The 66825-nt window shown below is 54.2% G+C and overlaps 5 protein-coding genes across 9 annotated transcripts; 3 read left to right on the forward strand and 2 right to left on the reverse strand.

Moving 5' to 3' along the window:
- Positions 1-6554: 6554 nt before the first annotated feature.
- Positions 6555-19181, forward strand: Ercc1 (ERCC excision repair 1, endonuclease non-catalytic subunit). Of its 2 annotated transcripts, XM_036183382.1 has the most exons (11): positions 6555-6613; positions 6713-6843; positions 7225-7336; positions 10284-10496; positions 12381-12484; positions 13011-13110; positions 14573-14649; positions 16320-16419; positions 17408-17479; positions 17617-17685; positions 19075-19181. In XM_036183382.1, exons 3-11 carry the CDS (start codon positions 7232-7234, stop codon positions 19126-19128), a joined length of 894 nt encoding a protein of 297 aa, XP_036039275.1. In that variant the 5' UTR covers positions 6555-6613; positions 6713-6843; positions 7225-7231; the 3' UTR covers positions 19129-19181. The 2 variants fall into 2 exon arrangements, with proteins under 2 accessions (XP_036039275.1, XP_036039282.1); XM_036183389.1 differs by lacking the exons at positions 6555-6613; positions 17408-17479; positions 17617-17685; positions 19075-19181 and adding an exon at positions 16567-17064.
- Polr1g (RNA polymerase I subunit G) lies at positions 19014-21969 on the reverse strand. Its single transcript, XM_036183018.1, has 3 exons — positions 21898-21969; positions 21614-21755; positions 19014-20550 (listed from the first exon to the last, which is right to left on the reverse strand). The coding sequence occupies exons 1-3, from the start codon at positions 21917-21919 to the stop codon at positions 19365-19367; spliced, it is 1350 nt and encodes a 449-aa protein (XP_036038911.1). The 5' UTR covers positions 21920-21969; the 3' UTR covers positions 19014-19364.
- A 314-nt stretch (positions 21970-22283) lies between these two features.
- On the forward strand, positions 22284-41868 carry Ppp1r13l (protein phosphatase 1 regulatory subunit 13 like). 2 transcript variants are annotated; one of them, XM_036182591.1, is made up of 14 exons: positions 22284-22562; positions 23440-23731; positions 32152-32232; positions 32327-32469; positions 33550-34060; positions 34145-34243; positions 34324-34415; positions 34643-35072; positions 36002-36462; positions 38488-38619; positions 38713-38846; positions 38955-39121; positions 40625-40824; positions 41306-41868. In XM_036182591.1, the coding sequence occupies exons 3-14, from the start codon at positions 32178-32180 to the stop codon at positions 41342-41344; spliced, it is 2463 nt and encodes an 820-aa protein (XP_036038484.1). In that variant the 5' UTR covers positions 22284-22562; positions 23440-23731; positions 32152-32177; the 3' UTR covers positions 41345-41868. The 2 variants fall into 2 exon arrangements, with proteins under 2 accessions (XP_036038484.1, XP_036038492.1); XM_036182599.1 differs by having other exon boundaries at positions 32156-32232.
- A 3407-nt stretch (positions 41869-45275) lies between these two features.
- Positions 45276-60380, forward strand: Ercc2 (ERCC excision repair 2, TFIIH core complex helicase subunit). Of its 2 annotated transcripts, XM_036182622.1 has the most exons (23): positions 45276-45323; positions 45539-45638; positions 48517-48594; positions 48671-48733; positions 48874-48987; positions 51254-51370; positions 51467-51583; positions 51919-52042; positions 52147-52243; positions 52332-52465; positions 52537-52705; positions 53167-53285; positions 54752-54821; positions 54902-54971; positions 55055-55156; positions 56220-56283; positions 56706-56827; positions 57879-57971; positions 58054-58126; positions 58295-58365; positions 58461-58604; positions 58722-58865; positions 59048-60380. In XM_036182622.1, exons 1-23 carry the CDS (start codon positions 45319-45321, stop codon positions 59138-59140), a joined length of 2283 nt encoding a protein of 760 aa, XP_036038515.1. In that variant the 5' UTR covers positions 45276-45318; the 3' UTR covers positions 59141-60380. The 2 variants fall into 2 exon arrangements, with proteins under 2 accessions (XP_036038515.1, XP_036038524.1); XM_036182631.1 differs by lacking the exon at positions 48874-48987.
- On the reverse strand, positions 59047-64523 carry Klc3 (kinesin light chain 3). Of its 2 annotated transcripts, XM_036182969.1 has the most exons (13): positions 64439-64523; positions 64026-64291; positions 62654-62884; positions 62136-62205; positions 61563-61782; positions 61167-61254; positions 60989-61090; positions 60480-60653; positions 60076-60166; positions 59954-59994; positions 59762-59868; positions 59581-59644; positions 59047-59415 (listed from the first exon to the last, which is right to left on the reverse strand). In XM_036182969.1, exons 2-13 carry the CDS (start codon positions 64281-64283, stop codon positions 59344-59346), a joined length of 1518 nt encoding a protein of 505 aa, XP_036038862.1. In that variant the 5' UTR covers positions 64284-64291; positions 64439-64523; the 3' UTR covers positions 59047-59343. The 2 variants fall into 2 exon arrangements, with proteins under 2 accessions (XP_036038862.1, XP_036038863.1); XM_036182970.1 differs by lacking the exon at positions 64439-64523 and having other exon boundaries at positions 64026-64429.
- Between the last annotated feature and the right edge of the window lie 2302 nt (positions 64524-66825).

Here is a 66825-nt window from a genome sequence, read left to right on the forward strand (position 1 = left end):
GAGTACCTGAACCTTCTCCACTGCTGAATCCCCAAAGAGTACCAAGTCACACTAAGCGAGCACATAAGGAGCATCAGGAGTAACCAACACTGGGGGATTCTAGGCAGGGGCTCTACCACTGAGCCACACCCCAGCCCCTCACTGGGGGATTCTAGGCAGGGGCTCTACCACTGAGCCACACCCCAGCCCCCCACTGGAGGATTCTAGGCAGGGGCTCTACCACTGAGCCCACACCCCAGCCCCTCACTGGGGGATTCTAGGCAGGGGCTCTACCACTGAGCCACACCCCAGCCCCTCACTGGGGGATTCTAGGCAGGGCTCTACCACTGAGTCACACCCCAGCCCCTCACTGGGGGATTCTAGGCAGGGGCTCTACCACTGAGTCACACCCCAGCCCCTCACTGGGGGATTCTAGGCAGGGGCTCTACCACTGAGCCACACCTCCTGGGGTCTCAGTGTTGTTAGTTTCTGTAACATTCTCAATACATCACATTTGTTAATGTGACAATAAAAATTAAGCTGTACCCAGTTCTCAGGAACTTGAGAGATGGTTGATTGCCCCCATTCCTGCCTAACCTGGGCTACACAGCCAGATCCTATTTTGGGTGGCAGTGGGGGGGGGGTGGCAGGGAAGCAAAGCAAAATTAAAACCTTGGACTCTGGGCAGGGAAAGGTGCTTGCCTCAAGCCTGACAACCGGAGCTGGATCCCAGGATCCCTTGTAAACATGGGAGAGAACTGACCCCATGAAGTCTTCTTCTGACCCCCGTGTGTGTGCTGCAGCATGCATGTGCCCCACTCCCTCCTAATAACAAATAAATGGTCAAGAAACCCTAACACTCTAGCCAAGTATGGTGGCTCCCACTTATGACCTTACTTCTTGGGAAACTGAGGCAGGTGTGTTGCTGATAGTTTGGGGAGAGGATTCAGTTTCTTTCTGGGCTAGCCTGGCCTATATTGGGAGGCCCTGCTGCAAAACAAAACGAAACACATCCGTACTTGATGCCCCATGGCAGTCATCCCAGCTAGGCTGTGAGGCAGGAGGACCAACAGTGAAGACCAGCCTGAGCTACAAAGAGACCCTTTCCCTAATTAATTAATTAATTAATTAATTAAAATTAAATACAAAAAAAGTCACTAGGCCAGCAAGACTGCTCAGTGGTAAGGACACTTGCCACCAAGCCTGATGACCTGGCTTCAATCTCCAAGACCACACGGTGGAAGGAAAGAGAAAACATTCATTCCTGAATGTTGCCCTTTGACCTCCGCATGAATAGTGTGCACATGTTCCCCTTCCAATAAATGTAAAAAAATTTGCAAGTGTAAGTTAATAATTATTATTATAAAACAACAAAAGCAGCCACGTTTGGTCGATGGCCTCCACGTGTGACAAGCATGTCAGAAGCAGTGGCCTAATGTTATGATTGACGGAGGAAGACCACAGTCTGGCAGACTGCTCTGGTTCAATATCAGCCCTGGAGCTGCCCAGCTGTGACTTTAAACCTCTCAGAGCCTTAGTTTATTTATCTACAAAATCAGAAGTCCCAGGCTGGGATGAGGCTCAGTGGACAGAGTGCTAGCTTAGCATGTGAGAAGCCCTGGGTCTCATCCAGTCCCCGCTCCCAGCACTGCACCACCAGATGAGGGGTTGAATTATGTCTTCCCAGCATTGGGGGAGAGGACACAGAAGGACCAGGAGTTGATAATCATCTTCAGCTGCATAGTAAGTTTGAGGCTAGACTGGTTTATGTTAGACACTGGGGAGAGAGAGGGAGAGAGAGAGAGGAGAAGCTGGATTAGTAAAATGTCCCAGTGGCAAAGATGTTCACCATGCGAGCCAGGCAACCTGGGTTTTATCCTTGGAACCCGTGTAGAGATGGAAGGAGAGAACTGACTCCACAAACTCATTCTCTGACCTCCATCCCTGTATCATGTGTGTGTGTGTGTGTGTGTGTGTGTGTGTGTGTGTGTGTGTGTGTCGGATCTCTGTGAGTTCAAGGCTAACCTGAATTATATAGTGAGTTCCAGGCTAGCTTGGGCTACATAGAGAGACTCTGTCTCAACCAGATAAAGAAAGAAAGTGGATAAATTCAAGGGACGTATAATCTCATTAACATTAATGGTAAACAGATTTCATGTTACCCTGTGTTGTACAGTTTAATATTCTTCAGAATATTTAATTCTTATTAATTAAATATTCTTCAGAAGTTGGTAAGAAGGTGTCACTGTTTCTAATGTTTTAATTAATTCATTTTTGTGTTTTTTTGTGCATTGGTGTTGGGTCCTCTGGAACTGGAGTTACAGACGGTTGTGAGCTGCCATGTGGGTGCTGGGAACTGAACCTGAACTGAGCTGGTCCTCTGGAAGAGCAGTCAGCGCTCTTAACCACTGAGCCATCTCTCTAGCAACTCTGTTTTTCAACACGCTGCAGATCTAGCCAAGGTCATAGTGCTCTTTACTTGTTTCCTAATTTACCTATTTATTTTTGAGACAGTTTCATGTAGCTCAGGCTGGCTTCAAACTCTCTAAGTAGCCCCAGACCCCAGGTGACCTTGGGCTCTTGATCTTTCACCTTCCACCTCTTATGTGCTGGGATAACAGGCCTGAACCAGCATGCAAGGTTTATGCAGTGATGGGGGATCGAACCCAGGACATTGTCGATGCTAGGCAAATGCCCTACCAGCAGAGATAGTCTACCACCATTATTTTATTTTATTAAGACAGAGCCTTGCTGAGTAGCCCAGCTGGCCTCTAACCTTTCATCCTCTGGCTTCAGCCCCTGGAGGGCTGGCATCTGGGTGCCACATCTATTTTAGCACTGTTAAATTGTTACAAGCTGCCATCTGGTTGGGCTTCAGTGAGACATCACCCCTGTCCCTTACATTTACTTCCCTGTCTGGTCTCCTGTGATTCCCTGCAGGCTCCATTAAACTGGGGGGGAAATACAATAGAATCTGCCAAGTGTCCACACGTGACTACAGAAGTCATTTCGATGTCCTAAAAGGGGCCCCTGAGGGGTCATCACACCTCTCCTGGGCTCCCTAAGGCCCTGATGCTGGGGCCTGCATCACCTCAGGACCAGGTTGCCCAGGCTGCCCAGGTGTAGGTGGCACAATGTGGCACTGTCAGCCTAGCTGAACTTCCCCCAATAAGCATCGTTGCAGTGCACCCCTCCTGGGGCTGTAACAGCGGCTCCCAGGTCATACCTGCCCATAGCACCTGCTTCCAGAACAGAAAGCAAGCTGCTGTTGGATCCATTTTCTCTTCTTGCCAAACACTTTTTAATCCATGCTAATCAGCTAAATTGAATCTATATTTAGCTCTGTCTTGCCTAACCTGGGTACCACTCATTTATCCCAGGCCAGTAGGTCACAGGGGGACAGCGCTCTAAAGTAAGTGGATGCGTTCTCAAGTCTTTGGAAGCAGGGACAAGCATTCCAGGCAGAGGGAACATGGGGGACTGGGTGAGGGGTGGCGGGGACAGTACAGGAGACACGTTATGGAATGATGGCTGTCTGTGGTCAGTGAGTCCGTGCCTCCCTCTCTAAAACATTTCGGTACCCTCTTCCTGGTGAGAAGCGGATGTGCATACCTCGTCCGATTCCTTTGGTGGAAGTCCTACCCCTGATCCAACTGCAGTGTCCCAAGCTACAGACATCTTTTGCTGTGTATCTATCCATCCACCTGTCCCAGCGGACACATTGGGATGGCCTAGTAGAAGAGGTGTCCATGAAGGCGCGGGGTCGGGTCCGGCATATTCCACTGTCCCCCATGCCGGGGCCTCCACTCCGGGCCGGGTGAGTCAGCCCCGGGCGGCTCCCGCGTCATCCCGGCCGCTTTGCTCCACGCTATTTCGGGCTCCGGGCGCTATAAATAGAGGTTCTCACAGCCTAGGCGAGCCGCCCCCCTCTCTGCTCGGGCCCCCTGCGTCCCCAGCCCGCCGCGATCGCCGTCACTACGGCTAAGTTTAGAGGCGGGTGGGGACGCCGGCCTGGTCACCGTGCGCCCCCACCCCCACCTCCCCACCGCCGAGGGCGGAACCTTTGAGGGTCTCCAGCTGTCCAGTTACTTTTTGGTTCAAGACCCCAATTCTCCATCCCTTCTGTAGTCCAGAGGAGACCCCCCCAAGTTGATACAGGAGGAGGAAGCTGAGGAGGAGAGCTGGACCGGGATGCTGAGTGAGGAAAGTGGGATCATTTGAACTCAAAGCCCCAGGAGTGGGAGGTTCTGGATCTGGGCATGCAAGGCTCAAAGTGCAGAAATTGAACACAGAAAGCAAACTTAGGGATAATGAAGAACTAGGAGCAACTTTTCCCGCCCTTGACTAATGCAAACCACTCAAAGTCACAGCCGTGGGCGGCCGGGACGCAGGTTGGCTGCTGTCGGGATGCGCATCGCCTTCCCGCTGCGTCCTGAGCTTTGCGCGTGGTCCTGCCCAACCCGCGGGGGAATCCTCTAGCGGGGCGCCGGCGACCCCTGGCGGTAGAGCCGAGAGTTGCAGGCTCAAGGCTTGGGATTCCCTCCAGCCCCCTCCGTGGGAGAAACTGAGTTAGGACAACCCAGACACGCTCTCTGACTTTTCGTTTGGATCCAGAGACACGTGTCCCGGTACTTTATTTTTTAAAAGGCATGGAATTCTATTTTGTTTTATGTGCATGAGTGTCTTGTGTGGTGGTGCCTGTGAAGGTCCCCTGGAACGGGAGTTTGAGTCGGTTGTGAGCCACCCTGTGGATGCGGGGAATCGAGTCCTCTGGAAGAGAGAGGAGACAGTGCTCTTAACCGCTGAGCTATTTCTCCAGTCCCTGGGCCTTGTATGTATCCCTGGCTGATCTGGAACTCACTCTGCAGACCAGACTGGCCTTGCACGTTCACAGAGATCCGCCTGCCTCTGACTTTCGAGCGCTGGGATTGAAGGCGTGCGCCAATCCGTCAGGGTTTGTTGTAGTTGTTGTTCAGGGTCTTGCTTTGTGGCACAGGCCGGACTGAAAGTCACTGCCTCAGTTTCCTCAGGGCTGGGTTTAAAGGTATGCTGGTGGTTGCCACCACACACGGCTGTCTTACTGTATCCTTTCAGCCTCGGCAAATGACTCCAGGTAGAGAAACCAAAGCGCTGCAAAAGTTGGGTTTCTGCGCCTCCTTCACACAACACCCGGTTCAGGCGCGCCCTCTGGAGGCCAGGCTTGTGAAGGGCGCTCTGGTTCGGTGGCCGCTTAGCCCTTTTCTTTTCCTGTACTAGTAGGGGGTCAAGGACTACTTTTTTCTTTTTTTTTCTCCTCTTGAGATAGGGTCTCACATTGTAGCTCTGGTTGTCCTGGATCTCCCTCTGTAAACCAGGCTGGCCTCGAACTCACAGAGATCAGCCTGCCTCTGCCTCCCAAGTGCTGGGATTAAAGGTGTGAGCCACCATGCTCAGTTATTAACTGTTAATATGTTCTGCTGTGTATCTTATTTCCAAGGGTGTGCGGACGAGGCTCAGTGGTAGAGCCCCTGCCTAGAATGCCCAGTGTAGGCATGTGCTTGTACACAGACACAGACACACACACACACACACACACACACACACACAGACACACAGACACACACACAGACACACACACACACACAGACACACACACAGACACACACACACACACACACACACACACACACACACACACACCATACCCCATAACAAGGAAAACGTTAAAAATACATAGCGGATTACATATTATAACCTTAGGGTATGTCCTCCCTCAAAGAACCAAGACCAAAAAGAATGTGGAGAACACGTTGGTAAATACACGCAAAACCGGAGAATTCCCAAAGTATGAACCAGGAGGAAACATTTGCAATCTATGGAAGTGACTAACAGAATTGACACCCAAGCATCCCTCCAATAAATAGGCAGTAATAAAAAGATGCTCATCTCCTTTGCCTCCCCCTTTTTAATTTTAAAAACTGTTGAATTGAATTGCTCATTTTGAAAAAAAAAATGGGCAAAGGATATGAGCCAATCTTTAAAAAAAAATGGGCAAAGGAAATGAGCAAGAACACAAAACATATTAGACCATTAAAATCACAAAACGATGTCCTATTTCCTTAGCAATCAGAGAACTACAAGTTGGAACAGGGTGAAATTCTCCTTTCAGGAAATGAGTAATACTAAGTCATCCACCGGGCCCCAGGTCTCAGATGTCCCTTCCTTCAGGAAGCCCGTTTCGACACCCAGGCTGGGTCAGGTGCTCTCCCTAACCGGGTCTCAATGTCCTCTGCACCCTCCCATGCCGGCCCTGCCCACTCTAGGCTGTCCCTGTTTGGGTGGGAACACGTCTGACTGTCCCGCCGGACGGTAAGCCCTTAGGGAGGTCACAGCTGTCGCAGCAGCCGCTGTTTAGCATGCAGGTGTGGAATGGCTTAGAGCCAGTGAGTCAGAGTCAGTGGGCTGAGGTTCTAACCAAGCCAACCCACGTGGACAGGAGGGCGTCCTCTGACACCTCGCCTCCCTCCTCTCTTTTTTCCCTTCCCCTCCTCCTATCTCGTTTGATTTCTTCACTGAGCCCCGTCTGGGATCTGGGAACGCAGGAAGCGCTCCACAGGGCCTCGTAACAGGACCACTTGGCTTCAGAGACTCCTAGGTACCAAGATCCACGCCTCTATCCGCCCTAAACCTCCACGGTCCTCCAGGACCATAGAGAGCAGCGCGAAGACCGCGCCTCTCCCCTCTACTCTCCTAGGGAGCAGCGAGACGAGCGGCGGGCCAGAGAGGCCGGAAGTGAGTCCAGCCAGGGGTCGCGCTGGCCGCGTTGGCGGTGTGTCGCCTCTACTCCCTTTGTGGTATTTTCTTGTAGGCCTCGGGAAAGACCGGGTGAGTTTGACAGCGCTTCGATCCAGAGGTAGGGCGGGGGGAGGGAGGTGTTAGGTGGAGGTCGCGGGTTGATGATTGATTGAGGAAGAGGCCAATCGTTGCCGAGGCTGAGACAAGGCCGAGACTGGGCGGGGCGAGCACATCCAGGTGTGCCTCTGGGGGCGGGGTCAACTGTCCCTGAGCGACTTGGGGCGGAGTAATAGGCCAGTGGGCGGGGCTACAGGGCCGTGGACCAATCCGAAGTGGGAAGGCTGAAAGGGGCGGGCTCACGGGTTGAGCTTCTGGAACCTAGCTTCTGGAAGCGAGCAACCTTTTGGGGGGCACCTCTGTAAGCCCTCTGAAAGATGGATATGCTAACGTCGATGTCGCCACGCCTCTCAGGCCCCAGATGGACCCTGGGAAGGACGAGGGAAGTCCGCCGCAGCCCTCAGGGCGGCCCACCAGGAAGAAGTTTGTTATCTCACTGGAGGAAGACGAGGTCCCTCCTGCAGGGGTAAGGGCAGGACTTGGGGGCTGCTGGGAGTAAAGGGACAGTAAGGGATCCCTGGGATCACGGTGTGAGTTGAGCGAACTTTGAGGTTTGAGTTGCTTTGGAAAAATAGCCTGCTGTCCTCTACAAGCCACGGTTTCCCGTCTGTAAAATGGGATGGCAGGGTGGTAAAGAGAGGGCTAAGTCACAAGCTGTAGGCTGGCAGCTGGCCAATGGCCAGTGATGGTCTTTGTTTGTTTAGTGATGGTCTTTGAGATTGGGTCACAGGTTTCCTGGGCTATCCTTGAAATTGATATGTAGCTGAGGTTGGCCTTGAACCATGCTTCTCCTATCCCTCCCAAGTGCTAGGATTACAGTAACAGGCCATCCTGGTTTTTTTGTTGTTGTTTGTTTGTTTGTTTTGATTTTTCGAGACAGGGTTTCTCTGTGAGGCTTGGGCGCCTTTCCTGGAACTCACTCTGTACCCCAGGCTGGTCTCGAACTCACAGAGATCCGCCTGCCTCTGCCTCCCGAGTGCTGGGATGAAAGGCGTGCACCACCACCGCCCGGCCCATCCTGGTTTTTAAAAAATATTCATTATTTCATTTTATATGTGGGCAGATGTTCTGCCTGCACATGTCTGAGTACTACAGGCATGTACCTGCAGAGGCCAGAGGGGGGCACTGGATGCCCTGGAACTGGAGAGAGAAGTACTTTGAGCTGCCATGTTAGAGCTGGGAATGGAACCCAGATCCTCTTGGAGGGCAGGCTGCCAGTGATCTGAACTGCCAAGCCATTACTCCAGCCCCTAAAACATTTCTTCATGGTGTGTGTATACCTGAGGGTGTGTGCCATGGGGTTCCTGTGAAGGTGGGAGAGATAACTTGTGGGGGTTGGTTTTCTCCTCCTACTGTTTGTGTCCTGGGGATTGAACAGAGGTCATGAAGTTTGGTGGCAAGCGCCTTTCCTCATCCATCCACCTTGCCAGCCTTTCTCTCTTCCTTCCCTCTCTCTCTCTCTCTCTCTCTCTCTCTCTCTCTCTCTCTCTCTCTAGCAGAGCATTGCTATGGTGCGCCTGGCTGACCTAGAACTTGCAACAATACTCCTGTCTCATTATTCTGGATTTTCTTTCTTTTCTTTTCTTTTTTGGATTTTCAAGGTATGAATTTGGATCTCACATTTTTTTGTTATTTTGTTTTTCCATTTATTCATGTGTGTGTGTGTAAGAGTATGTTTGCCATGGCACTTATGTGGAGGTCAGGCGACAGCTTTTGGGAGTCAGTTCTTTCCTCCAACCACATAGCTCAGGCATCAAGCTTAGGTGATCAGGTGCTACTGTCCACTGAGCCATCTCCTGGGCCCCAGATCTGATGTTTAAGAATTGAACTTTTATACTTTCAGAAAGGGAAATCAGGGTCCTGGAGAGGTAGCTCAGCAGTTAAATGCACTGTTTGCTCTTGCAGACAATGCAGGTTCAGTTCCCAGCACCCACATGGCAGCTCACAATCTCTGTAACTCCAGTTCCAGGGGATCCAACACCCTCTGAGGGCACCAGGAATGTGCATGGTGCATTTATATCCGTGAAGGCAAAACACTCAATACAAATAAAATAAAAATAAACCTCAAATTAAAAAAAGAAGCCGAGCAATGTTGGCTCATGCCTTTAATCCCAGTAGAGGAGGCAGAGACAGTCCGGATCTCTGTGAGTTCAAGACCAGCCTGGTCTACAGAGTGAGTCCCAGGACAGCCAGAGCCACACAGAGAAACCCTGTCTCAAAAACAAAACAAAAAAATTTCAAAGGAAATGTGGAAGTTGGTGAGACAACTCACCCATTAGGATGCTTGCTGCTATCTTTAAAAATAAAACAACAACAACAAAAAGCACCGGATTTTCTGCTCTTCCAGGAGACCTAAGTTTATGCATCCATGTCAGGCAACTCACAACTGCCTGTAAGTCCAGCTTCAAGGATCTGACACCCTCTCCTGGCTTCTCTCACCCACACCTGCACACATGTGGCATACATATATAGACACATACATAAATAAAAATAAGTCAATCTTAAGGAAAAAGAAACAAATCTGAGTCAGACATAGTAGTAAATTCCTATAATCCCAGCATTGGGAAGACTGAGGCAGGAAGACCAGCACAAGTTCCAGGCTAGCCTGAGCTATAAGTATATGATCCTGATTCAAAACCAAAGCAAAACAGACCAGGTATGGAGGTGCACACGTTTAATCGTAGCACTTGGGAGGCAGAGACAGGCAGATCTCTGAGTTTAAGGCCAGCCTGGGCTACAAAGCTAGTCAGGTCTACACAAAGAGACCTTGTTTAAAAAAAAAAATTTGGCAAAACTTCATTTCTGATGTCTTTTGGTAAATCGAAGGATCTGGCTGTGAAAAGGGGTGAGGGAATGGGCCATGAGGACCACTGAGTGGAGGGGAAGCCTCTGCAAAGGCCCTGAGGGGAGAGAGCCTGAAGAGCCACAGGAAGACCAGTGAGGCCAGAGCAGAGGGAGGCAGGGGCAGTTCACACGGGTGTGCTTCCCGAGGCAGGGGCAGTATACACAGGAGGTGTGCTTCCTGAGGCAGGGGTGGTTCACACGGGTGTGCTTCCCGAGGCAGGGGCAGTACACACAGGAGGTGTGCTTCCCAAGGCAGGGATGCTCAGATCTGAGGCATCACGACTCTCAGGTAACACAGGCTGGCCTTAGACTTATGTAAGTGAGCATGACTTGAACTTCTGATCCTCCTGCCTTTGCCTCCTAAGGGCTGGAATGACATCTGTACATTGCTCTGCCTGGCTCACACAGAGCTTTGCGCAGGCTTAGGCACACACAGCACCAACTGAGCCAGAACCCCAGCTGCCGTTTTGAGTTCTTAGCCCTGGAAAGCATTGGGAAGAAGGATGAGAGTCTAAGGTCGAGGGTTCTGGTGTTCCTTCACAACCCTCATCCTTCCTTTCTCTCCACAGGCCAGGCCCTTATTCAGATCTTCACGGAACCCCACCACGGCAACCTCAGCCCAGGCGGCCCCTCAGTCATATGCTGAGTATGCCATTGCCCAGCCTCCAGGAGGGGCTGGGGCCACAGGGCCCACAGGCTCTGAACCTGTGAAGGGAGAGAACCCCAGCCAGACCCTGAAAACGGGAGCAAAATCCAGTAGCATCCTCGTGAGCCCCCGGCAGGTGAGCGGGGAGATGGAGCGCCGGGGGTTTCTGGTGGGAAACCCTGTTCCAGGGATTAGTGCTGGGGTCAGTGGAAGGAGGTCTGAGGTTCACACACTTTGTTGTCAGAAGTACTGTTTGTTCATTCCTTCATTTCTTCATTCATTTGTTAATCCCTTCGTGTGTTCATTCATTGATATATATGTTCCATCATTCATGCATTCACTTATTCCTTTATGCATTTGTGCATTAATTCCTGTATGCATTCATTGTTCCTTCATTCATATATACATCCCGTCATTCATTCCTTCATTCATGCATTCATCCATGCCTTGTAGAGATACCCCACCATGCATGTATTCAGCGGTGGCTCGTGGGTTGAGAGTGCCCGGCACTTCCCTGTCACTGTTTAGGCAGCTCTGCTGCTGTCCCCAGGTTTGCTACTGAGTCAGAACCTACAGGGAGAACACTCAACGAAATGCTGCCCAAGCAGAGGAGTAGCTGTGGATGTGGGTGCTGGGGATCCCCACTCAGGGCTGCAGTTCACTGATGTTCCCACTTTACCATTGAGCCCATAATTATTTATTATTTATTTAAAGGTTCTCACTATGTAACCCTGGCTGTCCTGGAACTCACTCTGTAGACCAGGGATGACCTCAAACTCACAGACCCGCCTGCCTCTGTCTTCTGAGTGCTGGGATTAAAGGTGTGCGCCACCACCGCCCGGCTGTATAATGAAGGATTTTGATTTCTGTGGTAGCTTGAATGAATTACCTCGTGCATTCATTTATTTCTTTGTATGTTCATTCATTCATCTGTCCATGCATTTAATGCCTGGGGTGTCATAGCATAGGAGGGACATAGCCTGCAGCCTCACACTCTCCTCCACACTCCTGTCCCCTGGGACCTCCCATGCACCCAGCTACAGGGAAGCTCTGGAACTTGGTCCCTTTGGATTACTGTAGATTATGTCATAGGCTGGGATTGGTGCTATCCCTAGGTATTGGTGAACCCTCAGCCTTAAGCTCCTCCCTTTGGTGGAGGTGGGGGTAGGGCAGACAATCCCAATCCTGAATTGTGAGCTTGGGTCCTCTGTGGACCAGTATCTGTTGTTCTGGGCCAAACAGGAGCCGCTATGAGTCACCCGGGACAACACAAGGTGTTCCCATCCCTCAGGAATCCCACAGGGCTTAGGAAGTCCATGACAGATGCTATCTGTCACTCAGGAAATTCCAGAAGTCTTAAGAATCGGGGTCAAAGTACATGTAGCAGAACCAAAGGCTGCCTTTGTCCCATCCACAAGGGCTTCAGGAGAGCCAGATCTGGAACCAGGGGGCAGAGTCCAGGTGACCACACGAGCCTGGTCACTGCTGTGTCCCCGGCATGGATTAGAGCTTGGCTTGTCCGAGCAGCTTCAGTCCTGGGCTGTTGAGGACACTGTCAGGGAGCACAGGAAGGGAGCCCAAGAGGAGGACATGTTCAATAGCCTGCCTCCTTCTGGGAGACTGGGGAACCATGACGGAGCTTAGCTGATGCCCCTGGTTACCATTAGCAGGGTGGCCACGAGGTGGTTTGATGGTGGCCTCAGTCAGGGAGGTGCTGTGGGGGCAGAGAAGGGTAGTTGACAAGGTCAGATTCCACCAGAGGAGGGGCGAGTATGGATGTTGCTGAGGTCGCAGTGAGGGCTGGCTCCCAGCAGACAGCAGGACTGGTTAATGCTGGGACAGAGGCTGGAGTGTGTGTATGGGGGCAGGGGCAGGAGGCTGTGGTGAAGGCCCGGGGAAGGAGAGAGCTAACATTCAGATTCCGGGCCTGAGGGTGGGAAGGGGTGGGGGAGGGGCTAGCCTTCATCTTAGTTCAAGGGGCACCCCGTAAGTGGCTTCTGCCTGTCTCCTCCCTTGGCAGAGGGGCAACCCTGTGTTGAAGTTCGTGCGCAATGTGCCCTGGGAATTCAGTGAGGTGACGCCCGACTATGTGCTAGGCCAGAGCACCTGTGCCCTTTTCCTCAGGTGAGCTCTGGGCTGCTTTGAAGGTCAGGGTCCTGTCCCGTAATTTTTGCATTTTGAGCCATTAGGTGGGACAATTGTGAATGAGTGTTGTGGGCTCTGGGCATGTGCGTGGCTCTGTGTTGAAGAAGGGGTTGTGGCCTATAATTGTCCAGAGCAAGAGTAGCTGGGGCTGGACCCTAGGTTGTAAGGGAGGAGGGCTGGGGCCTGGCCCCTGGGTCTGAAGAACGGAGGTTGGACTTCTGTATCTGAGGTAGGAGACCTGGGTCAGAGGGAGAAGTGCGGGGTGCTGACTTGAGGGAAGAAGCCAAGTGTCCATCCTCCCAGAATATTCCAGTCAGGCTGCCCTTCCCTGCCATGACCCTTCCTTGAAATCAGTCTTGTGGGTTGACTTCCCTGGGCCCTGGCCACGTTGTCCCCCTTGCTGTGCTAATGGGTCCCAACCTCTGCATGCCAATGAGGTGCAAAGGATTCTGGGGCCTTGGGGACATGGAGACCCTCAACCTGTCCCCTTCCCTGTCTCCACCAGCCTCCGCTACCACAACCTCCATCCAGACTACATCCATGAACGACTGCAGAGCCTGGGGAAGAGCTTTGCCCTGCGTGTGCTGCTGGTCCAAGTGGATGTGGTAAGCAAGGCTGTCACGGCTGGCCGTCCGTCATCTGTCCATGTGGCTGCAGCATGGAGTTAATGCATGGGCTGCCAAATCCCTCCTCAGACAAAATACCTAAAACCTTGACAATGGAATTTCAGCTGAAATTGCCACAGGAAAACCTGCATGGGCTACGGGGTAGGGAGGAAAGTTGTTAGAGCCAGAGGTGGTGGCATATCCCTGCCATCTGATCTCAGCACTCAGGAGGCTCGGGCACAATTATGAGTTCCCGAACCAGCCTTGGCTACAGAGAGGGGCTCAAATAGAATTAAAGGTAGGATTCCTAGCTCAGTGGTGGAGCCCCTGCCTAGAATCCCCCAGTGAGGGGCTGGGGTGTGGCTCAGTGGTAGAGCCCCTGCCTAGAATCCCCCAGTGAGGGGCTGGGGTGTGACTCAGTGGTAGAGCCCTGCCTAGAATCCCCCAGTGAGGGGCTGGGGTGTGGCTCAGTGGTAGAGCCCCTGCCTAGAATCCCCCAGTGAGGGGCTGGGGTGTGGCTCAGTGGTAGATCCCCTGCCTAGAATGCACTAGGTTTGTTCCACAGTATCTTAAGAGTAAACTCTTGCGCCGTGCCTCTTCACCACTCCATGACTTCACCTCAATATCTCTTAGATCTTGTTCTTCGTCTGTCACGTCAGATCCACAGCTTCTCCCTGCTTGCAGACCTGGTCATCATCCTTTATTTATTTATTTTTTAAAAGATTATTTATTTTTATGTTATGTGCATTGGTGTTTTGTCTGTATGTATGTTTGTGTGAGGGTGTCAGGTCCCCTGCAACTGGAGTTACATGTCTGTGAGCTGCCATGTGGTTGCTGGGAATTAGACCTGGGTCCTCTGGAAGAACAGCCAGCGCTCTCAACCGCTGAACCATCTCTCCAGCCCTTACTTTGTTTTTTGTTTGTTTGTTTGTTTTTGGTTTTTTGAGAAGGGTTTCTTTGCATAGTTTTGGTGCCTGTCCTGGAACTCACTCTGTAGACCAGGCTGGCCTTGAACTCAGAGATCCACCTCCTTCTGCCTTACTAGTGCTGGAATTAAAGGCGTGTATCACCACCCAGCTCATTTATTTATTTATTTGTTTGTGTGTGCATATGTGTGGACACACAAGTTTTGGGGGATTGGTTCTCTCCTCCCTTGTTGATCTCAGGGATGGGACTCAGGTGGTAGGGTCTAAAGACTGGTACCTTCAGCCCCCAAGGGTGGAGATGCCCATGAAGCCCTGCACATCCACTGTGATTGATTGATTGATTGAGGCAGGTTTCCTCACTGGGACCTCAGCACTACAGCATTGAGATTAGCATACCACCGTTCTCAGCTTTTCGGTCCATGCTGGGCCGTTGTGGCTTTCCTGGCTGTCCCGTCCTCCCCACTCCGCTGTTGGGTGCTCACACTGTGAAGCCCTGTGCTCTCCCAGGTCTCTACTTCTGCCTTTCTCTCCTCCAGAAAGATCCTCAGCAGGCCCTGAAGGAGCTGGCTAAGATGTGCATCTTAGCGGACTGTACCCTGATCCTGGCCTGGAGGTAAGACACAGACCTCTCACCCCACCCACAGCACCCACCTGCCCAGCCTGTGAGGTAGATCCTAAGCCAGGTATGGTGGCACAATCCCAGTTCTGGGGAGTCCAAGGCAGATGGGTCAATAGTTCAAGGCCAGCTTGGGCTAATGAGACCTGGCGTCTCCTACCTCCATGGGTGCCTGGTGTAGGCACTGCCTCTCTGAACCCCAACTTTCTCAGTGTGTAAGATGGGTCTTCTCTAGTTTTTTGTTTTGTTTTTTGAGACAGGGTTTCTCTGTGTAACTGTCCTGGAACTCGATTTGTAGATCAGGTTGGCCTTGAACTCACAGAGATCCACCTACCTCTGCTTCCCAAGTACTAGGATTAAAGATGTGCACCACCACTGCCCAGCAAGGTTTTTTGTTTTTTTGTTTTGTTTTGTTTTTTGTAGTTATAAGCACCAAGGCAGGTGACAGAGGCCAGACATGTCCAGCTTAGACCAGATGACTGAAGGAATTTTGTATCTAGTATTTCTGGTTTGTTCTGTTTCCCAAAGTCTTCATAGTCAAGGCTATCCTAGAACACAGCCATCTGCCTACCTCAGCCTCCTGCGTGCTGGGATTGAGTGTGTGCCACCATACCTGGTATCGATCTCTAGATCTCTAGAGGTCATTTAATTGGCTCACCAATAAAACCACAAATAGATAATCCATTTGGGGAAGAAAAAAAAAAAAGCTCTTCCCCACACCATAAGTAAACTTAAACCCTGGTAAATGAGTAGCTTTGGACTTGAAAGAGACACTTCTGTGTTTGTGTTTGGGGTCCTGGGACTGGCTTCAGTGGCAGTACTTCTCGGCATGCAAGAATTCCCGGGCTCCGTCACTACACTGCATAAACCTGGCATAGCGGCTCACGCCTGTAATTCCAGCACTGGGGGGTGGAGACAGGAAGATCAGAAGGGCAGTGCAATCTTTAGTTAAGTAAGCAGTTCAAAGCCAGCTTGGGATACATGAGACCCTGTCTCACAAAGTCTTAGGCTGGGTGTGATGGTGGACATCTGTAATCCTAGCACTCAGTAGACTAAGGCAGGAGGATCAGTTCAAGGCCAGGCAGGGATACATAGTGAGACCCTGTGGTGGTAGAGAGAATGCAAGAAAAAGGGAGATCGGAGTGTGGCTCAGTGGTAGAGCCCCTGCCTAGAATCCCCCAGTGAGGGGCTGGAGTGTGGCTCAGTGGTAGAGCCCCTGCCTAGAATCCCCCAGTGAGGGGCTGGGGTGTGGCTCAGTGGTAGAGCCCCTGCCTAGAATCCCCCAGTGAGGGGCTGGGGTGTGGTTCAGTGGTAGAGCCCCTGCCTAGAATCCCCCAGTGAGGGGCTGGGGTGTGGCTCAGTGGTAGAGCTCCTGCCTAGAATCCCCCAGTGAGGGGCTGGGGTGTGGCTCAGTGGTGGGCCCCTGCCTAGAATCCCCCAGTGAGGGGCTGGGGTGTGGTCAGTGGTAGAGTTTGTAGCGCTACTGTATCCTGAGCTCCATCCCCAGCATGACTAAGTAAGAACTATGAGAACCTACCCTATAGGGGTCACTGCTGAGGACAGGAGTTGGGGATGGGATTGGCCTAGTTTTGGGGATTGTTAGCAGTCCTATGCAGGAGAATCCTGAGTGATAGCCCCCACCCAGCTGACCTGTGTCCTGTTGCCAGCGCGGAGGAGGCAGGGCGGTACCTGGAGACCTACAAGGTTTACGAGCAGAAGCCCGCTGACCTTCTCATGGAGAAGCTGGAGCAGAACTTCCTGTCCCGGGTGAGACCGCCTCCCTTGCCTGTGCCTCCTGACCCTGAAGTGGCCTGTTCCTTTCAATGCAAGTTCACCCGCATTGACACCCTTCCTCATCCCCTCCTACCAGCCCAAAGGGTCTTCCAAGTACAAACCAGACCTTGTCCCCCTTAGCTCTGACTCCTAGGCTGCCCTTGGCATCTACCATCCCATTCCCTCTGCTTGGATCTGTTTCCCAGGCCAGCTCTGATGCTGCCTCCTCCAGGAAGCCCTCCTTCATCCTCAGCCTGGTAGCCAAGAGTGCCAGGCTGGAACCATCCTGCAACAGCACCCAGTGGTCACTTGCATGTTGTTTTGTAAACGAATCGGTAACTTTCAGCGCTTATGAGGGATTCTGCATTTGTCTTTCTGGGTGTGCTCCTGGGAAGTGGCCCAGCCACAGGGCCCACTAGCAGCAAGGGGCTGCGTCCATAGCTGCACCCACTCTTCCTACACTGGCTCCACATCGAGTGTAACCCTGGGGAAGGGTTATCCCTAGGGAAGCAGAGGGAGAAGAGACTTAGCTGACGAGGAGCTGGTGTCACCCGGCCCTGCCTGCCCAGCCCTGTTAAAAGCCAGCAGTCCAGGCCACGCCTTTAACCCCAGCACTAGAGAGGCAGAAGCAGGTGGATCTCCGGGAGTTCAGGCCAGCCTGGTCTACCCAACTGTAGGCCAGTCAGGGAGGACTACATCTGGAGACCTTGTCTCAAAATGTGAGTCACCCAGGGTGGGTGCTTGGAACTGAACTTGGGTCATCTGGAAGCGTAGGGTGTGTTCTTAATTACCAAGCCATCTCTCCAGCCTCCTTTTGCTTCTGGAGTCAGTATCCCCCTAGGCCTATCAGGCCTGAAAATGGCTGTGGACCAGGCTGGCCTCAACCTTTGGGGAATCCTCCTGCACCTGCCTTCCAAGCACTACTCATAGGCTGTCCTGACACCCAGGTCCCAGGGAAAGATCCTGTCCCTTTCCCTTCTAGGCCACCGAGTGTCTGACCACTGTGAAGTCAGTCAACAAGACCGACAGCCAGACCCTCCTGGCTACGTTTGGAGTAAGAGGCCCCCTGGGTGTCCCCTCCTTACTTCCCTGCAGTCCCACACCTCCCCGGGGACATCCTGGGACCCCTGCAGCAGGGACAGGCTAGGGTGTAGAGCACTCTGCCCCTGATCCCTCGATTCCACATTTCAGTCCCTCGAACAGCTCTTTACTGCGTCACGGGAAGATCTCGCCTTGTGCCCAGGTCTGGGCCCCCAGAAGGTGAGAACTCTGGGGGAGGATACAGGGGTTGGGGGGGAAATGAGCCCCAAATCAATGAACCTTGAAATTCTGTTAAATCAGTGGTCCTCAACTGTGGGTTGTTACCCCTTTGGGGGGGTCAAATGCCAGGGGTCACCTGGTCGTAAAAACACATATTTACATTATGATTCATAACAGGAGCAAAGTTAGTTATGAAGTAGCAACGAAAAGTTGTTTTTTTTCTTCCAAGACAGGGTTTCTCTGTGTAGCTTTTCGCCTTTCCTGGAACTCACTTTGTAGCCCAGGCTGGCCTCGAACTCACAGAGATCCACCTTCGTCTGCCTCCCCAGTGCTGGTGTTCTCAGCGCAACCAAGTTTTACAGTTGGGGTCAGCACAACATGAGGAACTGTATTGAAGAGTCGCAGTGTTAGGAAGTTGAGAACCACTGTATTAAGTGACTTGTTTTTAGACAGGGTCTTAATATAGAGCTCCAGCTGGCCTGGGTCTCACAATAGACCAGGATGGGCCTGAACTCAGCTCTCCCGGCTTCTCCTGCTGACATCACAGGCATGAGCCACTATGCTTGGTTTAAAAGGCTCCGTGAAAGTTTTTCTGGGGGGCTGAGAATGTAGCTGAATTAGAGCATTTTCTTAGCATGCACAAAGCCCTGACTGATCCCTAGCACTGTCTAAACTAAGCATGGTGGGCACTTGGGTAAGACAGAAGGATCTGAAGTTCAGAATCATCCTTGGCCAGCCCAGGATTCTCGACACCATGTTTCAAATTACAAATAAGGTTTTGTTTGTTTCTTTTACTTGATGTTTTGAGACTTTCTCATGTAGCTTAATATGTAGCTGAGGTTGGCCTTGTACATACTTCTGATCTTCCCGACTCAGCCTCCCAAGAGTTGAGACTACAGGGTGTGTGCCTTTATTCTATTCATTCATTCGAGACAGGGTTGCTCTGAGTAGCCCAGGCTGTCCGGGAACTCAAAGATCCACATGTGTGTGTGTCTGCCTCCAGAGTGCTGAGAATCAAGTGGCACACCTTTAATCCCAGCACGAGGGAGGCAGAGCCAAGCAGATCTCTGAGTTCAAGGCTAGCCTGGTCTACAGAGTGAGTTCCAGGAAAGGTGCAAAGCTACAGAGAAACCCTGTCTTGAAAAACCAAAAAGTGGCCACCACAATGGACTAGTTTTATGATTCTAAATGGTCCATTTACATCTGCCCCTCTCACACATGGGGAAACTGAGGGCCAAAGGGTGAGAGAGCCCAGCCTCCTAGCCAGTCTCAAGTAGAATCCGGGCCCGCAAAGCTCCTCCCACCTAGGAGAAAAAGTCACAACGCACTCTAAGAAAAGTAAGCCAACAGCCTCTTTAATGACAAGCCCTTTTTTCTCCCTGCCCTTAGGCCCGCAGGCTCTTTGACGTCCTACACGAACCCTTTCTCAAAGAGCCCCGATGACCCGCTGCCACCGCGGCTCCAGTATCACAATAAAGCGCTTCCAGGCCCAGGTTCCTGCTGGATGTGCTGGTGTTTGTGTGAGGGGAAGGGCTATCTCTTTCCTGCAGCCGATTCCTGACAGCCCTCCTGAGGCCACCTCAGCCCTGCCAGTTCCTCAGTTTCCCCGAGGTGTTATTAGGGCTCTTCAGCTTTATTTCCTATCCTGTGGGAGACATCTCTCAGTGGGGAATGGTGTCTTACACCCCACTTTCCTGAACCTTTTTCTTCTTCTTCTTCTTTGTGGATCCCTGAGCTGCTCCGGCCTCAGGTTCCTCGGATTCTCTTGGGTCAGGCATCTCCGACGGGGGCTCTATCGCCTCCTCTCCTTTCTCTTTCTCCTTGCTGGGTGCTGGAGCCACCTGCGGCTCAAAGTCAGTCACCTCTGCCCCCAAGGCCAGTGCCTCACCCCGACACTTTTCCTTCTTCGTCTTCTTCTTCCTAGGGGACACAGGCGCTGCCTCAGCCTGAAACCCCTGTTCTGAAAGTCCAGGCTCTATGACCACTACAGGGAGCCCCAGCCCTGGCTCCATCACCAAATTCTGCCTCTTTTCTTTTCTCCTCTTCTTTGTGGGAGACAGTGGGATGGCTTCCTCCTGGGGCTCCACAGCCACCTGTGGCTGAGAGCCAGCCATGGTGCCCACCACCGCCTCTACCCCCTGGGCCTCCTTCTGCCTCTTCCTCTTCTTGGTGGGGGCCAGGGCGGTCTCATCAGCAGGCTGTGTTTCCGCCACAGGTTCCAGCTGGAATGTCTCTGCCCCCTTGGACTTCCCCTTCTTGCTGCTGGGGGCAGATGGGACTGGCGGTCCCAGAGGCTCTGCCATCTCTGCCATCTCTGCCATGGGCTCCATCGCCTCGGCCTCCATCACCTCTACCTCACCCACCTGATGCTTCATTTTCTTCTTCTTCTTCTTCCTCATACCCATTTCTAAGCCACCCCAGGCTGTGTCCACTTCCGTGGCCCCATGCCCGTTCACTGCCTCCTGAATGGCTGAGGCCTCTGCGACTTTTCTCTTCTTTTTCCTCTTCCCCGAAGTGGGTGACCTCAGAGCCATGATCGACCCAGGCCCCGTGACTGGAGGGCTGCCTCCAAAGGCAGAGAACCGAGGCCGGAGGCCGGCAGGGATCTGAGGTGGCAGGCTTGTGGGAATGGGCTGCAGAGGGACCCGAGAGATAAGATATTTCTGAGGACCCTCCATGATCCTTAAGCTTCCACGGGGGGCTGGGGCACAGGTGAGTCTACCTCCTGCCTCCGTTGACGATGCCAGCAAGGTGGCTTCTCCCGCCTGGGGGCTGCTGGTAAGGACCCGGTAGCGGTACCTCTGGCCATCCAGTTTGCCCTTAACAGTCTTCGAGCCAGAGAGAGGCACATGCCGTCCATTGAGGCTGAGGAGAAAAAGGATAAGGCAGAGGCTGGCTAGATCCTTTGCAAAGCAGGAGGCTGGGGCCCCAAGCAGCTTTTCTGGGCTAGGGTGCAGCTCTGCCTTAAGAGCCCTGAGTTCTGTTTGCTGTTGTAACTAACTAATGAGCTTCTGTTGTGTGGGGCTTGTGTGATGTCTAGTACTCCTAACCAGCCTGCACCACCTCCCAGGTACTTCTAATAGACATGTGCCACCACTCCCTGCTTTCTTTCTTTTTTCTTTTTTGGTTTTTCGAGACAGGGTTTCTCTGTGTAGTCTGAGCTGTCCTAGAACTCACTCTGTAGCCCAGGCTCAAGACCATCCTCAAACTCAGAGATCCACCAGCCTCTGCCTCCTGAGTGCTGCTGGCTGGTTCTTCAGACAGACTCTGTGTACTCATGACGGCCTTGAAGCCTACCATTTTCCTGCCTCAGCCTACCCCGCCCCCCATTACTGGCTAAGTAATATTTAAGGTGAGCAGGCATAAGGGATGAGGCTCAGACGTGGGCTGTGTGTTTGTCTAGCATGAACGGGCCCTGGATTTGATCACCAGCACTGCATAAAACGGGGCACCGTGGCTGTACTTGGGAAGTAGAGGCAGAAGGATACCAGCTTTAATTACTGCATGGGACATAGGATTCTCCAAAACAAGCTGGACTGTGGTGGCGCACGCCTGTAATCCCAGCCCTGAGAGGCAGAGGCAGGCGGATCTCTGTGAGTTTGAGGCCAGCATGGTCTGCAGAGGGAGTTCCAGGAAAGGCTCCGAAGCTACAGAGAAACCCTGTCTCGGAAAAACAACAACAAAAACCCACAGGATTCTCCAAAACAAAAGAGAGTATTGACCCCACTTGTAGACTCAGTCCTCAAGGCCGCAGACCAGCAGGGATCTGAGGTGGCGGGCTTGTGGGAATGGGCTACAGAATAAGGCCGTCTAACACAAAGGAGCGCTTCCGCCTTGCTCAAAAATGCTGTCGGAAGCTGTACGTTCACGGTCTGGGGTGGGTGGGTGGGGGGTACTCCCAGGAGGTGCCGTGGGAGCCACCACTCACCACTGTGGGGCGAAGTCTGCAGGGGCTCGGATGAGCCACAGTTCTGTATCTGGAAGTGTCAAAGCCTCCAAGGACAAACGAGGGGAACCCGAGTTTGGAGAAACCGCCGCGAAGTTGGGGGGGCAGGAGAACGGAGCGGCACCTGCGAGGAGGGACGGGGTGTAGGTCCTTTGGACACGGCGGCGTCCCGGGGCGGCCCTCCCTCCGGGAGCCCCTCTCCCAGTCCCTTTTGGACCCGATCCTCCCGGGCGCCCTTGCCCCGCACCGGCTCCCGCTCCACTCACCGCAGGCCGGGGGACCCGCCATCCCCACCCGGGAGGAGCGCGCGCCGGACCTGCGCCGCTCGCTGCGCACCACGTGGGCCCCGGAGGTGGAGTCACACCGGAAGCGTCCAAGTCTCGTGGGAGAGTGGGGGCGTGGCTCGGCCCGTGTCACTATTTACGGAACCGGGCCAACTCCACCTTTGAACGGCACACAGCGGAGGAATGACTGGTTTCCCAGCAGTCCACTACCGGGGGGAAATCAACTCACTCGTGGTGGGGAATGCAAGCCAGGTCGGACCTCGGGGGGCCCGCCTCCCCCCAATTTTGCCCACGTGGTTTCTTCCAACACAGTCTTAAAGGGGCAGTGCCCCAGCCAGGCCACGGCTCTTAAAGAGACAGAGGGCCGATTGCGCAGACATTCCTGTAAGGGCCAGGTGAGGATTCTGGTTGGCAGGGTCGTGCTTTCAAAGCGAGAGTGTGTTCTGGGACGTCCCTGACACGGCGAGAGCGGAAGGCTTGAGTGGACGAGGTCGGAAAGCAGAGCAGCGCGGGCGATCGGAGCACTGAAAGTACCAACGGGAGGCGGAGTTCCTGGAGAAAGCGGGAAACCGAGGGGGCGGAGCCCTCGGGTCAGGGGCGGAGCCTCGGACCCCAGAGCCCCGAGCTTGGCTCCCAACGGAGTGAGGGTTAGTGGGTCGTGCGAGACTCGAAGACGTGGACTTCGTGTCCAGGGCGGGAAGGATTCCCCACCGCTCGGAGGGAGGCAGAGGTGCCGCTGGCCGACCCCTCCCTGCCCCGCGGCCCAAGTAAACAGCTGCACGTGGACGCGGGGTCTGGGGGCGCGCCCACGCCCCTTCCCAGCAGGACTGCGGCGCGTGGGGCGGCGGGTGGGGCCGCGGGACGGCGGCGAGACAGGGTGACCCGACTGCATTCCTGGCCGGTGTGTCAGCGTCGCGTCCCGCCCCCTCTGCGGGGATTTCGGAGACTCCTCCGGAATTGGGAGGCCCCTCCCTCTCCTGCGGCTTCCCAGAACTCAGAGGGGCCCAAGGAGACAGGGAAGGGTTCCTTCGGCCGGGGATCCCCAGACTGTGTGTCCCCCCGCGTGGGCTAGAGGCTCTGGGGCTCGCCCTTTGAGGGCTCCCAGACTCCAACTCCCAGAGGACCCGAGGGTGGCTGGAGGGGGCTTGGCTCAGGATTGCTGCTGGGGATTGTAGTCCAGCCTGTTGCTAGGCACGCCTATAAGCGCCAACGCGGGTTTTTGTGCTGTTTTGTTTTGTTTTGGAGACATGGTCTTCCTATGTAGCCCAGGGTGGCCTCTAACTCGCAGAGATGCCCCTGACTCTTAACTCCCGAGTGCTAAGATTAAAGGCCCCTTACTTTTATTTTTATTTTATGTAGACAGGTAAGCCGGGGCTCGGGTCCTTTTCTCGCCATAGTATTGGGTCGTGTGAATTTCTCCCCGCCTGGGAAACTGAGCCTGGAGAGTGGGGAAGGGCTCAGGAGTTCTTCCCCTGCACCCGCAGTGAAGTGGGGGTCTGGACTCCTGTGCATTTCTCCGTCCAGGGCGCCCTCGATCTTCGGGTCCTCGCTCTTGTTGTCTGTGAAATAGATCGCGCCTGACTCCAAAAGGAAATGTCCCAGGCTGCGCCCCGCCCCTCCGGGACTACAAATCCCAAGGTGCTCGAGGCGACCGCAGCTCTCCCTCCCCTGCGGGACACGCCTCCCTCCAGTCAGAGTCACGTCGTCTAACCTGTTCCCCGGCGACTGCCCCGCCCCGTCCTCCGCTCCCCGCCGCCGGAGCCGGAGCCGGAGCCCGAGGAAAAGCCCCCCCGGTGCCAGGATCTGCCCCGGACGCGTGAGTTCCACCCCACCCGGGGTCCAGCCACCCTAGAACCTGACGCCGCGTCCCTGGGAGCACTTGGTGGGACCTCGGACCTTAAGTCCCGGGGCAAAATGTGGGGCGCTCACGCCTGGGTCCCTGGAAAGAGGGAACTGGGGTGCCGGCTTCGCTGGGCAGATGGATGGGGGCTCGGACTCCTGAGATCTTAGGCGTACTCGGAGCCTTTAGTCCTGGGGAGCCATTGGAGCTGGAATTCTTGAATACTTTAATTGGAGACTCTTGGAAGTGTCTCGGGGGATGCTGGGGGTCTCGGGTCTCTGACTTTGGTGTAGATGTGGGAGGTTAGGGCGTTCTAGAATGGTTGGGCGCCCGGGCTCCAAACCATTCTCGTGGTGCCTGCAGCACCAAGCCTCTAGGTCTCTGCGTCAAATAGTGGCACTGGGGTAGTGGATCCTGGTTTTTGAAAGGAGTGGGACAAGCACGAAGCGGGGGGAACGTGGGTCCCTCAAAGGTATGTCCCGGCGCTACACCCCACTCTCTGGTTTTGGGGTGGGGGCAGGGGATGAGAAACCGGGTCAGCTCTTCCCCCTCTTCCGTGCCGCTGAGCGAATCCCCAACATGTCATTAACCGGGGCGTCAGACCTGCCTAACCAGAGGAGGCACATCCGACCAAAGGCGCCCCCCAGCGGAGACGGGGTCGCACCTCTTGTTGCCCCATTGGGGTGGGAAATAACTGAGGTTTGCTGAGGTCATGGTAGAGCCCAGGCTAGAATAACAGGACCGCGGGGCTGGATCCCGGAGGCTTGTGTGACTGCGTACTGCTGCATTTACACAGAACGAAAGGGGTAAACCGAGGCTGGTGGGCCCTATGGGCAGCTGAGTTTGATAGCTCCTTCCCTCTTTGACATCTGTCTGTGGAAAGAATTCCTTCACTCCCACCAGATTTTTCTAGTTAGCCTTCTTCCTCCCAGGGTGGGGTTCCTCCCTCTGACCCAGAGGTGAGAAATGTCACCTCCACTTCCATCTGTCTGACCTGAGGTATTGTGGGAGATAAGGGAGGGATGGAGGCTAATTCTGGAGGTGTCTGTCTGTCCTTGAGCCTGGGAGAGGGCAGGAGCAGGCAGGCAATTCCCTCTGTCCATCTCTGGGCCCACGTGGAGGGGGGTTAAGAAACCCAGCGGGGGACAAGGATCTGAAGAGGGAGTGTTAATGTCTGGAAGGACACCAGCTGACAGCCTAAAATGAAATTAAAAAATAATAGCCGCAGCTGCCAACACGGACGGTGTCCTGCCGGGTTCAGGTCAGGATGGATCTCTCCGTCCACAGAAGCATTTGGCTAGCGCCCAAAGGCAGGAACAGCGAGTTCCACCTTCAGGGCAGTTGTTGATCCCTGGGGAGGACTCCTCCCTAGCATTGGGGAAACTGAGGCTGGCAAACAGACACCACCCACACTCTGGGATCTTGCCAGTTTCTGTCTGGAATCTTCCAGGGTTCTCACCCTACCGAAGTCCTGCATTCTTGGGAAAATCACTGATGTCGTTGGGAAGTTTAGGGTTCTGTGGTCCAAAAGCTCGGGTTGGGACCACTGGCAACAGAGCCCAGGGCTCTTAGAATCGCAGAAAGAAGGGGTTGTTGGCATGTGGGCTGGGAGGGTAGAACGCTCGTCCAGCATGCAGGAATCCCCAGGGTTCAGTCCCTAGAACTGAATAAACCAGACTATCATGTGACATGCCAGTATTTCCAGCACTGGGGAGGTGGAGGCAGGAGGATTGGAAGTTTAAGTATACCATGGATGCTGGGTAGGGGTGGCACACGCCTTTCAATCCCAGCACTAGTGAGGCAGAGGCAGCATACCTCTGGGTTCGAGGCTAGCCTGGTCTACAGAGTGAGTTCCAGGACAGCTTAGACTACACTGAGAAACAAAAAACAAGAAAGCAAACAAACAAACAAAAACCAAAAAACAAAACCAGAACCACTGTGGGTCGTGGTGGTGCTTTTAATCCCAGCACTAGGGAGGCAGATCTGAATTCCAGGTCAGCCTGGTCTACATAGATCCAGACAAGCCAGGGCTATGTAAACAAACCAACCAACCAAGAGCCCTCACAGAAGAATCTCTGGAAGAATCTACAGCACCTGGGTTTCCGTCCCTGGCTCTGAGCCTGCCCGTGTGTGATTGATCCCCGGCCTCAGAGACTTAACCCAAGCCATGTGCGAGCTACATCAGCCACCCTATTGCTGGGAGCTGAAGTTCATCTCTTGTTTGTTGGAGACAGTGTCGCTTATGTAGGCCTGGGTGGCCTTGAACTAGAGATCCTCCTGCCTCAGTGCTCAACTGTGTTACCCTGGAGAACCACGGAGGAAGGCTTGTAGAATAACAACAGTCCAGGATGCGAGACATTCGGTTCTTAAATAGCACTGTTGTAAACACTGTATAATTTAGGTCCTCCGCTCACACCTCCTCTGGGTGAAGGCATTAATCCCCCCAAACACACACGCGCACGCACGCATGCATGCACGCACGCATAGAGTACACACATGAGGAAACCGAGGGAGAAAGAAGATGTCACAGTAACTAGCTCAAGGCCGAGGCTTAGCTAGCCCATTCCACGGAGGCAAACATCAAGTCCGACCCGGCTAGAGTGAAGGATTACACTTTGGGTGTTCCCAACCCATCCGGATCCCTGACCTGGATCCCACTGACTCCTTCAGGAAGCCCAGTAAGCTCCTTCAACTCTGAGAACCTTGCTGGGGTGCAGAGGAGGCCGGGCAAGGTCTTGAGACCTAAGGGTGGAGCAGAGATGGGAGCCTGTTGAAGGGGGAGCTAGAATTGGAGAGGAGCCCAAGGAAGAAGACCTGAGGGTGGAGGGCAGGGACAGGAGCCTGGGAACAGAGGCCCTGCTTCCCCTGGCTCGCCCCGCTCCCTGGCCCCGGGGGAGCTGTGCACCTGCCCAGGCCCGCCTCGCATTCCCGGGGCCTGAGCTCAGCCATTGAGCCCGCCGGGGGACGCGCGCCCCCTGGCGGTAGAAGTGTTCCTGCCACCCACAACAGCGCTGGGAACAGCTTTGCTCTTAGAACCAGAAATGAGAGTCTTAGACAGTTGATAATGGTGCATTTGCCAAAGGATCCTCTTCCTGTCGGACACCGGGAACTAAATTCCTGTCCTCTGGAAGAACAGGCACTTACCTTCTGAGCCGTGTCTCAGCCCTCTGTACATACATGAGTGCCAGTGCCTACAGAGGTCGAGGCCACAGCTGGAGCTGGTATATGCAGCTGGGAACTGGAACTCTGGTCCTGCATACTCTCATCAGTGGAGCCACCGCTCCAGCCTGGAGACCAGGTCTTTTCCGCTCTGGTTGGCCTGACCATGAGATGTAAACAAGCCTGGCTATCTTCAGACCTCTGCCTTTGAAAGCTGGTGTTACAGGCGTGTGCCACCATGCCCAGTTCTTTATTTAAACTTTGATTTTGAGACAGGGTTGCCCAGGATGGCCCCTTCAATGTTCTCTGCTGCCAAGACAGACCTTGAACTCTTCCTCAGCCTCCTAAGTAAGCTGGGATTACAGGTGTGCACGGCCAGGCCTGACTATACTATCTACTTTCTGAGGCTGATTCCTCTTGCGTCTGTCTAGATAGGTCTTCGCACTGGTCCAGTGAGGTAGCCTATTTATCTTGGTTTTAAAAGTTAAGCAACTGAGGCACTCTTGTCAGGGCGTTCCAGCATTCACATCTCCATCTCTGGTTTCTGGCTTGTGGTGCACTCCAGGAGAGTGCAGTTCTGGGACAGACAGAGAACACAGCAGGAAAACTAGAAATTGTGGTTAAAACAAATGAAAGAATTCTAGAATGTTCAAGAGAATGAATCTTGGACTTGGATCCTAATTTTTCTACTAGGGATTGAACTTGGGGCCTCCTAATGATAGTCAGAGCTCCACTATTGAGTCACACCCCAGCCCCTCACTGGGGACACTAGGCAGGGGCTCTACCACTGAGCCACACCCCAGCCCCTCACTGGAGGATTCTAGGCAGGGGCTCTACCACTGAGCCACACCCCCAGCCCCTCACTGGGGACTCTAGGCAGGGGCTCTACCACTGAGCCACACCCCAGCCATTCACTGGGGGATTCTAGGCAGGGGCTCTACCACTGAACCACACCCCAGCCCCTCACTGGGGATTCTAGGCAGGGGCTCTACCACTGAGCCACACCCCAGCCCCTCACTGGGGGATTCTAGGCAGGGGCTCTACCACTGAGCCACACCCCAGTCCCTCACTGGGGGATTCTAGGCAGGTGTTCTACCACTGAGCCACACCCCAGCCCCTCACTGGGGGATTCTGAGCAGGTGTTCTACCATTGAGCTAGATCTCCATTTCCAGTTCAGAAGTTTCTCTCAGTAGATATTTAAGCTTTCAGGGCCCATCTTTGTAGAGCTTTCCCATCTCAGAGTCTTTACTGGGTATGGTGATGCTGTCTGCAGTTCCAGCCACAGAGAGGCAGGAGGAATTATTAGTAAGGTTTCTGGACAGTCTGGGCTACACAGTGAGACCACATACAACATCAAGTTTCAGAGTGGAGCCCTCTTTGAGATCAGAAGGGCCTTTTGGAATACTTAGTTTAAATCCTTATGCTTGTGGGGAGTCTCAGGAGTCAGGGAGTCTCCGGCCCTAGGAATGGAGAAGACTCAAGGTCACGCATGCTCAGATGAGCCACCAGCCCCAACAGGTTCTGTTCCTTGTGGCTTCCCAGGCAGAGGCCGGTGTCAACATGTCCCAGCTGGCCCCACGGCCTACACCTTTACCACCAAAGCTAAAAGGTGACAGAGCTGGCAGGCGTGGCCACTGTCATGAGGATAAAGATGGCTGGTGTAACCGGTTCCCAGTGGCCTAGCTTCCTCCTGCTGGCTGGTGACCACAGCTGCCTCTTTGGCCCTGACCAGCCCCTTGTTCTTCCTCTTAACAATGGGTCAGTGTGAGCAGGGCCTCTTGTGGACAGTGGCAGAGAGGAAGCAGTGATGTCCCCGCCCCTGGCTGTTTTGGAACTCTCTCTGTAGACCAGGCTGGCCTCCTCCTGCCTCTGCCTTCCGAGTGCTGGAATTAAAGCATGTGCTTCCACTGCCAGGCTGATTATTAAGTATGTGTATGTATGTTGGTATGTGCACATGAGTGCAGGTCCTCTCTGAGGCTGGAGAGGATGTTGGGTTCCTTAGCGCTGGAGTTCCAGGCAGCTGTGGGCCGCTCCATATGAGTGCTGGGAACTGAACTTAGGCTCCTTGAAACAGTAGGAAGTGCCCAGAGCTGCTGAACAATCCTACCCCAGGTTTCTTTCTTTTCTTACCTTTTATATCTTCCTTTTTCTTTTTGCTTTTTGAGACAGGGTCTCGTATTTTCTAGGCTAACCTCCAACTTGCTGAGCCAAGACTGAGTCTTAACTCATGATCCTCTTGCCTACACCTCCCAAGTGCTGGGATGAAGGGGTGTGCCATAGACGTGCACTTGGTGCCAAGCTGTCTGAGCTGTATATTTTCTTGCTGCTTCTTTTTTTTTTTTTTTTTTTTTTTTTGGTTTTTGGAGACAGGGTTTCTCTGTAGCTTTGGAGCCTGTCCTTGACTAGTTCTGTAGACCAGGCTGGCCTCGAACTCACAGAGATCCACCTGCCTCTGCCTCCCAAGTGCTGGGATTACAGGCGTGTGCCACTGCCACCCGGCTATTTTCTTGCTTCTTAGCAAGAAGGTTTTGTGCGTGTGCGGCTATATGTGGAGTATGTATGTGTGCTCCTGTGGGTGGGGTGTGTGTTAGTGTGTAGTGTTTCTGTGTGTGGAGTATGTTGCTATGTGTCGTGTGTTGGTGTGTCCTTGCACATGGAAGTCAGGGGTCAATGTCACATATCCTCCACCATATGTGTGGTTATTTTTCTAGATTTATTTCTTTTGTTTTATGTGTATGAGTGTTTTGCATGCATGCATGCATGTCTGTGCACCATGTGTGTGCCTGATGCCCATGGAGGCCAGAAGAAGGTGTTGAATCCTCTGGAGCTGGAGCTACAAGTGGTTGTGAGCTGCTATGTGGGTGCTGGGAATTGAACCTCTTGATCTCAGAGCCATCTCTCCAACCCCGCACCTTAGTTTTTGGGACAGGGTCTCTTTCTGAATAGATATGGCAAGAGTAGCTAAGCAGCCACTGCCTGTCTCTGCTTCCTATAGCTGGCACTCCCAGCATGCACCTGCACTCCCAGCACGCAGCTGCTCTCTCAGAGTTTCGCTGGGGTGCTAAGGGCTGACCTCAGTTCTTCATGCTTGTACAGAAAGGCCTGAACCAACTGAGCTAGCTCTCCCAAAGCCTTTAACCCAGGTTAGCTTCTCACTCAGCATGCGCTACCACAATTGGTTGGGATTTTTTTTAAGGCGGGGCTCACTCTGTAGCCCAGGCTAGACTGAATGCATTCTGTAGCCCAGGCTGGTCTGGAGCTAGAAATTGTTTACAACCGCCTTCTGAGAGCTAACATTACAGGTGAATGACACATGCCTGGCTCATAACTGTTGTTTAGAGGTGGAGTGGGAGCTATGAATGTGGCTTACTTGGTAGCATGCATACGTAATGTGCATGAAGCCCTGGGTCCATTCCCAGTACCACACAATCCATTTGGTGCTCCAGGCCTGTAATTTCAGCACTCAGGGTGTAGAGGCAGGAGGATCAGAAGTTTGAGATCAACCTAAAGTACATACAAGCTTTAGGCCAGCCTGGGCTACATGAGATCCCATCCTAAACATCAACAAAAACAGGTCGGAGAGATGGCTCAGAATAAGAGCATGTGTTGCTGTTGCAGAGGACCCAGGTTCAGTTCCCAGCACCCACATGGTGGTTCACAACTACCTGTGACTACATTTCTAGGGGATCTGACACCCTCTTGTGATCACCATGGGCTCCAAGCATGCAGTCATGTAGACACTCCTACACATGAAGTAAATAATCTAAAAATGAACAAAACAAAAACCAAACAACAACAAACTTACTGTGCAGATATAGGCCTGTAGTCCAAAAGTCCTGGAGGCCAAGGCAAGCCAAAGATTGTTGAGTTTGAAGCCTATGTAGTTTTAGGCTATATAAAGTTTTCCAGGCCACCCTGAATACTTGAAAAGACCCTGTGTCAACATGAAAAGTGAAAAGATGGCTGGAGGAGTGACTCAGTGGTAGAGCCCTGCCTAGAATCCCCCCAGTGAGGGGCTGGGGTGTGACTCAGTGGTAGAGCCCTGCCTAGAATCCCCCAGTGAGGGGCTGGGGTGTGACTCAGTGGTAGAGCCCCTGCCTAGAATCCCCCAGTGAGGGGCTGGGGTGTGACTCAGTGGTAGAGCCCCTGCCTAGAATCCCCCAGTGAGGGGCTGGGGTGTGGTTCAGTGGTAGAGCCCCTGCCTAGAATCCCCAGTGAGGGGCTGGGGTGTGGCTCAGTGGTAGAGCCCCTGCCTAGAATCCCCCAGTGAGGGGCTGGGGTTGTGGCTCAGTGGTAGAGCCCCTGCCTAGAATCCCCCAGTGAGGGGCTGGGGTGTGGCTCAGTGGTAGAGCCCCTGCCTAGAATCCCCCAGTGAGGGGCTGGGGGTGTGGTTCAGTGGTAGAGCCCCTGCCTAGAATCCCCCAGTGAGGGGCTGGGGTGTGGTTCAGTGGTAGAGCCCCTGCCTAGAATCCCCCAGTGAGGGGCTGTGGTGTGGCTCAGTGGTAGAGCCCCTGCCTAGAATCCCCCAGTGAGGGGCTGGGGTGTGGCTCAGTGGTAGAGCCCCTGCCTAGAATCCCCCAGTGAGGGGCTGGAGTGTAACTCAGTGGTAGAGCCCCTGCCTAGAATCCCCCAGTGAGGGGCTGGGGTGTGGCTCAGTGGTAGAGCCCCTGCCTAGCATGTGTGTGGCCCTATCTTTAATCCTCATTACATCAATAAACAAAACAAAACAAAAAATCAACAACAAAGCATCTGGTGGTGTCTCCTGGTCCCCAGTAAACATTCATTAAAGTAACAGTTAACTATTTCAGCTGTCAGCCTCAGTTCAATACCACATGATAGTGATGGAGAGTCTTTGTCCCAAACTTTTTCTTTTTTTTTTTTTCTTCTTTCTTTCTTTTTTTTTTTTTCTTTCTTTTTTGGTTTTTCCAGACAGGGTTTCTCTGTGTAGCACTGGTTGTCCTGGAACTCACTCTGTAGACCAGGCTGGCTTCGAACTCACAGAGATCCGCTTGCTTCTGCCTCTCGAGTGCTGGGATTAAAGGCGTGCGCCACCACCGCCTGGCAATCCCAAACTTTTCTAGAATGTCTTCAGACTTCTATGTAGCTTATGGACGTGGACAGAGTTTTGAAGGAATTGGTATTTTGGAGCCTTCATGGCTGTTGAGAGTCCGGGCTTCCCTGAGGGTGGGGCTTGGAGGGGCGTGGCCCGAAGGGTCTGAGCAAGTTCTCCATCCAGGCAGGCACCCTGCTCCGGCCGGCACCATGGACAGCGAAGCATTCCAGAATGCCAGGGATCTTCTGGATCTGAACTTCCAGTGTGAGCTGGCGGGCAGGGGCGGATGGGCGGGGCCCGGCAGGGGACGGGGCGGGGCGGAGGGGCGCGGTCCTGACCTCTGCTCCCACCCACCCAGCGCTGGCCATGAAGCACATGGATCTGAAACAGATGGAGTTGGACACTGCAGCCGCCAAAGTGGACGAACTGACCAAGCAGTTAGAGTCGCTGTGGTCAGACTCCCCAGCGCCCCCAGGCCCACAGGCTGGAGTTCCCCCGAGGGTGAGCTTGGTGACCCCCAAAGCCAGCTTCTCTCCATGCCCCAGGGGAGGCTTGAATTTCTGAGGGTGTGCAGTTTGTGAGGTGCGCAAGGCCGTCCAGAGGCATGGAGAGCAGGCTGGAAATGCCTGCACCTGGGAAGCTAAGGCACAAGGATCAATTCAGTGCCAGCCTCTCTGCTTTGTAGTGAGTTCTAGGAGGCTGGCTAGGTGGGTTAAATATTAGCCTAGCATGAGTGAAGGGCTGGGTTCCGTCTCCCATACTGCATAAAATCAAGGCTTGCGGCACACACCTGTTAGTTAGACTGGAGAGGCCGAGGCAGGAAGATAAGGAATTCACGGCCACCCTCGGCTACATGGAGGCCTTCAGGCTAGCCTGAGCTTCGTGAGAGACCCTGTCTCGAAAATTATTTATTTGTTTGTTTGTTCGTTTTTGGTTTTTTTCAAGACAGGGTTTCTCTGTGTAGTTTTGGAGCCTGTCCTGGATCTCACTCTGTAGACTAGGCTGGCCTCGAACTCACAGAGATCCGCCTGGCTCTGCCTCTCGAGTGCTGAGATTAAAGGCGTGCACCACTACCGCCCAACATTATTTATTATTTTTTTAAGATAGAGTCTCAGTATGTAGCCCTAGCCAGCCTGGAACTCACAGAGATCCGCTTGCGAATGCTGGAATTATAGGTGTGAGCCTGTCCACTACACACACACACACACACACACACACACACACACACACACGCAGGTAGAGACACGGTTTCTCTGTGTAACAACCCTGGCTGTCCTGAAACTCATGCTGTAGACCAGGCTAGCCTCAAACTCACAGAGATCCGCTACCTCTGCTTCCCATGTGCTGGGATTAACGTGGGGGAAAAGTGAAAGCTCACATGCAGCAAAAGTTCTTTTCTTAAGTCATAGAAAAGCACCAGTAACAAGCTAGATCCCCCTCACGCCCAGGCTTTGCCCACGCTGGGCACCTGTGCGCAAAGTCAGCAGGCCCAATCTGACATCTCTGCATTGACTTTCCATCACCTACCCTGATCTCTCCCACCAACCCCCATTGTCTCCTCTGACTCTTCCATCCCCACAGATGTCCCGGTACAGCACCAGCCCTATCCCGGAGCATTTTGGTAGCAGAGGGTCCCCACAGAAGACATCCACCGATGGCACAGAGGCCCGTTTTGGACGCTCGGAGAGTGCCCCGTCCCTGCACCCCTACAGCCCTCTGTCCCCCAAGGGCCGTCCGTCTTCCCCACGCACCCCCATCTACCTGCAGCCCGATGCCTACAGCAGCCTGGAGCGCGCACCATCGCCCAGACCCCGTGCCTTCGACGGGGCGGGCAGTCCCCATGGCCGGGCGCCGTCCCCGCGGCCGGTGACTGGCTCACTGCGCCAGCCGGGCCCTCCGACGCCCTTCGACTACCTGGGCCGCGCAGGGTCCCCCCGGGGCAGCCCTCTAGCCGAGGGGCCCCAAGCCTTCTTCCCAGAACGGGGACCTTCTCCACGTCCACCCGCTGCAGGCTATGACGCACCGGCTGCCTTCGGGAGCCCCCTGCTGGGCGCGGGTGGCAGTGCCTTCGCCCCGCCGCTTCGCGCACAAGGTGCACAGGGACCCACTCTTCGGGAGGTTGGCCCGGTCTAGTCTGTGCTTACTTACACCCTCACTCACGCACCCCTTCCCCCAGACGACCTGACGCTGCGCCGGAGGCCCCCGAAAGCCTGGAACGAGTCTGACTTAGACGTAGCTTATGAGAAAAAGCCTTCACAGACAGCAAGCTATGAACGTGAGTGACAGAGTATGGGGTGACCTGGAGGGCGGGTCTGGATCTGGAGTCCATCCTAACGATCGATGTGTGTTTTGCAGGGCTGGATGTCTTCACACGGCCTGCCTCGCCGGGCCTGCAGCTCTTACCCTGGAGAGAGAGCAGCCTGGATGGGCTTGGGGGCAGTGGCAAGGTGAGGGGCAGGTGGGCAGCACAGGTGTGAAAGTGGAGGGTCCGGGTGTGTGTGTGTGTGTGTGTTTTCTATAGTCCAAACTGGCCTTACAGTCAAGGCAGTCCTGCCCCAGCCTCTCCTGCTGGGACCACTGGTGTGGGCCATCGTAGACATGTTCTTGCCTTTACCTCACCCCCTTGCCCTGAACCTAAGTCCCTTCCTCCCGCCTTTCTCTCTCCCCGCTGCAGGACAACATCACCAGTGCCACACTGCCACGCAACTACAAGGTGTCCCCTCTGGCCACCGACAGGCGTTCCGACATGGGCAGTTACCGCCGCTCTATGGGCTCAGCAGGGCCCTCAGGCACTTTGCCCCGCAGCTGGCAGCCCGTCAGCCGCATCCCCATGCCCCCCTCCAGCCCTCAGCCCCGCAACACACTGCGCCAGCGCCCCATACCCCTCAGCATGATCTTTAAGCTCCAGAACGCCTTCTGGGAACATGGAGCCAGCAGGGCTGTGCTCCCGGGATCCCCTATCTTCTCCCGAGCACCCCCACCTAAGCTGCCTTCCCAGCCACCCCCTCAGCCACCCCCCCAGCCCCAACCTCAGATGCCCCCCCAGTCCCAGGCCCAGCCTCAGACTCCGGCACCTCAACAGACTTGGCCTCCCATGAATGAAGGTGAGTCAGCTGAAGGGGTCCCAGCACAAATGATGGGGACCAGAGCAGCTGGGTAGCCATGACAGCCAAGCCTGAGTCCAGACACTGTCCCTGCAGAGAGCTGGGCCAGATAAACATGGGAATTCACACAGAAGCCAGGGTTACATGGTGGCTGAGCAAAGTCACATGCTGTGAAGCTCGGGGCATGCCCTTTAACCTCTCTGAACCTTGTGTTCCTAGAGTGTGAAAGCTGAATCCTGAGAAAGCCCTATCTTTTGGGACATGGTACTAAAACCGTGTCAAGTCTTGAAGATAAGGCCCGATGCATAGTCAGTGCAGGTTGCCCTGTGAAAAGAGCGTCACAGTGTTTACCTTGTAGGATTGTGCCAGACATTGGGGTGGTGGATAAAGACCAGGGTAACGTTTTCACCTGCTTCTGAAGCGCCGCTGTGGAGAGAGGGGCATATAAAATAGAGAGAAGAGACCCTGGGACACCAGGCTTCTGCTCTGGAATTTTCTGCATGAGATGAGTGAAATTCTTAGGATCCTAGAAAACCAAGTTTATTGTTGGTGGTAGGAGTGCAGATTCCATCTGTGTGACTTTGGGCAAGTGACTTTCCCTCTCTGAGCCTCAGATTCCTTTCTATAAAATGGAGATGATCACTGATCTCCACAAAGTAGAAGGGTGATGGATATGTAGGACTGAAGTGGTAGTTCCGTGCATAGAATGTCTACCATCTGCCCTGGGTTCAATGCTCAGCACCATAAATAAATAAATCTGGCATATAGATGCTTAATAAATAGGAGATACCATAACATTATATTATGTACAGCCCAGGCAAATTGTAGTCTAGAGGTCACACCGTGCAGGAGCTGGAACATCCTGGAAGTTACAGATCTTGGGAAACTCCTGGTTACTCTTTCTCCGATGGGGCTTTTGTTCTTTCCAGGCCTCGTCAAACCCCCTGCCGAGCTGGAGCCAGAGCCAGAGCTAGAGGGGCTACTGGCTCCTGTGCTGGAGGCCGGGGACACAGATGAAGGCACAGTCACTCGGCCTCTCAGCCCAACCAGGCTACAGCCAGCGTTGCCACCCGAAGCACAGACGGTTCCTGAGCTGGAGGAGGTGGCCCGAGTGCTGGCAGAGATTCCTCGGCCCCTCAAGCGCAGAGGCTCCATGGAACAGAGCCCTGCTGTGGCCCTGCCCCCTACCCACAAGAAACAATACCAACTGATCATCAATAGACTTTTCCATCGGCATGGTGGCCCAGGGCCTGGCGGGCCTGAGCCAGAGCTGTCCACAATCACAGAGGGATCTGAAGCCAGGGCAGGGCCCCCTGCTCCTGCCCCACCAGCTCCCATCCCACCCCCAGCCCCACCCCAGAGCACGCTTCCAGAGCAGCCTCAGAGCATGGTAAGTCACTGGAGGAGACTATGGCATGTGCTCATCTCTGATACAGTTACTTTAACAAAAAAGTCTTCACCATATAGTAGTTTAAATGAAACCTAGTGTTGCACCTACACATTATCCCCTGGCTACACCACATCTACTGAGATTAACCTGGCTTCATGACCCAAGATGGCACCCACCATGCTGCAATGGAGCCTGGGAAATGTAGTCTTTTGTGTAGATAGGGCTGGGCTCAGGTAAAAAGGGAGAGACTGGATGGATGGAGGGGTGACCTGGCACCTTGGCTTCATTTGCCTATGCCCCAGCATTCTTTCATGAATCTCAGTTTTATACTTGTGGTTGATGTGAGTTTTCAGTGTGACCATGAGTTTTTATCTGAGACCTGGAAACAAGACAGTGTATGGTGCCTACTTTTTCTGGGCATCTGCTCTGTTTCCTTGTGAAGTAAGAGTCTCTGGTCCCCAAGACTTTGGTCATCAAGGTTTGTGTGCACCAACTTCAGAGTTTTCTGTCTGTCCCCATGCCACTTATTCAACTGTACATCCTAGGGCCAGGCACTTAGCCACTCTGTGCCTATGAAATGGGGGTGAGAATAGCAGTGGCCAACTTATCGGTTTGCCATGAGGATTGACTGGTTACTGGGATGTAAGTGTGACCCTCCTGTTGTTAACACTGACCCAGGAATTCATTGGTGCTGTTTTGTTTGTGTGTTGTCTTTGTGTGTATAATATTATTAGCAATAGCAAGTCCAGAAAAGATATGTTTTTGCTCAGTTTGAGGGTATAGTCCATTGTGGCAGCAGGAACAGAAGGCAGCTGGTTAACTTGTCTCCACAGTCAAGAAGCAGACACATGCTGGTGGTTTTGGCTCTCTTCTCCTTATTCAGTCTAGGACCCTGGCCCAGGTGGGCCCATCTTCATTAACCCAATCTAGACACTCCTTTGCAGACCTAGCCAGAGATTTCTTTCCATGGTGATTCTACATGTGTTATTCTTTATCTATTTTTTGGTGTTTTATTTTTATTTTTATTTTTTTTTATTTTTTATTTTTTTGAGACAAGGTTTCTCTGTGTAGCTTTGGAGCCCTCCTGGAACTCAGTCTGTAGCCCTGGCTGGCCTCTTACTCACAGAAATCTTCCTGCCTCTGCCTCCTGAGTGCTGGGGTTTAAGGTATGCGCCACCACCACCCAGCTATTTTTTGGTTTTTCAAGACAAAGTTTCTCTGTGTAACAGTCCTGGCTGTCCTGGAACTTACTATGTAGACCAGGCTGGCCTTGAACTCACAGAGATGTGTCTGCCTCTACCCTCTGAATGCTAGGATTTGAGGTGTTATCAATCAAAATTAACAGTCGTAGTGGTTTTGTGGATTTTTTTGATTTTGTTTTGTTTTGTTTTAAAAAGGGTTTCACTATATAGCCCACATTGTCCTTGAAGATCTTCCTCCTCCCCCTCCTCCTCCTCCTCCTCCTCCTCTTCTTCTTCTTCTTCTTCTTCTTCTTCTTCTTCTTCTTCTTCTTCTTCTTCGTTTTTCAAGATAGGGTTTCTCTGTGCAGCCTTGACTGTCCTGGAACTTTCGGTAAACCAAGCTGGCCTCAGACTCACAGAGAACCTCCGTCCTCTGCCTGGCAAGTGCTGGGATTAAAGGTGTGTGCTGCCACCACCTGGCTCTAAGATGTCCTTTAACTCACTGCCATCCTCCTGCCTCAACCACACAAGTGCTGAGATTATGGACATGCACTACCACACCTGCCTTACAGAAGTAATTGCTGTAGACCACCTACTCCATGCCTTCCTAGCTTGCTCTAAGATCTCAGGCTTCCAGATTCCAAAGTCATAGGATGACCTCATAGTTTTAAAGGACCAATATACAATGTACAAGGGTATGGCCAGCCCTCCCTACCCTCACACCTCCCCGCCTAGGTGTGAATCCTCCTGACCTGGTGTATGCCTTGGGGTGCCCCCCTGGGTCTGTTTGTCCCACTGAGATGTGGGTGGACAAGTCTCACTGAAGCCCCGCCCTGTCCTGCAGGAGATGCGCTCAGTCCTGCGCAAAGTGGGCTCCCCGCGCAAGGCCCGGCGAGCACGCCTCAACCCACTGGTGCTGCTGTTGGACGCAGCGCTGACTGGGGAGCTGGACGTGGTGCAGCAGGCGGTGAAGGAGGTGAGGTGTTCCCCCTCCCCGTCCCCACCCCAGGTGATAGTATAAGGAGAGCAGGAGGGGACGGGCGGTGCTGAGTCCTCTCCCGGTTCCCAGATGAATGACCCAAGCCAGCCCAACGAGGAGGGCATCACCGCTCTGCACAATGCCATCTGCGGCGCCAACTACCCCATCGTGGACTTCCTCATCGCTGCGGGCGCCAATGTCAACTCCCCTGACAGCCACGGCTGGTGAGTCGGGAGGGACTTGCGCACTTGCGGTAGGGTGGCCACTTGCGGTAGGGTAGTGGGTGGTGCTGCCGGCTGGGACCTCCCTCTCACCCAGGCTTCTGCCACCAGGACGCCCCTGCATTGTGCGGCTTCATGTAATGACACTGCCATCTGCACCGCACTGGTGCAGCACGGTGCGGCCATCTTTGCCACCACACTCAGTGACGGCGCCACTGCCATCGAGAAGTGCGACCCTTACCGAGAGGGCTACGCGGACTGTGCCACCTACCTGGCAGGTGCGAGGCTGTGCCTGAGGTGGGGGTGGAGGGCCCGGGCTGGGCGGCCCTCTTGGCAGATGCACGTTGATGGGCGGGGACTTGGGAGCTGTATCATTCAGGCCGTACCGCCCACCTGCATTCCACTTGAGGGGCGAGCAGTCAAGATGCCAAACATACCATCCAGCTGCTGTAGTGGCGCACACTGGTAATCCCAGCGCTAGGGAGGCAGAGGCAGGTAGAGTTCTCTGTGAGCTGAAGGCTAGCCTGGTCTAAAGAAGGGCAGTATGGCACCCTGACCAGACTGCTTTGAAGTCATTTAGAGGCTGGGACACTTGTAGATATGACTGTGTTCACATCATCAGGTATCTCCAGCGACCAGGCTAAATGGCATGAGTGGGACAGTCAAGATCAATTGCACCAGAGGCTTGCCCGCCGTCTCTGATGGTGTCATAGGTTGGCATTAGGGGTCGAGGAGCAAAAGGATTTAACATTGTATGAGGTGCGGATAGGGGCATGCAGACCCATTCCTAATGCTGGAGGATTGTAGTTGGAGACCAGCTATAGTTCTAGAAGGAACTTGTCTCAAAAAAGGGGGTGGGATGTGGATAGCAACCATCTACAACTCCATATGATACTCCCATACAGACACACCTGCAGGCAAAATACCAATGCACATAAAATTAAAAAGTATATAAATAGCCGGGCGGTGGTGGCACACATGCCTTTAATCCCAGCACTCAGGAGGCAGGGCCAGGCAGATCTCTGTGAGTTTGAGTCCAGCCTGGTCTACAGAGTGAGTTCTAGGAAAGGCACAATGCTACACAGGGAAACACTGTCTCGAAAAACCAACCAACCAAACAAACAAACAAACAAAAAAAGTAAATAAATTTAAAAGGGGGGATGGATGTAGCTCAGCTGGTAGAGTGCTTGTCTAGCATGATGAGGTTCTGGGTACTGCACACACTGGCTGTGGTGGGCCACACCTGTAATACCGAAGCTTGAGAGGTGGAGCCAGAAAGACCAAAAGTTCAGGGTTGTCCTTGGCTGTATGTCTAGTTTGAGGCCAGCCTGGCCTACATTTGACCCATCTTTAAAGAGGGAGATGAGGGCCTGGAGAGATCACTCAGCCGTTAAGAGTATTGCGTTCAGTGCCCCGCACTGCCGTGGCGGCTCACAACCATCTATCTCTGTACTTCCATGGCATCTGATGCCCTCTTCTGGTGTGCAGATGTACATGCAGACAAAACACCCATCTACATAAAATGCAAAAATAAGCAAATCTTAACCAAAAAAAAAAAAAAAAGGCAACAACAGCAGCTGTTGGCTCTGAGTGAAGGTAGGTTGCCCGTTTTGACACACCAAGAGTCCTCAAATGTCAGAGCCCCTCACTCCCACCCACAGGCAGAGGCACAGACAGCTTTCCCGGTGGCTCACCCCTGCTGTAGCAGGGGCCGTGCCGTCCTCTGGGTGGCTGTGTTCCTGGGCCCTGGCCTGACTGCCGGGTTCTTCATATGTTTCCAGACGTGGAGCAAAGCATGGGGCTGATGCACAGTGGCGTTGTGTACGCGCTCTGGGACTACAGCGCCGAGTTTGGGGATGAGCTGTCCTTCCGGGAGGGCGAGTCGGTCACTGTGCTCCGGAGGGACGGGACGGAGGAGACTGACTGGTGGTGGGCGTCACTGCATGGCCAGGAGGGCTATGTGCCACGCAACTACTTTGGGGTGAGTCCAGAGGGGACCCGGTGGGAGCCCGCTGTGAATGGGTTTGGCCAGGCTGCTCTGGGGAAGGAGAAGGAGCCAGGCAAGATGATATCATTTCCTGTTATCCCAGCACTTTGGAGGCTGAGGCATGGGGATTGCTAAGAGTTCAGCCTGGGCTACATAGTAAGTTTTAGGTCAGCCTAAGCTACAAATGCTCCCCCCCACACACACCCTCCCCACCCTCCATCTCTGTCACATCTACACACACATTATTACACTGGTGAAGGGAAGGAGTCTAGAAGAATCCATCATTGGGTGTGCTGTGGTACAGGTCAAGGGTTTCCCTTTCACTCAGGAAAGTGGATGACAGCCGCATACAGGTTCCCCCACATCTTCCTGCTCTTTGCCAGGGGTGTGGCTGGTGGTTAGATGGCAGCCTCTCTTCCTGGGGGTGGGAGAAGCCGGGCTGGGTTCCTGGTGTCTGACGGTCCCCTCCCCTCAGCTCTTCCCTAGGGTGAAGTCTCAGAGGAGCAAAATCTAGCAGGAATGAAGGACAGTTGTCAAGGAGAAAAGTGCAAGCCGGCCTGCCTCCCACCCGGACCGCCCCGACCCGTCTCCTGCTGAGTTTACCTGCGTCCTAATCTCCAGGGGGGGCAGCCTGCACCAGAAGTGCTCTGCTCTTCCAGAGGCTCGAGGGAGGGCAGCCCCAATTTACAATTAGGAAGCCGTCTTAGGCATTGGGGTGAGGTGGGGCCGAGGACCTTTGTGGGCAGGAGACCCCATACACGCACTTGCCAAATCAGATCTGGTTCAAAGAGCCCCCTACTGCCAGCAAGCAAGCCACTGTATTGTTACAGCCGAGCCTGGGAGGGTGACCCACCCCTTCATTTCTCTCTGAGTCCTTTCCTCCCCCATTCCTCCCAGCAGCCTTGGGGCCTGGGTGAGGTACATGGCTCCTTAGCAGGATGTCTGCCCCACCCCACCCCCAACCAAGTGCCTTCACACCTGTGTGGCTTAATGTTTATAATGACACAGAGAACTGTTTCCTTTATAAATAAAGGTAGTTTGCACAGAAATGCGCATCATTTTTGTTCTGTTTGGACGCCGGGAATGCTGTCTGTGCTGGCTAGTGTTTCTCATCTTGACACAAACCTAGACAAGATACTTTTCACAGAGTGTCTGTCACACCTAAGTCCAATATTTTTATTTTGCTTAGTTTTTTGAGACAATGTCTCACTAAATAGCTCTCACTGGCCTGGATCTTGCTATGTAGATCAGGCTAGCTTCGAGCCTTTCAAGTGTTGGCACTAAAGATGAAAGCTACCATACCCAGCTTTTTGTTTGGTTTTGTTTTTTGTTTTTCAAGACAGGTTTCTCTCTGTAACCCTGGCTGTCCTGGAACTCACTTTGTAGACCAGGCTGGCCTTGATCTCACAGGGATCCTCCTGAGTGCTGGGATTAAAGGAGTGTGCAAACACCTCCCTGCTCATGCCCAGCTTTTTTTTTTTTCTTTTTTGCCAGATCTGAGGACCGAACCCAGGGCCTTGCGCTTGCTAGGCAAGCGCTCTCCCACTGAGCTAAATCCCCAACCCCCATGCCCAGCTTTTTAAAAGATTTGAGACAGTATTTTATTGTGTGGTCTAGGCTACCTTTAAGCCTGTAATGCTCCTGCCTCAGACTGTGTTGGAGCTTGGGGTGACAGATGTGCCCCACCACATCCAACTTCTATTTATTAATTATTTAGCAAAAAGCAAAGAAAGACATTTTATTTATTTATTTATTTTAAAGATTTATTTAATATGTATACAGTGTTCTGTCTGCATGTATCCCTGCAGGCCAGAAGAGGGCACCAGATCTCATTACAGATGGTTGTGAGCCACCATGTGGTTGCTAGGAATTGAACTCAGGACCTCTGGAAGAGCAGCCAGTGCTCTTAACCTCTGAGCCATCTCTCCAGCCCAAGAAACACATTTTAATCATGTGGCCACATTAGGAAGTAGGACAAATGAAAAAGGTACATGGAGTCAAAATTTTTAAAAGGGATATAAAGGAAAATAAAAAGATCTGGTGCCACCGCCCCCAAATCCATCTTCAGGGTCCTGACATGGGGTTTAAGTTAAGAGAGCAAGAGGTACATGTAACTAAGCAGCTGGACATAGGCAAGGTGAGGCCCTGCCCATTACTGACCCATTAGCGCCTGGCTGGGTTCACCTCTGTCCTGCAAGGTGGTTTGACACATGATCAAGAACTGTGTGAAATCTCAGCCGGGGCAGTGGTGGTGCACGCCTTTGATCCCAGCACTCAGGAGGCAGAGGCAGGTGGATCTCTGTGAGTTCGAGGCCAGCCTGGGCTACAGAGTGAGTTCCAGGACAGCCAGGGCTACATAGAGAGATCCTGTCTCAAAAAACCAAACAAAACAAAAGAACTGTGAAATAAACCAAGAGACGAGTTTCTTCACTGACTGGCACCTGTGTGTGTGTGTGTGTGTGTGTGTGTGTGTGTGTGCACGCTCGCAAAGGGAGATGTGTTTTGTTCAGGAACTTGGAGGTTAGAGAAACCCTCATTTAGAAGATGGTCTCTATGAGCTAACAAGATGGCTCGGCGTGTATACGTACTCGCCACGTCCAGCCCCGAGTTCAATCCCCAGGGTCGGCATGGCGGTAGAGATTTCCTGCAAGTCTTTCTCCGACACTCACAGCGCATGCCCAGGCGGCTGATAAAGAAATTAAACGTAATATAAAAAGAAAAGGGCTGAATGGATGGCTCAGTGGTTGAGAGCGCTGTTGCTCTCGCAGATGGTCTGGGTTTGGTTTCCAGCACCCTCCAAAGCTCTAGTACCAGGGGATCGGATTCCTTCTTCTGACCTCCGAGGGCACCGAGTGTACACATAACGCATGCATGCAGCAAACACTATTGCACATAAAATAATTAGCTAGAAAGAAAAGAAACCAGCCGGGCATTATAGCACACTGTTGAATCTCAGCACTGGGGAGGCAGAGACAAATGGATCTCTGTGAGTTTGAGATCTACAGAGTGCGTTCCAGGACAGCCAGAGCTAAGTAGAGACCCTGTCTCAAAAAAAAAAAAAAAAAGAAGAAGACAGAAAAGGTGGAGGTGACAGGTGGGCAAGGGGTCTGAGTAGTGACTTGTGGACATCAAGTGAAGTAGCATTCTGGGAAGGAGCAACAACAGGCCGCATTTTCCGCCCCATCATCCCAGTCCTTAGGAGCGAAGCACAAGACCGAGGCCAGCCTAGCTACAGAGTAAGCTCCAGGCCAGCTGGGGTTACATATTGAGACTGTCTCAAGAGAGTGGGATGGGGTGGATGTGGGGGGGCTCGTGAGATGCCTCATAAGGTAAAGGCCCTTGCCTTTTGACCTGAGTTTAAGTCCCACATATGGTGCAGGTACCACACTGACTTCTGCAGGCTTCCTCTCCCCTCCATGTGTGCGCCTTCACATGCTCTACCTCGCACACATACCCACACAATAAAGAAATAAAATGTGCGGATGGTGGTGGTGGTGGTGGTGATGCTCACCTTTAATCCCTCGGGAGGCAGAGGCTGGTGGATCTCTGAATTCGAGGCCAGCCAGGAATACACAGAGAAACCCTGTCTCAAAAAAACAAAATAAATAAATAATAAAACGTGATTAAAAGGAGGCACTGAGGGAGATAGGTCAGTTGGTAAAGTGCTTTTATTGTTGTTGTTATTATTATTATTATTATTAATTGTTGATGGCTGGCTGGTTTTTTCTTTCTTGAGACAATGTTCTCATATAGCCTAGACTAGCCTATATGAGATTTATAGTAGCCAAGGATGATTTTTCTGCCTCTGCCTCCAGTGTGTATGTGCACCTGAGTGCACAGAGGTACGGGATCTCTTGGAGATAGCATTACAGGCAATCGATTGTAAGTTGCCTGATGTGGGAGGCTGGGAACTCAACCGACCTTGGGAGTCCTCTCCAAGATCAGAAAGTTCTCTTAACCGCTGAGTGGTCCCTCCAGCCCCTTAATGAATTTTTTAAAAACACGTAATAGAGTCTGGCTAGAGTAGGGAGAGGCTCAAATAAATGGGAGAAGCTATTTTTAGGTTTCTTGTGTTAAGCCTGGACACCAGTATTTTAATAAATCCGTGTTTGTCGGGTACAACTAAACCATTGTAACTGAAGGGCTCCTAAAGGCCTCCAATTTCTCTGTTTCTCCCCTAAATTCTCTTCACTGCTTGGACAACCAGGAACGAACCAGGAAGAGCGAACGTCAATGAGCTCGATCGACTCTCTCGGCTCTCTTCCTTCCACCTTCTGTTCGCGGTCCTCGGCGGTCCTCAGCGATGCCTCGGGCACCGCCTCTCTCCGGAGCCCGCCCTCCCGCTGCTATGCGCACGCGCCAACCTTCCGATTGGCGAAGTGACGGGCAGGCTCGGCCAATAGCGTCGCGGGGGAGGCGGGGCTCTAGGCTCACGCCCCCTCGTTGAATAGGCAGGAGGCGGTCGTGTGGACGCCCCAGCAAGCCGCCATGAAGTGAGAGGGGGCTTCGGGGAGAGCGGTCGGCGCTGCGGTGGGAGATGGGGCGGCCGGTGGGCGTCGCCGGGGCCGGGGCGCGGCGTGGAGAGGCTGCGGAGACCGGCCCGGGTGGCTTCGGGGTCCGTGGCGGGGAGATGCCGCGGGGGCGGGCGGGCGGCACGGAAGCCGGGGCGGCCCGAGAGCACCGGGCACCGACGCTTCGCCGCCGCCAGGCTCAACGTGGACGGGCTGCTGGTCTATTTCCCGTACGACTACATCTACCCGGAGCAGTTCTCCTACATGCTGGAGCTGAAGCGCACTCTGGACGCCAAGGTGGGTGGCGGGGCCGCCGACGGCTGCCCTCCTTGCACGCCCTTGGCTCCTTCGGGCGAACGTCCTGCAACCCCAGCACCCGTGAAGCCCAGGCTGGAGCATCGCTGCGAGTTTTGAGGCCAACCTGGGCTACCTAGTGAGACTATCTCAACAAAAAAATAAATAAATAATGGGGCTGGGAATGAAGTTCATTTGGTAGGGTGCTTCTCTAGCTAGAGCTAGCTAGCTAGCATCATGGACGAAGCTCTGGGTTTTATCCCAGCACCGCATAAACTGAATGTGACAGTGTATGTCTATGATTCCAGGAGCAGCGAGGCTGGGGAGAGAGTGATCCGAGTTTGAGGGCCAGCCTGGCTTTCATAGTGAGTTCCAGGCCAGCTAGGGATATGTCTAGGGAGACTCTGTCTCCAAAAAATATCTCGATAATTTGGGGAGGGAGGGTTGTAGCTAGCTCAGTTGGTAGAATGTTTACTTAGCATACTAGAATCCCAACACTGAATTAGCCCAGCATGAGATGATGCATGCCTGTAACCCTACCCCTGGGGAGGCTGAGGAAGGAGAATCACTGGGAGTTTGCAGTGGGTCTGGGTGAGTTCTAGGCTAGCCAGGGCTGTATAGTAAGACCTTTAAAAATATAATAGTAGGGAGCCAGCAAGATGACCTAGTAGGTGCAGTGTTTGCTGTACAAGCATGGAGTTGATTACCAGGAATCCATGTAAAAGTGTAAGGAGAAAACCACCTCCACAAAATTAGTTGACCTTTGACCTTGACATGTACCCACAAACATACATCATACACACACACACACACACACACATACACATACATGCATCTGGTAATAGTAATAATAGGTTTCATAATAGAATCAAGGCTGAGTCTTCTAGAGACATTGAAGACATTTTTTTTTGGTCAGCCTGGCGTGGAAACCAGGATCCACGGGCTTCCAGCTGTGTACTCTTGAGCACATCAGTTAAGCTCTTGCCACAGTTTCCACCCCTGTAAATGGTGGCTGTGCTTCTCTAGGGAGAGGCATTAGAGATGTAGTTTGGTTGGTGCGTGCACCAGGCCTTGGTTTCATTTCCCGTACATAAGCCTGGTGATTCATGCCTATAATACCACCAGCACTCAGAATGTGGAGGCAGGAGGATCAAAATTCATTCTCTGGTACCATAGTGTTTTGGGAGCCAGGCACGGTGGGGCATGCCTTGAATTACAGTACTCCAGAGGCAGAGGCAGGAGGAGCCCTGTGACCTTGTCGACAGCCTGGGCTACATAGAGAGAACCTGTTCCATAGGAGGAATTGAACCAGTGTGCTGGGCAAGTTCCTGCGCCTCCAGCCTCATCAAAGCCCACTCTTTACCTTTTGTAATGCGATAGGAACTCACTAACTTGCCCAGATTCACTCCACCGACACTGAATTTAACAACCCTCCTGCCTTGAAGAAGAGGAAGAAAACAGTAATGTGTTGGTGATCATCCTGGGGTATATGAGACTCTGCCTAAAAAGGAGGCTCTGGAGAGGTGGCTCAGTGGTTAAGAAGGCTTACTGCCCTTCCAGAGGACCCCAGTTCGATTCCCAGTGCCCATGTCTGTTCAATTCCCAGTGCCCATGTCCGCCACTCACAACCAGCTGTGACTTCAGCTCCAGGGGATCTGGCGTCCTCTTCCTGATTCTGCAGGCACTGCATGCACATAGCATACATACATACTTACACACATACATACATACACACACATAAATTAATGTTCTTTAAGATCGAGCTAGTGACAGCCTTTCTGGGTCGTAGTGAGGACTGTGCTAGTTCACACAAATGAAGGCAGCAGTTTCCAACTAAGGGTGATTTTTTTATTTTTTATTTTTATTTTTGGCTGTGTGTGTGTGTGTGTTTGCATATGTGTATGTGCGTGTGCTAAGAATTCAGCTAATGTGCTGGGCAAAGTCCCTGCACCTCGAGCTACATCCCAGCCCTCTTTCCTTTGGTATGAGATGGACGTCACTAAATTAGCCAGGCTGACACTGACTTAGCAGTCCTCCTGCCTTGGGTTCCTGGGTAGCTTGGGTGGCAGCCTTTCACGAGCTGACTGGTATTGACACGCAGAGGCTGTTTGGCGTGTTTGCAGTCACAGTAGTGGAGGGAAGGAGTTCAGTATGTGGAGTGAGAGTGAGTGGTTCTTTCCTTCCACGTAGGTCCTGGGGATTGAACTCGGGTGATCAGGCATGGCCACAGTGCCTTTAGCTGCTGAGCTGTCTCAACAGCCCACAGTTCTATTGGTCCTTTGAATCTTTTTGTTTTGTTTTGTTCTTTTCAAGACACAGTTTCTCTGTGTAGCCCTGGCTGTCCTGGAGCTCACTCTAAACCAGGCTGGTCTCGAACTCAGAGATCCGCCTGCCTCTGCCTCCTGAGTGCTGGGTTTAAAGGTGTGCACTATCACCGCTCGGCAGCCCTTACAATCTTGCTTCAAGTAAGGTTATAGAGCCGCATAGAAGCAAGGATGCTGTGACCCAGATGTGATGCAGAGAGGTAAAGGTTCTTTCCTTCTGCTGCTCAGCAAGGACACAGAAATAGGGCTCAGCCTGTAACCCTAGTACTCAGGAGGTGGAGGCAGGACTGCCAAGAGTTCGAAGCCAGCTGGAGGTACATAACAAGTATTAGACTAGCCAAGGCTGCATAGCAATATCCTTGGGGTGAAAATTAAGAATGAAAAAAAAAAAAAAACTCCAGCAAAAAAGGAGGATTGGAAATGAAGCCAGTTGTTTTGGGGACCTTGATGGCAGTTCCACCATTGTGTGTTGTGTTCCCAGATAGTGGCCCGTCAGCGAGGGTCCCCAGAGTTTATATCCCTGAGGTTCTGAGAGCCTGTTTGTGCCCAACTTTCAGGGTCATGGAGTCCTGGAGATGCCCTCGGGCACCGGGAAGACAGTGTCCCTGCTGGCCCTGATCGTGGCCTACCAGAGGGTGAGTGACTGTCCTGAGTGCCTGGACTGGGAAGCGGGGAGGGGCTGGATGGGGCTGAGCTGATTGTCACCCACAGGCTTTTCCACTGGAGGTGACCAAACTTATCTACTGCTCACGGACAGTGCCAGAGATTGAGAAGGTGGGCAGTGCGGGCGGACCCTGCCCTCTATACCCTCCCCTGGGCCTCAGTGGTCCCCAGTTGCTGCCCTCACTGGTCTGGTGGGCAGGGGCATGTGCTTGTCCTGAGGTCCCCTCCAAACGTTCCCATCGTCTAAGCAGGTCATAGAAGAGCTTCGCAAGCTGCTCAGCTTCTATGAGCATCAGGAGGGCGAGAAGCTGCCCTTCTTGGGACTGGCTCTGAGCTCGAGAAAGAACCTGTGCATTCATCCCGAGGTGAGACCCGGCCTCCCCCAGCCTTGGGCTACCCACTACAAGGCCCAGAGAAAAGCCTTGGCCAGGATGAAGTGACCACCAATGGCTCATCCAAGATCAGAAACTGCTTGAGTGCCAGGGTGGCACCTCAGAGTTTCACATTTGACCTTATAGGATAGGTCCAAGTCTGAAGGGTAGCTTACTTGGAGTATTGGGATTTTTGTATACATGAAACATAAGTTAGTTTCAGGGCAGCCTTGGGTCCTAGCTGACAGTATCCATTATATGCATGCAGGGATTCCAAAGTCCACAGGTGTCCGGAACCCAAAACACAGCTGAGCCAAGGACTATTCAATGAAGACAGGGTTTCTCTGTCTTTCCTGGGCCCTCACTTCTGTTACCCAGGCTGGCCCCTGCTGTGGAATGTGTTCTGTGTGCTGTGAATGTGTTCTGTGTGCTGTGAATGTATGTTGCTCTGATTGGTTGATAAATAAAGCTGTTGGGCCAATGGTGAGGCAGAGTAAGGTCAGGCGGGACGTTCTAACTAGAGAGAGAGAGAGAGAGAGAGAGAGAGAGAGAGGAAGGAGAAAGGCGGAGCTGAGAAGACGCTGCTACACCAGGAGAAGCAAGATGTAAAGCACCAGTGAGCCACAAGCCGCATGGTAAAGCACATACTTGTAGAAATGGGTTAATTTAAGATGTAAGAGCTAGCTAGTGAGAAGCCTGAGCCATAGGCCATACAGTTTGAAAATAATATAAACGTCTGTGTTTGCTTGGGCTGCAGGACTGGGTGGGACACAGAAAAACTTGAGCTACAGGCCCCAAACTCAGAAATCCCCTTGCCTCTGCCTCCTGAGTGCTGGGATTAAAGGCATGTGCCGCCACCACTGTTTGGCTTGATTTTTTTTTTTTTTTTTAGTTTTTTTTAGTTTTAAGATTTATTTATTTGTATTATGTATGAGTGCTCTATCTGCATGTACACCTTTATGCCAGAAGATGGCATCAGATCTCACTGTAGATGGTTGTGAGCCACCATGTGGTTGCTGGGAATTGAACTCAGGACCTGAATTCATCAGGACACTTGAGCCATCTCTGTCTGGCTTGATTTTTAGAGAGTTTGGGTTTTTATTTTTATTTTTTATTTTTATTTTTTTTAAGATTTATTTATTACATATACAGTGTTCTGCCTGCATCCCTGCAGGCCAGAAGAGGGCACCATATCTCATTACAGATGGTTGTGAGCCATCATGTGGGTGCTGGGAATTGAACTCAGGACCTCTGGAAAAACAGCCAGTGCCCTTAACCTCTGAGCCATCTCTCCAGCCCTAGGTTTTTATTTATTTTTTTTTATTATTTATTTATTTATTTGTTTGTTTTGAGCTGAGGATCGAACCCAGGGCCTTGTGCTTGCTAGGCAAGCACTCTACCACTGAGCTAAATCCCCAACCCAGGTTTTTATTTTTTAAACATTTATATATTATTTGTGTATATAAATTATGTGTGTGTGTGTGTGTGTGTGTGTGTGTGTGTGTGTGTGTGTATGCTGGGAAGTGGGGCATGTGTCCCACTGCACATGCATGGAGGTGAAAAGACAGCTTGTGGGAGTTTGTTCTCTCCCACTGTGTGGATCCCAGGGAGCGGACTCAGATTATCAGGTGCACTGAGCCATCCAGCTGGCCCTCTGGTGATTTGGTTTTACTATGATCTGGATTGCCCCTAGGGCTTTGTGTGTGCTTGCAAGCACTCTGCCTACCATTGAGACATACCCCCAGCTCCTTTCCACATTTCATAGTGAGGTAGGGCCTTGGTAAGTTGCCCAGGCTGGCCTGGGTGTGCAGTCCTGCTTCAGCTACCTGAGTAACTGGGATTACAGGCACGGGCTGTCGTGCCTGGCTCTAGTGTGGGATTACAGGCAGGGGCTGCCTGGCTCAAGTGTGGGGTTACAGGCATGGGCTGCCATGCCCGGCTCTAGTGTGGGATTACAGGCAGGGGCTGCCTGGCTCAAGTGTGGGGTTACAGGCATGGGCTGCCATGCCCGGCTCTAGTGTGGGATTACAGGCATGGGCTGCCGTGCCCAGCTCTAGTGTGGGATTATAGGCTCAGGCTGCCGTGCCCAGCTCTAGTGACAGTCTTGAGTCTTAAAGCCACGCTCCTACTCTGACACCCCTGCAGTGGTAAGTCCTTTTACCTAACAGTGAATCCGGTGAGGTTCGCTACCCAGAAACACCTGACATGCTGACATGCACTGTGTCCTATCTCTGCCCTAAGCTGTCCCCTGAACCCTCAGGTGACGCCACTGCGCTTTGGGAAGGACGTGGATGGCAAGTGCCACAGCCTCACAGCCTCATACGTGCGGGCACAGTACCAGCAGGACGCTAGCCTGCCTCACTGCCGCTTCTATGAGGTGCAGGGAAGGGCCCGGGCCAGGGAGGGCAGCGAGGGCAGAGACGCTCTGGACAGCAGCTCTCCCTGACCCCACCATCCTCTGCCCCTGCCCCAGGAATTTGACACCCATGGACGCCAGGTGCCCCTCGCTGCAGGCATCTACAACCTGGACGACCTGAAGGCTCTGGGGCAGCGGCAGGGCTGGTGCCCCTACTTCCTGGCTCGATACTCGGTGAAGAGTTGTTTTGTTTTCTTCTGAGGCAGGATCTCATTTGTAGCCCAGGCTGGCCTCAAACTTGGGCTAACCTTACGTCAGGTTCCCAGCTGTGGAGGTTGTAGGCTTGAGCCACTGTGCCCATCCATCTGTCAGCCCGTCTGTCTGCCTGCATCTTTGTTGACCTGGTGTCTGGGCCGTCTGTCTCCAGCCTGTTACCTCTGTTATGTCCTGCCTTGGGTGATCCTGTCTGTCTTTCCATCCATCTGCTGTGTCTGTCTTTGTGTCACATCTATGGAGTGGTATGGCAGGGGCAGCAGGGCCCCGGACAACCTTTCCCTCTGTGTGCCCAGATCCTGCATGCCAACGTGGTGGTTTACAGCTACCACTACCTCCTGGACCCCAAGATTGCAGACCTGGTGTCCAAGGAGCTGGCCCGCAAGGCTGTGGTGGTCTTCGATGAAGCCCACAACATCGGTGAGGAGGGTGCCAGGGTGTGCAGACAGTGGCAGCCCTCTGCCCCCACCCCCCGCTCCCCCAGAAGCCCGGCTTAGCCCAGCTCTCTCCGCTTTCCTCCCTAGACAATGTCTGCATTGACTCCATGAGTGTCAACCTCACCCGCAGGACTCTGGACCGCTGCCAGAGCAACTTAGACACCCTGCAGAAGACCGTGCTCAGGTGCCCACTCTGCGCCCCATGTGATGTGTCTGCCTCAGTGGCCCTGGACACCTGCTCCATTCCAGCTCCTGTGCCGTGTCCCCCTCAGGATCAAGGAGACCGATGAGCAGCGGCTGCGGGATGAGTACCGGCGCCTGGTGGAGGGGCTGCGGGAGGCCAGTGCTGCACGGGAGACGGATGCCCACCTGGCCAACCCTGTGCTGCCTGACGAAATACTGCAGGGTGAGCCCCGCCCTGCCCACCTCCGCCCCTCATGCCCCCTTCCTGTGCCAGCTGACTCAGTCTCCCTGCAGAGGCTGTGCCAGGCTCCATCCGCACTGCTGAGCACTTCCTGGGCTTCCTGCGGCGGCTGCTGGAGTATGTCAAGTGGCGGCTGCGTGTGCAGCATGTGGTGCAGGAGAGCCCACCCGCCTTCCTGAGCGGCCTGGCCCAGCGTGTGTGCATCCAGCGCAAACCCCTCAGGTGCGGCCCGCAGTGGGGACTGCAGGTCCAGATGTGTCGCTGGTGATAAGGGGTGAGGGCAGAGCTGGATGTGGGGGGAGCCCCTGGGACTCCGAGGTCAGTGAGTGCTGCAGGATTACATGTGCTTCCTCAGCTGTGCGTGTGCGTGTGCGTGTGCGTGTGTGTGTGTGTACACACGGGGCGTGCAGGTGACACAGCCTCTGTGAACCTGGGAAACTGTGGCTATTCTTCTTTGAGCATTGGGGTCCACCACCCTGGCTTAGGGGAGCGTGGCAGAGCAGAGGCAGGGTGACATACAGCGGTGAGTGTGTCCCGTGCAATAGTGCTGCGCACCATCCTGGAGTGGTAGCTCTGCGTGTCTTGCACAGTGTGGGGACAGGCTGACCACAGACATGCCCAGGGACCCAGGGAAAGACGCGGCCAAGAGTCCATTGTCGCCCCCTCTCCCCATGGCTCCTCAGGTTCTGTGCTGAGCGCCTCCGCTCCCTGCTGCATACCCTGGAGATTGCTGACCTGGCCGACTTCTCCCCGCTCACGCTCCTCGCCAACTTCGCCACTCTCGTCAGCACTTACGCCAAGGGTGAGCTCCCCTCTCGCCTCCGCTGGGGCCCTGACAGCAGGACTGGGGGCTCCGGCCAAGTCGGTGGGGTATTAGCAAGAGGTTTGGGCATGCAAGACTCTGGGAGTCTGAGCTGTTGTGAAGGCCCTGGGAGCTGTACACTGTTCCTAATTGAGCGAGCCTCCTGTTCAGATTCATGTGTCCAGAGGCTCCATCTGGCTGCAGAGTGGAGAAATCGAGTGGGCAGTGGGGTGACACTGACCAGAGGGATGCCATGGGGTCAGCTCACCTTCGGCTGGGTGAGGAGTCCTCATGTGTGACTGAGGGTACTGGGGAGCCAGCAGGTTCTGAGCGAGGCATGTACTGAGTGTGATTATTGCTTTCCAGGTTCATCTAGCAGGGAGAAGAAGAGCCGTAGACTGTGGGGACAGGAAAGGGGGCTTGGGGAGAGCTATGGGAGGGAGAGACCAGGGTGTAGAAGCATGGTGCTGGGCATGAAGACCTTGAGGGAGAGGGATGTAGGCTGATGCTCAGAGGAGTACATTCTGGGGGCTTTTGCTTGGGTCCGTGTGCCGCCCCCAGCTTTACACTGAGTTTTTAAGCTTATCCCTGGGGATTACTACCGTAGTCAGGAAACCAGGTCAGCTGGCATCCTGCAATGCTCGGCCTCGGAAGGAGGATACCCGGCCGTCAGCCCCACCCCAAGGCTACTGGCAGCTGCCTGTTTCCTTCTGCGGTCAGCCCTCGCCCAGCCCGCTGACCTTCCTTGTTCTCGCCCCCCCACCTACCGTCCATGACATTCTTGCATTAACCTCCTTCCCTGCGCCCCCATCCCTGCCGGAGTCCTTAGCTCTCAGAAAGCGCCCCCACTCTGTGCTGGGCCTGCCCCGTCCTTTGTCCCGGCTGGGTCTTTGGATAGCTATCTTCCCCCAGTGCAAGGGGAGCCCTTGTGGATTGGACCAAAGCTGTGTTGGTCACTGCTGAGTCCTCAGCACAGGGCTGAGCACAGGACCTGATGGTTTCTTGCCAAGTGAAACAATCTGTGAATGTATTTATTCAGTCAACAAATGGGCCAGGCCGGGTCGTGTGGAAACAAACAGCAGGATCTAAAGCAGCCTCACCCCGACCCCAATCTATCTATCTATCTATCTATCTCTCTCTCTCTCTCTCTCTCTCTCTCTCTCTCTCTCACACACACACACACACACACACACACACACACACACACACACACACACACACACACACACAGAGGAGTCTCAGCTTTCTGGAATGATCTTTGCTCCTAGGAGCAGGAACACCAGCCCCCTGCTTCCTTCCGCACCTGAGCATCTGCGCAGTCCAGTCGCGCACTAGCCCTGCCGAGAAGTGGGCGGGTTGGGGCTGTTGTGCACCCTGGTGCCTGGGTCTACTTGGATAGTGAGCGTCTGGGGTGACGCATGGGTCATGTTGTGATCATGAGACTCACCAGCTGCCGCCTCCACCAGGCTTCACCATTATCATCGAGCCCTTTGATGACAGGACCCCCACCATTGCCAACCCCATCCTGCACTTCAGGTGAGATGCAGCCCTGTGTGGATGGGGGGACAGGCCTTGACCCCACCTCCGCCCTGTATGACTTCTGTGTTGTCCTACAGCTGTATGGACGCCTCCTTGGCCATCAAGCCTGTGTTTGAACGCTTCCAGTCTGTCATCATCACCTCTGGGGTGAGGAGGCCGCACTGTTGCTCCCTGGGGGTCCTGGTCCCTGCCCCATCCTGCTGACGTCTCCCTTGCTGTCTCTGTTGCAGACACTGTCCCCACTGGACATCTACCCCAAGATCCTGGACTTCCACCCTGTCACAATGGCAACCTTCACCATGACGCTAGCCCGAGTCTGCCTCTGCCCAATGGTGAGTGGGTGAGACAGGTGGGGTCACCTGCCTCCTGGCTTCTGTGTAGGCAGCCAGCTGCTCAGCTGAGGCCCAGGCCTGGGGGCTGCAGGTGATGCCTGCATGGGAGGCCAGAGTGCGCCCTGGTGCAGGGCAGGGCTGCTGCTCAGCCGCCATCTTGGTCAGGGTGGGTTGCCATTTGTCACCCAGCTGTGACTTGGGCAGTGAGCCTCCCTCTGAAGCTGCGGACAGAGCTGTGTCCTCACCCCCTGGACTCTGCTTTGGAGTTTAGAGCTCTCTCAGAGTTCACCCCACAGTCCATGGGCCACATGGAGCCAACTGTGGCTGGGGATGCCGCCTGGCACAAAATCAGAAACACTTTAAACCTTATGCAGGGTTTGTAGTCTGACTGCTTGTGGAGCAGGAACTCTGTAGAGGGCAGTGCCCAAGGGTGAGCCTGTGTGTAGGTGCAGGCCTCCTCTCTCACAGCTGGGGTTAGACGGTTGTTTTAGAGCTGTGGAACGTTCCCTCTGACCATCCACTGGCATGGTGGCCTGGGGAGAGTTGCTAATGGGTGTGTGCTGTGGATGACCTGTACTACCTAAGGCTGGAGGGTAGCCTTGTTAGGAGCACAGCGTCCCTTCCCTGGGGCTTGTTGCTGTGTGACTGGAGGCTGGTGGCTCATGGCTGAAGTACCAGGCATTTGCCTAAGCAGTGCCAACCATAGGCCTAGGGCTGGCTAATCCACTGTCCACATAAGGCTTTCCTGGGCTCGGACCTTATATGGTCCAGTGCTTGCCTAGCACACAGCAGGCCTTGGGTCCCGTGCCCGGCAGTGCATGTCCGGTATGGTGATGCAGGCCTTGATCTTGGGACGTGGGCAGGACGACCAGGAGTTCAGGAGCACCTTGGCTACACAGAACTTCAGAGGTTGGGGAACAGCCCTCTCATGGGCGTACGAGGATGGATAGCCTCAGTGAGGCTCCTAGTCTAAAGGCCAGCCTGGGCTACCTGAGACACCATCTCAGAAAGGGGGCATTGGCTATAAAGTGTGTCAATACCGCCTTCACTCTGACTCTTGCAGATCATTGGCCGTGGTAATGACCAGGTGGCCATCAGCTCCAAGTTTGAGACCAGGGAAGACATTGGTGAGTCACCTGGGAGCTTGCTTGGGTGGGTCTCAGGTGGGCGAGGGCCTGCTGCCATAACGGGCCCCCAGCCTCTGTGGCTAACACGAGCCTCCCCCACCCTCAGCGGGCCCACTGCGGGTTGGACCTGCCCTGGGTCTCTTCACTCTGGGGGCTGTGCCACCAGGCACATCACTGAGCCTCAGGACATAGCACAGGGCCCTTGGGACATGGGGCGCTGGCTTCTGGGTGTCATCTGGAAGAGACACAGCCACTTCTACATACTTCTTGTGCTGTGGCATGTCATATGGCCTTGATGAACCTCGGGGTGGCGGGCAGCCCTCTAATAGGCTCGGGAGGATGAATTAGTATGGGTATGGATAAGGGGAAGTAGCCTCAGTGGGTGCCAGGAGAGGATCCAGCCTCCAACCCCCTCTCCCTAGCTGTAATCCGCAACTATGGCAACCTCCTGCTGGAGATGTCTGCTGTGGTCCCCGACGGTATTGTGGCCTTCTTCACCAGCTACCAATACATGGAAAGCACTGTGGCCTCCTGGTATGAGCAGGTATGCCTAGGCACCGCTGCCCAACCCTTATCTCTGCTCTTCCTGCTGGGGCTCCACACCCCATGTTTCCACTGGTCACACACGTTACAGGACAGGACAGTGGCGCTAACAGCACCCCACCCCCACCCCCGCCAGAAGCCTGCAGGCTCTTCAGTGCCTCCTCCACTGGAGGGGACCACCCCACCTTCCTGGGTGTGTGCCGTGCTGCTCTTGGGGCTACTACAGACTACATCCCCACAAGCAGGCCTGGTGCTGGGGTGGGGGGGCGTGCTGTGAACATGAAGTTCCGGGGAGTTAGGCTGGACCAGAACTCCCACTCCAGGAGTTCTCATAGGTGTGTGGATGAGGCCATGGGGGTTCTGGTGCCCTTGTGTCTTGTGACTGCAGTGAGCCCAGCTCTCAGGCCTAGGTTCGAACAGGCACCGAAGACTGGATGTGGCTTAGGCAGGTACCTAGTCTGGACTTCCCCAGTGAGGGGCTGTAGGTTTAGTTAAGTGGTAGAACATATGTGTAACATGTACAGGCCGTTGTCACAGTCAATCCCTAATACTAAAAAAAAAAAAAAAAAAATAGATGTGCCGGCCTGAGGTCTTGAGGCTGCAGGGTCTTAGCTGTGTCTATGAGGTACCTCGGACTCATCTTCTGAACTTGGTGAGCTACGGTCGAGGGCTCCCATAGTTAAGTGTCTGTTGTAAAGAGCTCTGCTCAGTGAGCTCCCAAGTAGCCCTGGCTGGTGCCTCTGGACCCTGTGTCTTGTCCTGGTGGGCAGCCTGGCTTATCTCAGTTCCTTATCATTGCTGTGACAGATCTGAACTCAGGATAACCCCTGGGTGGTCCTGCCTCGATTACGGTCAGGCCCTCCACCTCCACTGGCCACTTGAGGCCCCATGCCCACCTTCTCAGGTGGGGATCAGCTCCCCACTTTGGACTGCTAGAGAGGCTGGACAGCTGGGGACCCAGAGAAGGATCTCCATGGGTGGTCACAGCAGGGGGGCCGAAACGGGAGTGTGGGGCCTGTGGGGCCTGTTGTCCGAACCCCTGTCACCCCCAGGGCATCCTTGAGAACATCCAGAGGAACAAGCTGCTCTTCATTGAGACACAGGATGGGGCAGAGACCAGTGTGGCCCTGGAGAAGTACCAAGAGGTGGGTGCCTGGGACAGGCAGGGAATCCCCGCTGCCAGCAGAGTGGGAAAGGGCTGAGGAGTGCCTGCCTCCACCTCCCTAGGCATGCGAAAACGGCCGTGGGGCCATTCTGCTCTCAGTGGCTCGGGGCAAAGTGTCAGAAGGGATCGACTTTGGTGAGTGGATCCGGCTATTAGCCCAGTGGCCCACCCACCCTGCCATGGCTGCTCCCTTGGGGACCACTGGGCATGCAGAGGGATTCTGTCTCCTTTCTGTACCCTGGGGCAACCCTAAGCACACACCCTGGCTCCAGCCCAGAATGTAACCCTGCGTCCTGCCCCCAGTGCACCACTACGGACGGGCTGTGATCATGTTTGGCGTCCCCTATGTCTACACCCAGAGCCGAATTCTCAAGGTGAGTGGGGAAGCAGTGGTGTCAGGAAGGGGGCTGGGGGGTGTGGTGTGAGGGAAGGGCTGGCTCTCTACCTTAGACTCCTCCCTCACCCCCAGGCCCGGCTAGAGTACCTGCGGGACCAGTTCCAGATCCGAGAGAATGACTTTCTCACCTTTGACGCTATGCGCCATGCAGCCCAGTGTGTGGGCCGTGCCATCCGGGGCAAGACAGACTATGGTCTTATGGTCTTTGCTGACAAGGTGGGGCTCAGGCCTCTGGGCCCCCCATCCCTAGCCAGTCCCACTTCCTCATAGGGACGGGTGGCTGGCAGCCTGGCTTCCAACCTGGGGTTTGCTGTCCTTCCTCCCTCCTCACAGCGGTTCGCTCGGGCCGACAAGCGTGGCAAGCTGCCTCGATGGATCCAGGAGCACCTGACTGACTCCAACCTCAACCTGACGGTGGACGAGGGTGTGCAGGTTGCCAAGTACTTCCTGCGGCAGATGGCACAGCCCTTCCACCAGGTAAGCCCTTGGTCCCGAGCCTTCCCCTCCTTCCCAGGAGCACAGCACACTTCCTAGTCACCCCAGGTCCTCAAGTCCAGGAAGAAAGGGAGAGTGGACAGCCCGGGGGCACTGATGAGACATCCCTGGGGTCATGTGGATGTGCAGCGGGACACCCCGCCCTTTACCTCCGCCCCCTCCAGGAAGATCAGCTGGGCCTGTCACTGCTCAGTCTGGAGCAGCTGCAGTCAGAGGAGACGCTACAGCGGATCGAGCAGATTGCACAGCAGCTCTGAGCACAGGACCGCCCTGACACCTGTGGCTCCCCGGGGTGCTGGAAGGTCCCCGACCCTCGGGCGAATACCCAGTGCCGTGTGCAGCCTTTAATTGCAGGGAGGGGACAGCAGGATCCCGATCCACAGGTGCCACCCAGGCCAGGTGCCCGATAGCCACCCCCTTCCCGATTCCTGAGCAGCGGTGGCCACTGCAGCCAGTCCACTTAGCGCGGGCTCAAGTCCTGGGTGCTGGCGCTGAGGGTCCGAGGGGCCTCACTCAAGTGCCGCGTTGAGAGCTGGGGGCAGGCATAGGAGTGGTTGGAGTTCTTCCCAGTTGACACTGGGGCCATGTCATCTCCTACCCGCCCACGCACCCCTATCTTGAGTCCCCAGGAGGAAGCCCACCTCTCCTGTGTTGCTGAGCCCGCCAGCAGCACCCCGCTCCATCACTGGCCCCTCACCTGCGTCCTGGCAGCCTTTGGACCATCCATGTTCAGCATGTTGAGTGATACGGCTCTTTTCATCCTTCAGAGGGGGACAGGAGGGAGTGAGGAAGGACGGCAGCAGGGCCCTGGCTCTGACTGACGTCATGGACATAGGCACCAGGAAGGTGGATGGCTGTTGGCCTCGACCAGCACTCACCCTGCAGCCCCTGCCATGCCCTCCCCTCGGAGGCGGGAGACCAGCTTCTCGCTACCCCGCCGGATGGACTCCCGGAACTTGGAGAAGGAGCTGCTCCTACGCAGGACCTGCGGAGGGCACAGTGACATGTGGGGACATGGTGGGGCCCACCCAGACCAGGCCCAACAAGGACCCAAGGTGGAGCCTGCTTACCTGCTGCTGTGCGTCACCAGCTGTGCCTACATGGGGGGCTCCTGTGGAATAGAGGGACACCGAGGTAGGAGTGACCAACGCCACCCAGGAGGTGGGCAGGAGGAAGTAGGAGATGGGCTCACCAAGTGGGGCGGGCAGAGCCTCCTGGCTGAGGATCTCCTTGTACAACTCCTCTGCCTGCTGGTACTTGTTCTGTTTCAGGTAGGCCGAGGCCTGCAGGGAGGGCAGGGGCAGGGCGTGGGCATCTCGCTTAGGCCTGGGAACTTCTCAGACCCGCCCACCTTCCCCAGCATCCTGCCTTAGCTGACTAGTGCAGACCCACCATCCCAGAAAACCAGGTTCCACCTTGTGCCTCGGACTCCTACCTCAATGCCTGAAGTGTCAGGGGGCATTTGCTGTGACAATAAAGCCTGACATGCTACTGTAAGCTGGACTTTGCTCCTGGTTTTCTGTACTGAAGGACCTGCAGGAGCCTGAGGTCCCCCTACGCACAGAGCCCCCAGGACGGAACCCACAGGTGCCTCACCAGGTTGTTCTTGGTCTTGGCTACATTAGTGTCATGTGGCCCCCCCAGGGCCTCGTAGATGCTCAGGGCCCGCGCATAGTGCCGTTCCACATCCTGGAACTTGCCCTGGTTCTGACAGAGCAAGGCCAGGTTGTTGAGCTGCTTGGCCACATCAGGGTGGTCGGCACCAAGGACCTGGGATGCACACAAACCATCTGTCACCTAGGGTGGCCCAGGAGGTGCCACAGTCTTCCAGGATCACAGACTGGGAATGTAGTAACAGTGGAAGTTAACATGGTGGGTGAGAATCAGCAAGGCCAGAGGTCATGGGGCGCTGAGTCCAACAAATCAGCTTAGGGGTCTGAAGTGGGTCAAGAGGTCAAAGTCAGGATTGCACTGTAAGCTCATCAGGGTGGTGGATCATGAGATTGGGGGCTCCGGGCTCAAGTGGGGGAACCTGCCACCAAACACAAGGTACACCGGGATTATGGCTTGTGGTACCAGACAAGGCAGAGGGCTGGGTGCAACACCTTCTCACGGATCTCCAGGGCACGTTGGCACAGGGGCTCTGCCTCCCGGTACCGTCCACGTTTCCCATAGAGGACAGCCAGGTTGTTGAGGGTGGCTGCCACCTGCAGGGGAAGAGTGGGCAGAGGAGGAAGGCCATGCAACACCCCCCAAGCCCGCCCTCCTGGGATGTCTGCTCACTGCAGGATGTTCAGGACCCAGTGTCTGCTCCCGGATTTGTAGGGCGTCGTGGAGAAGGTCCGTGGCCTCCTTGTACTTGTTCTGGTCCCTGCAAAGAAAGGATGAAAGGCTGGTGGTGTAAGCCGGGGTCACAGGCTGGACTAGCCAGGAATGACTGGTATCTTTCAGGAGACCCCTTGTCTTTCCACATTGCCAAATCTGTCAAGCATCGGGTCTCTTGTCCCTTGCCCACCCTGGTGCCCCAGATTCCAGGTCTCACCACCTCCCCAGATCTCTGTTCCTTTCGTTGTCCCCCGCTTCCATTCTGTTCCCACCCAGGCGCCTTATCTGGCCAGAGGATCGCCAGGGTACCCCACTACCACAGACAGGGCCCCTCCAGTCAGCCACAACCCTCACCTGTACACCAGTGCCAGGATGTTAAGCATAGTGGCCACATCAGGATGGCAGTGGCCGGAACTCCGCTCCAGGTCCTCCAAGGCCTGGCGACATAGGGGCACCGCTACCTCGTAGCGGCCCTGGCTGGCATACTGGATCACCAGGTTGTGCAGGGTCCGCAGGCGAGCTGGGATCTCATAACCACCCTGCTGCGCTGCTGCAGCTCCGGCTGCCTCGGGACCTGGGGGAGGTGGTGTGGAGTTCTGCAGCCTGCACCCCACAGCCACCTCTGGCACTAGGGCCTTGTGCTATCCTCCGTCGGACACAGGGATTTTAGGGATCTAACCGGCCAGTGGGATGTACCAGAAGCGAACCTGCCTCAGTCATAGGCTGCCTAACTTCCAGCTTCTAACCTCTCTGCTAACCAGGGCCACCCTCTTCATCTTCAGGACCCTGCCCTCCCTCCCCGTGCTCTGTGCCCTGCTCCTCCAGAGGCCTTGGCGTCCCTCTGGTCAAGGCTCCTGCCCCAGGCTTAGCCCTGTAGTCCTGTATGACTACCCTCTGATATCATGCCCGGGGCTCCCACACACCCACCTTTCCTTTCCTCCTCTTCACTGGGAAACAGAGAAGCCAGGCTGTCTCGGCGAGGGGGGGACTCGGGCCTCTGTGGGGAACAGGAAAGAGTAATTCCCAGAATGGCAAGTGTCAGTGCCCTGAAGCTAATTCAGGTCTGCCTGTGTAGCTCTGTCATCTAGGGCAAGGGCTCGCTCACTCTGTAGCCCAGGCTGGCCTTGAACTCAGAGAGATCCGCCTGCCTCTGCCTCCCAAGTGCTGGGATTAAAGGTGTGCGCCACCATGCCCGGCGTCAGGACTGGTTTTGTTTGTTTATAAGCATCTCATGTAGCCCAGGCTGACTTCAAACTCACAGCATCCTCCAGCCTCAGCTACACTATCTCTGAGTTTGAAGAGCTGTGGGTCAGCCTGAGAGGTTTCAGTGGGCTGGGGAAGACCCAGGAGCTTGAGGGAGCTTTGGGGATGTGCTTAAAGGGTTATGGGGTACTAAGAAAGGCCTGAGAGTATCCGGGGGCTCTGTGAAGGGCTGCCCCTGGTACCTGGCTCTCCTCGGGAGGATCATACTGCCGCAGCTGACCCAGGAACTGGAGGTGACTCTTCTCCTCCTCTAGCTGGGCCACAGCCTCCTCACTGGCCCGTAGTCGCCTCTGGGTCTCCTCCAGCTCCTCTCGAAGCCACGTGTTCTCTTGGGCTAGCCTCCGCGCCTGCGCCCGCAGCCTCTGCTTCTCGGCCTCTAGCACACCCACGTGTGCGGACAGGGCCAGCAACACCTGAGAAGCATTGGGACCATAGGAGGAGTGGGTGTATACCTCGGACACCCCAGGCCAGGTTTTACATCAGGCCAGATACACCCAGTCTACACAGCATCCCCCAGATTCTGAAGATAGCCCACAGTGTGGCTCTGATAATAAAAGTTTTAACCCCTGATTTCACCCAAAATATGCATAAGGTTAATTCCTATTCCATCTACACATACAGATAGCCGTGGCTCACGGAGGGCAGTGGCCATGTGATACTTGAACATCTGAAGCTGGTGTGGCTCAGTGGTAGAGAACTTGCCTAGAATCCCCCAGTGAGGGGCTGGGTGGGGCTCAGTGGTAGAGCCCCTGCCTAGAATCCCCCAGTGAGGGGCTGGGGTGTGACTCAGTGGTAGAGCCCCTGTCTAGAATCCCCCAGTGAGGGCTGGGGTGTGGCTCAGTGGTAGAACACCTGCCTAGAACCCCCCAGTGAGGGGCTGGGGTGTGGTCAGTGGTAGAGCCCCTGCCTAGAATCCCCCAGTGAGGGGCTGGGGTGTGGCTCAGTGGTAGAGCCCCTGCCTAGAATCCCCCAGTGAGGGGCTGGGGTGTGACTCAGTGGTAGAGCCCCTGCTTACCATGAGCAAAACCCGAGGGGTCCATTTATAATGAAAAACCCAAACTCCCTCCAGGACCGAGTTCTACAGGAAGACCACATCTGGCACACATAAAATCCTAACGCTTCCTAAGGAATCTCTGACCTGCAGTCCCTCCTTCCAGGCCTGGTTCCTTCAGACCTCCTACTACCTACACATCCTCCCCTGTATTATGGTCCCCTCATCCCTGGGGCTCCCCCACCAGGCCTGACCCCCCCACACACACACTCCTCATCCCTGGTCCTTCTCCTGAGCCTCCCCCATGATCGCACACACACACAAACACACACACACACACACACACACACACACACACTCTTCATCCCTGGTCCTTCTCCTGAGCCTCCCCCATGATCGCACACACACACACACACACACACACCTCATCCCTGGTCCTCCTGAGCCTCCCCCATGATCGCACACACACACACACACACACACACACACACACACACACACACGCACGCCTCATCCCTGGTCCTTCTCCCGCTCAGGCCCACGCCCCTCCTGGCCCCACATACCTGGGCCTCGCCCAGCCCCAGCTCGATGGCTTCCAGCGAGTGGTTCACCACCTGTTGCTTCTCTTCCAGCAGCTCCGCTCCAGCCACGGGGCCGGGTCCAGCCAGGGCCTCCGCCAGGTGCCCGGCCAGGCTGTAGTGCTCAGCCCGCAGGGCCTCCAGCCCCTGTACTACCTGTCGAGTCTGCCGGACCAGCTCCTCGGGGTTCAGGCGCTCTGGGCCCAGCCCTGTGCTTCCCGGGGCTGCCACCTGCACTGACATGGCTGTTCCTGGGGGGCAGTGAGGTTGAGGGAGTCACCATGTGGGACTCACAGCTTCTCTTCGTTCCAGCCATCCCCCTGCCCACCCCTCCTGGCTAGCTCCCTGCCGGAGCCCTTTCCATCCCAGGCAGCCTTCATCGGGGAGCATTCTCCTACCTTTGTCAACCCAGGGCTCTGACTTCACTCTAAACTAGGACTAGCAGCTGGCTCCGGCGCCCCCTCCGGCCCGCTGCACTCCCTCCGCTCACCTGGCCCGGCCCCCCCACCCAGGTCCCCAGACACCCTAGCTCAGAGCTCCCAGCCTGCTAAGCGCCCTGGGACCGGAGGCGCCACCTCTGCCAGGCTGGGGGGCGGGGCGTGTGGAGGCGGCAGGCTCCCGGTGAGCTCATTCCTAGGGTGTTTTTGTCAGGAACCAGTCAGGCCACTGGGGGGGGGGGGGGTGAGGGATGGAACCCTGAAAGCAGAGAAGTAGAGCATAGGGCCTGGAGGCGGGGTGGGGTGGGGAATGTCTGAGAGGGGCCTGAAAGTTGGCTCCTCTTGGCAAGACCTGGAGGGACCAGGACCAGGGGCCGGACCACAGCAGCCAGGCTCCCACAGCCTAGGGTTTTGATGAGACACACCGGCGGATAGCCATGGCCATGTGATACTTGAACATCTGAAGCTGGTAAGGGGTGAGGGTCCCCACGTGGGGTTTTGTGTGTTTATATTCGTGCGTAACAGTCAGAGGCATAGACGCACACTACTCAAGCACACCTCGGGAAACACACACAAAACTCTCTCTCCATCCTTTTTTATTTATTTATTTATTTATTCTTTTTCAAACAGGGTCTCACTATGTAGCCCAGGCTGGTCTAGAACTCACAGCAATCCACCTGTCTCTGCCTCCAGAGTGCTAGGATTAGAGGGATGTGCCACCATACCCAGCCTTTTAAAAACTCTTGAAGTTGGGTCTTATGTCTCCAGACTAGCCTTGACCTTGCTGTATGGTTGAGGATGGCCTTAAACAACATGCATCACCACACTCCATGTATGGGGTCCTGGGGATGAACCCGGGTCCTGGACATGCTATGCACACCCAGGGTGGGCATGCTAGGCAAGCGCTCTTATCAAGCGAGCCCCAGCCCAGGCCCTTCTTAAAGACACAATGGCAGACAGAATCCCAACTCAGACACAGCTCAACACACGCAACTCCTTTCTTTCACACGCCCCCGCACCCTCTCTAAACAAACACGCATACACGTATCACCTCATTATAAATACAACATAGTAAAAGAAATAACAATAGAGAAGAAATGCAGCACAATATACTTATTTCTCATCTTAGAAACACAAAACGCACCACACTTTCTCAGAGCCAGGTGTGGTAGCACATACCTGTAATGCTGGCACTGGAGCCTGAGGCAGGAGGATCATGGTTGAGTAGCTATGAACTCTGCTTTAAAAAAGAAAATCTAGGGGCTGGAGAGATGGCTCAGTGGTTACGAGCCTTTGTCGCCCTTGCAGAGGACCTGCACCCATATGGTGACGCCCAACCACACTTCCAGTTCCAGAGGATCTCGCCCCCTTCTGAGCATTGCACACACATGGTCCACATACATGCATGCAGACAAACACTCGTGTACATAAAATAAATCTTAAAAGAAAAGGTGGATGCTGGTAAGGGGTGGCCAAGCATGGCCAAGGCCCTGGGCTCCATCTCTTGTACAAAAAGAAAAAAAAAAAAAAGTTGAGGTATGGGCATGTGTTGCAGACTGAGATCTGAGCTCTCCAGAGGCAGAAGATCAGGAGTTCAAAGCCATCCTTGGCTAAACCTTCCTGCCTCCAACTCTCAAGTGCTGGCTACAGGCAGAAAGCACCGTTCTAGGGCTCTGTTTTTACAAAGGGTCTCATGCAGCTCAAGCTGGCCTCAAAATCACTATGTAGTGGATGGAGAGATGGCTCAGAGGTTAAGAACACTGGCTGCTCTTCCAGAGGTCCTGAGTTCAATTCCCAGCACCCACATGGTGGCTCACAACCATCTGAAATGAGATTTGGTGGCATGCGTACATGCCAGAAGACTGTACATATAATAAATAAATCTTTTTTTTTTTTTTAATCACTATGTAGCCTAGACTGGCCTCATGGTAGAAGCAACCCTCCTTCCTTCACACCACAAGTGCTAAGATGACAGCTGTGCCCCAGTTCCTGACTGTCCTGGAACTGGCTCAGTAGACCAAGCTGGCCTCAAACTCTAGGATCAAAGGCGTGTGCCACCACCACCTGGCTTAATATATACAATTTTAAAAGAGATAATCCTCTGATGCACAGTGAGTCCCCCTGCCCCCTCCCCCCAGTTTCCTCTGATGACCTTGGGGCTACCTAAAACAGCCTTTTCTACACCCCAGCCTCAGAAGCGGGTCATGTTGCAGGATTCTTGCCCAGAAAGAGACCAAACTACAAACTCTGAAATACAGTGTCTACTTGGTGAGTGTCATTTTTCAAGCATTTTAAGTCAAAATCCTAATTCTGTGGGTTCAAGGCCAGTCTGGTCTACGGAGATAGTT

Source organism: Onychomys torridus, chromosome 1 (genome assembly GCF_903995425.1).
Source record: "Onychomys torridus chromosome 1, mOncTor1.1, whole genome shotgun sequence".
NCBI classification, from domain to species: domain Eukaryota; kingdom Metazoa; phylum Chordata; class Mammalia; order Rodentia; family Cricetidae; genus Onychomys; species Onychomys torridus.

What these genes read in the sequence shown, in the direction of transcription:
- Ppp1r13l (XM_036182591.1), top strand. Translation starts at nt 32,178, where the DNA reads ATGGACAGCGAAGCATTCCAGAATGCCAGGGATCTTCTGGATCTGAAC. An exon ending in CCCGCCGCTTCGCGCACAAG is followed by an intron (nt 34,061 to 34,144) that starts GTGCACAGGGAC and finishes CCCTTCCCCCAG; the next exon opens with ACGACCTGACGCTGCGCCGG. An exon ending in TGCCACGCAACTACTTTGGG is followed by an intron (nt 40,825 to 41,305) that starts GTGAGTCCAGAG and finishes CCCTCCCCTCAG; the next exon opens with CTCTTCCCTAGGGTGAAGTC.
- Polr1g (XM_036183018.1), bottom strand. Translation starts at nt 21,919, where the DNA reads ATGGCGGGTCCCCCGGCCTGCG. An exon ending in GGCGGGTCCCCCGGCCTGCG is followed by an intron (nt 21,756 to 21,897) that starts GTGAGTGGAGCG and finishes CCCTCCTCGCAG; the next exon opens with GTGCCGCTCCGTTCTCCTGC. An exon ending in GCAGACTTCGCCCCACAGTG is followed by an intron (nt 20,551 to 21,613) that starts GTGAGTGGTGGC and finishes TTTTCTCCTCAG; the next exon opens with CCTCAATGGACGGCATGTGC.
- Ercc2 (XM_036182622.1), top strand. An exon ending in CCCTGGAGAAGTACCAAGAG is followed by an intron (nt 57,972 to 58,053) that starts GTGGGTGCCTGG and finishes CCACCTCCCTAG; the next exon opens with GCATGCGAAAACGGCCGTGG. An exon ending in GTCAGAAGGGATCGACTTTG is followed by an intron (nt 58,127 to 58,294) that starts GTGAGTGGATCC and finishes TCCTGCCCCCAG; the next exon opens with TGCACCACTACGGACGGGCT.
- Klc3 (XM_036182969.1), bottom strand. Translation starts at nt 64,283, where the DNA reads ATGTCAGTGCAGGTGGCAGCCCCGGGAAGCACAGGGCTGGGCCCAGAG. An exon ending in CCAAGACCAAGAACAACCTG is followed by an intron (nt 60,167 to 60,479) that starts GTGAGGCACCTG and finishes CCCTCCCTGCAG; the next exon opens with GCCTCGGCCTACCTGAAACA. An exon ending in GGCTCTGCCCGCCCCACTTG is followed by an intron (nt 59,995 to 60,075) that starts GTGAGCCCATCT and finishes TCTATTCCACAG; the next exon opens with GAGCCCCCCATGTAGGCACA.
- Ercc1 (XM_036183382.1), top strand. Translation starts at nt 7,232, where the DNA reads ATGGACCCTGGGAAGGACGAGGGAAGTCCGCCGCAGCCCTCAGGGCGG. An exon ending in ACCTGTGCCCTTTTCCTCAG is followed by an intron (nt 12,485 to 13,010) that starts GTGAGCTCTGGG and finishes TGTCTCCACCAG; the next exon opens with CCTCCGCTACCACAACCTCC. An exon ending in ACCCTGATCCTGGCCTGGAG is followed by an intron (nt 14,650 to 16,319) that starts GTAAGACACAGA and finishes TCCTGTTGCCAG; the next exon opens with CGCGGAGGAGGCAGGGCGGT.